Source organism: Puccinia triticina, chromosome 17A (assembly GCF_026914185.1).
Source record: "Puccinia triticina chromosome 17A, complete sequence".
Taxonomy (NCBI): domain Eukaryota; kingdom Fungi; phylum Basidiomycota; class Pucciniomycetes; order Pucciniales; family Pucciniaceae; genus Puccinia; species Puccinia triticina.
The window spans coordinates 1,250,727-1,322,517 of NC_070574.1; the positions used below are offsets into that span (position 1 = coordinate 1,250,727).

Genomic DNA, 71,791 nt, shown 5'->3' on the forward strand with positions numbered 1-71,791 from the left:
AAGGCAACATCCGGATGGGGAGGGCAATCTGGGAAAACTTGAACTCACTGCGTTTTGTGCTGGTAATGGAATTAGCGAGGACATCAACTAGGTGTTTCCAACTACGGGGAAGCTTGAGATTTCTCAGCCCTTTGGCTGCTTGCTCAGCAGCTTGGATTGTTTGTCCAAATTCCTCCGCTGTAATTTGCTGGATTTCATTATCAAGGATCGGTTCGGTAGGATTCAATGGAAGAGGGCCGCCGAGATCACTTTTGCTAATTGCAAACTCCTCAAAAGTGGGTGCTGGTAACATCTTGACTGGAAAGTTTGCTTCAAGCACCTGCTGACCTAGGGGGATATGGGTAAAGTGAGAAACAGCCTGGGGGGTGATCATGAGGATAAGTCTATAGACTTACTTGGTTGTGGAGTCGGAGCATCTGATGGGAGGGGTGGTTGCAGAGATGTTGATTCCTGAGGAAGCTGAGGGGCAATTCTGGACTCTGGCTCTGCCATGTTAATATGAATTGAGAGCAGTAGTTATTTCGCCAATGGTTTTTGAGGATGTGGGGGGGTCACAAAAATAAATGATGCGATGATGGGGGAGGAATGAGGTGAAAGTGCAGAGGAGGAGGAGCCACTTATATATTGAGGATTTCATTCCAGAATGATCCCCTTGTGTAAAATTTTTTCACTCAGCCTTTGTCCACCCACAATCCACCTTTGTGATTAGATTTGCTGACGGATCTATTTGGTATAACCAAAACCAGACTAAGCATGGTTTTGACTTAGACAATAGATTCCTCAGGCTGTAATGTGTAAAGTTTGTGATGTGCCAATTCATGGTTTTGGTAGGAGACGTTTTGCAGTCAACAGTCATGCGCATGATGAAGTGATCAGGACAGCTGTAATGTTCAAATAACTTCATTAGACTGTTACTCAGATTATTCATGGAAATGCCCAGATCTGGAGCAATGATCTTAATTACAGGATTATGGGCAACTGGCAGAGACATTTGGACAAGTCAGGTGAGGTCCCATGCACAAGTGAACTTCAAGGATTTCTGAAGTTGGTGCAAACTCATGTATGCGCGTACATTAGAGTGGACATCAGACTCACTTCCGGTCCCGCAGTTGTACCGAATTGACTGAGTATATATCAGGTTATCTCAAATCATGATAGCTTCTGGCAGGATGAGCCCCCCCCTATGTACGCGCGTACATGAGAGGGACATCTCAGCATTAATCAATGCCGTATATATTTTTCATGTGTAGGTGACAAACAGCTGGCCCCATGGATACAAAATACTTAGTTACCAAGTAATCTCGAAAACAACACAGCAGCTGGAGCATCCCTCAATGATAAGCGTTTCAACAGGCAAATTGATATGGAAATGGGTGAGATGATAAAATAAAGCTAATCAACATTCATCCTCCCTCCGGCAGCCGTGGCCAAACCCTCTCCGGGAGCTAAACTTGGACCAACATTTCCAGATTCATCTTCTAACCTCCGTTTGTTGTTGTTACGAGTTGGGAGTTGAGAAGCGGATTGTTGACCAGTGGATGTGGCGGTGGTGAAACAGTATGTTTGGAGATTCTTGGTAATCTCTGGCAGCCCCATTTTTTCGACCTTGGAGATGGTTTGTTGCTCAAAAGGACTCAGGAGTTGCCACCAAGCATTGGCATAGCAATCACGCGGCAAATCTCTGGGGACCCCCTTGACGCCTTTGAAATTCTTGATTCGAGTTGCGGAGTGGCCATAGATCTTCTGATTAGTGGCAATAGTCTTGTGGTGATCTGCCTGTGCCTGTACCATTTTGTTGAGACAGTGAACAACGGAGGTGAGATGGCTGCTACGCCAATTCGGGGAAACGGTTAACGGTAACGTGTTCTGATCGCCATCTTCAATATCGGAGCCACAGTCCTTGTTTTCAACAACGTGCACCAGTAGTATATTCTCTTTTAGGACTTGACCAAGCATCTTGCACCTGTTCTCTCGTATCTTTAACACACGGAAATATATATTTACATATTTTGTCAGAATGAGTTACAGATAGACAGGAGAAGTAGAAAGGATGTACGGACTTTCTTCCTCCATCGTTGGTATTGTGCCCTTGTGGCTTTTTGATCCTTCAATTTCTTGTAATTGTCACCGCTTATGTTTCTGGACTCGCGAATTTCGCGGCATTTAGTATGGAACCATCGTTGGATTATTGCTTGGGCCTGTGAAGCCTGCTGATCGGTTAAGGGCATTGATCGACGGATCCACTCAATAGATTTGGTTGCCAAAACCTTGACCACAGTGGAGTTCCAAGGCGAATCCGCACCAAGATGGGTATCCCAGTCGAAAGTGAGTCTTGAGATACCGGCCAACGCAAGAGTCCTCTCCACATCGGCCTTGTTTTGAGAGCTGATGGCTAGGCCCTTATGTTGGCCTTTTGAGAGAGCAGGAGTAAAGGGGGGCGACTTGATGTTCTTCCGTATTTCTTTCTCTGCCTGAGAGACAAAGTATTCTATCTCTGCCGGAGTCTTAGCCTTCAACGTGAGGCGTAATCGATTGAGTTGCTTCTTGATTTCAGCCGTCCTTCTTTCCACCCAGTATTGGGCCTTGATTTCTTCAGCGTTTGGAGAAGCTGGGTAATCGTGAGGCTGAGTTGGATGACCAAGAAAAAACTTGACAAAGGTTTGGATACTCCGAGCGATCTTATCACAATGTTCCGCCAGAGCCTGTTTTCCCGCAATTCCTCTTATCCGTTTTTCAGCTCGATTATGGTCCTCATCAACCTCCGCCTCCTCCCTTGCGCGCCGGGCATTTTCAACCACAAACTTTGGTTCTAGTCAAGACTTTTCAAGCAAAGCTGATGGCTGGTTCAGTTGTGTTGAAGGAATTGCTCCTACGGATTCAAAACATTTCTCAGCAAGAAAATACATACAGCAAAAAGTAGCTACTCACCATCAGGACCGGTTTCCATTGCAGAACTGTTTCCCACTGATTGGGCTTTTGGAAGAAATCCATCTACGACCGCCGAAATCCAACTTTCATCTGGATCCACAGAAGAAGATGTATCTCCCTGGTTTCCATTCCCAGATATGCTCTGTTCATCTTGTGCTGAAGGCATGGGGACTGATTGGATTCAAGAAGCTAATTAGTAGATTTTTATGGGGCAAAAAGCAGATGATAGACGGGTTGCAGTATACAATGCAAAGGTGTTGTTGGTGAAATCAAGCAAAAGAGGTGGTTGAGGATATGGAATAGTTTAAGGAAAACGTGAAATCATGTTGGATGGAGTTATAAGCAGAACACAAATTTGGGGGAATTGCCGGGCAATTCAGGCAGGCTCCACTTTGTTTCTCAAATGGAGGAAAATACAGTTATACGGATGTTGCAATTCAAAAAAAGGGAGCATGTGGCTAACAAATAAATAATGATCCCCTTTGTTTTATGCCTAAAAATCGTTGCATAGGCCTTCCCATCCCTTCATGTGTAAATAAAGCCCAAATAAAATATCAGAAAGACATAGACCAGCACGTTTTAATGGTAGTTGTTGAGACTTACAGCTGTCCCCAATCCCACAGCACTCATTGTTTGTATTTCAAAACCAAATGTTGAGATCGGATTTAGAAGAATTGCAACATGTCCGATGACCCTTTCACTGTCAATTACCTCAGTCAGGTCGTGATCAGATTTCACTAAGCGGCAGTTGAGATCTGGGTAATCCTTGTATGGATCTTCCTCCTGTCCCACTTCCTTGAATGGTTTCACAATCAACCAAGTTTTCCCAGCTGTTTGTTCCAATTGGAAAATTTGCTCCACTTCACCAAATCGCTGGTCCTTCCCTAGGTAGAACTCGACCAAGGAATTTGCTGGATGCCAATCTTTAGTTGTGAATGTCTTGCCGTTGAGTTTGATGTATTCAACAAGATCAACTGTTGAGTTAAGTGGGGGTACACCTGCATGTTGACCAAGCTTTCCCCTTGAACCTTCCTTTCCAGCCACCGCCCGCTTCCATTTTGACATCAGAGTTCTGTTCAACTGAGTAGATTTCTTCTTATTGTTGTCCTCCGAGCCGCGGTTGTGTTTTGCAGTGTGGTCTTTGAGAACTAACTGGAATGTTGAGTTGATATGCCATTCCTTCATCAATGTCTTCGGTATATCATCTAAGTACAATACACATGTCACCTTCTCAGTAATTAAATTCTCACAATGGCAATAATTACACACAAATAAGCATGAGACTAACCGATGTGATGGTTTGTTGGCATCCTCTGCAACATTCCATTAACTCTTTCCTGTGCCCAAGCTGCTGTTGATCGAGGTGGGCCAAATCGGCGGATAACTTCAGAGTAATGCTGTGTCAGATGTAGATTTGGCTTGCTTGGTGCTTCTGGTCAGCCTTTTTGAAGACACTTTCAATAATCCAAGATTAAACTGTCAAGCTCATCAAGATCTTGAAGTTTGATCTTTGGGAGAGTCAGGAAGTGAGAAATTTTGGATAGCAAGGTAGTTGATTCTAGGAGTGAGGATATCCTTATTTTGCTTTCCTCAGTTGCGCAATCCTTGTATACTGTGGTCCAAAGAGGAATCAAGGCAATGGGATAGTAGATCTTGTAAAGTATCAGCCATTCTGCTGCTTTTAAAGATCCGTGGGTAGCCAATCCCAAGTTGCGTGGAACCCTATCAATCCAAGAGGGTACAATTGTATGCAAGATAGTCCGCCGTACTATGTCCAGCTCCTCTGGCAAGAGTTTTGGTTGGTTGAAATCCGGAATTGGTGATGCAGCAGCTCTGCGAGCTCTATGTCGAGGACGAGTGGCAGTGTGATCACTTCCACTCTCATCTGCGGAATCGGTGGTCACCTCCTCATTCGCGTCACACAGCGCCTTCTTCCGCATCCGCAGGCTATAGGAATGGGCAGATGACCCATCTGATGTTGCACCAGCACCACTACATGTTCTGCTTTGACCAAGACCTAGCGTTGTTGTGGCTGGTGTTTGCTTGGCTTTGGCTGCACGGGCTCGCTTGTTTGGTTTTTCAGAGGTTTGATTTGATTCTTTGATATCGTCTAATTTCCGCTTGCCCTTGTTGGTGGAGTTAGGGACACAATTTGTTGCAAACGGAGTATCGGTATATGACTGGTCATTCTGCCATTCCGCATCCTTCTCTTGAATATCCTTAAGCTTGGATGCGACTGATGGCAATGACATGAAGCGCATCGTGTGATCTTTCAAGTCACCCAAAATCAAGGCATGCATCAATTCAATCGAGCAGAATTCTATTGGCCTCCAGTATGGGAGCTCATTGAGCACACTCCATCTTGCGCCATGTTCCTTCACAAACTTCTTACGTTCAGTCGCATTTTCTAGTTGAAGCCAAAGTTTTGCATGTTTTTGGTGCTCTTCATTCGTCCGCCGGGTAAACTTTGTGGTGTCCGTTTCCTCAATTTCATGCTTGCTCAACATACAAAAAGAGCAAAACCTAATTGAGGCGTGACTTCCAAATCCAGCAACCTTCCGGAGAGCAGGACGATCTGCGATCAGGGGAAAGATCACAGCCCGTATAGTTCTTCCTTGAGCATGAGAAGCAGTGGATTCAAAGAAGACTCCATTCCAAAATTCTTTCAATTCATTCACCAGCGGTCGTAAGAGATGGTTCACCTTGTCTAGACTGGGTTCGTTGGGCCCAGGGATAATTCCGAAAAGGAATATGTTTTCCTGCTTGTAGCGCTGATTTGGAGGAAGGTTCAAGCAGATCAAGACAATCGCTCCAACAGAGTTATGCTTCCCCAGATTTGAAGTTCCTTTGGCATTGAACCAGTCAAGATATAGGCTGAACACAAGATTTCCAGAATTCTGGGTAAATATCCCAGTTCCATCGTCTGAGTTGGGGAATTCGCGCCAGATTTGACCATGCCACACATCTTCCATGTCGTGGTGTGGTTCCCATCTAGTTTTGGGAAGGCTGGAGTCTAGCAAGGTCTCGAAAGAATTCTGAGAAAGCCGCTGTTTCAACCATGACTTGAGAGTTAAGTATGAGTATGTCCGAATTGGTTTTGATGCTTGCTGTTTATCGAGTTTGAAGAGGGCTTGATCACATCTGGGTACGATTTCTTGCAACTTAGCCCACTTACAATACCCCTGATATTGGGAAAAGAAGGACTGGGTGCATGTGATCGGAGGATTTTTGTCTCCTTTTATCAGAGGGTAGAGTGCAAAACATTTTTGGCAACATATTTGTGTTGTCAGATCTGGTACAAGGCCAAGTCGATGAAAAACTGCATCTCTAGTTTTGGGAATCTGTTGGATCATTGCTTTAGCATCAATAATTTGTTCCTCAGTGCTCCACAGCTCTGCCAAGAATGAGATGTTCTGCCTTGCTGACTCAAGGAAAGATGCGGACCCATCTTTGCTCAGTTTGTCTTTTAAGACAGATTGGGCCATCTGAATCATGACCTGTGTGCAAAACTGCTCCTCCAAAAGTGGCGCCTTCCTTGTGTTGTTTTCCAGTGGATTAGAGGTGGAGGCAGTCAGACCAGTCTGGGTCAAACTTGGATTAGCTCAAGATCTAACTATGCTTTTAAAGCAGATGTGATTCAACTCACCCGGATCGGATTAGAGCCCATTGGGTGTGCCTCCGGATGATTTGGCCCTTCCTTCTGGAGTTGCATAGTTGCTTTCTTCTGATGCAATTGATAGTCTTTCCGTCCCAAGACCCTCCCAGGAACAATTCCACCACCATCTTCTGCATGCTGTGTGGTGTTGCACCCATAGAATTCACAATGGCAAACGAGATTGGTTGTTTTAGGCATGTTGCGAGTTTGTTTGTTTTAATTCAAGTAGATTGGGGATGAGTAATTTCAGACGTCTTCTAGATATTCGATGGGACACAAGGAAAAAATTCACACTCATACATAAGTTGGCGAAAGCTGGTTGATGCAAGCTTTATATCATTGCTACTCAGATACCAAGATCTACTTTTTTCATGAATGATTTGAGGAAACAGTTACGTACTTGGCACCCAAAAGTTGCATGTGCATATCTTGACTCACCACCTGACCAAAGAATATGCAAGCCACCAAGTTGATGTGATGTGCTACAATCATGCACAAGTGCAAGTCATTTAGATAGCAAGATGAGCATATGTACATATCATGTGCTTCAGTACATTTTCATGAGGAGCTGGCCCAGGTCGGACTTCATGTCACCCTGTGATGCTTCCTTGTTGAACTGGATGTACATTTTTCGGTTGGATTGAATCTCAAGTTCTAATGCCCCTTGTAACCCCGCGACCATCATGCCTTCAGATGCTGTTTCGGAGAAGACTGCATCAACTGAATCCACATATTTGTGGTTGCGTTAGCCTGTTATAAAATTTTACATCATAAAAAGGGTGTTGTACCCACGGTCCACAACTCTGGAAATGACATCCTCCCCCATTACAAAAAATATTAATTGGCAGAGGACCTATCTTATCTCAATCCAACATCTCATCAACCAATGGAACCTTTTCGTACTATTCTATCTCCCATACAAATTGTTTGGCTCAAAGACATGCAGACAATGATTGATGAATCACTCAAGATTTTTGAGCCAGATTCTCATGAAGAGCAACAATTAAACATTAGCAACACCAAAGAAAGGGAACATGAGGCTTGGCGTTGGTATATTTTGTGTGATGGAAAAATCAGAGCGGGAGCACAAGATATGCGTATTCCTGAATGGGCAATCCCAAACGTCAAGGCCATATGGGATGCGAAAAGGAACCGTCTTGGAAAAGGTATTTGGCCTCAAGTTCTTCTTCTACTTTTCTGCTGAGCTGATTTTTCAATTCACATTTGACAAGGACCATTGATGTTTTCCACGCCAGATACCACCCCAGGGGGATTGGGCGGCTCGGCAGCAGGCCAGCATTCTTAGGATGATCAAGGGTAAACGATTGGGTATAGTTTGATCGTAAGTTATCAGAACAAAAGACAACTGCTAACTTCCTGTAACTAACTGTTCCTTCTACCAACAGCTAGCTGGCTTATCTCTCTCTGGATTCCACAATACTGCCTCATGGTTTCCTGTTTTTGGTTCTGTTCTGTGCTTCCTCTGTCTGGATGGTAGTAAATCTTTGGTTTGTTCTGATCCAGATTCAAGTGAGAAATTCACGATCTCCTATCTATCTGATGTCTGTGGTTGTGTATCGCAATGAGATGGCTTGTGTCCCCCGCACGTCAGACAAATCTATTCTTTTTCCCATGTCTGTGTCTCTGCTTTTGGAATCTACTTCAGCTAGCAATCAATTTTTGATGTATTGACGTTGTCTGGAAATATTAGGTTATGCTATACAGTGATCAGAATTTTACACCAAAGGTATATTGCTTTGGCTTAACACTCAGGAAAGGCATTGAATCTGCTGGATGTTGGGACTAAAGAATACATGGTATTGGTGTTTGCTCACAAGGAAGAGATAGCAATGGTTGCGGCTCATGTACTCTCCAATATTTGATCTGGTGGGTGTCACTGTCATGTTCGCGCGTACATGGGCGGGAACCTTCGAGGGCAAAAAACCGATTATGTGTTTTCACATGTGATGGGCCCAAATATTCAGATTGTAATACCAAGCTGGAACAAGCAATGCATTTGCCCAAAGTCACCCCCATGTACGCGCGTACATGAGAGGGATACTCAATTGACCAAATACAACTCCTTTCATCAAATGAGAGCCAAACTGAGTTCTGAGTTGGCCAAGGCCCTTTGTCAATTACATAAACTCTCATTTGCCTTTCATTCACATTAATAATTTCTCTCTCCCCTCATCCCTTTGCACTTTCCTAGACACGACCTGATTTTTGTAATATATAATCTGGACCTCCTCTTGTCTTCCCCCTCCTGACTCTGCTCTTTTGTCCTGTGATTCCTTTACTTCAGAATGTCCTTATCCCAGACTCATTTTGCCAATGGCAAACCACCTGTTGGTGTTGCAAAAGTTAATCTTGCATACTCAAAAATCCACCCCAATTCCAAATCATCATTTAGTTTTTGTATTGCTGCCTTCACGCGAGCTCTCTTAGACATAGAATATGACCGCAAGAAAACTCCTTCAGAGGCATGGAAGCTCCCACCTTCTGCCCACGATTTCCACATTGGCTCTAACTTGCCAGACTCCATTCTCATACAGCCCATTGATCCCATTCCTGTTGGTTCAACATTACCCACCTCACAGAAGATATCCCCAATCTTTCGAATCCTATTTGTCCAAGACCTCTCAAAATCTTGTTTTCCTGGTGTTACTTTTCGCTGGTCTCATCCATGGGATTCTCACTGGAACCAACTTTTCGCAAAATTTATCCTAAAACATTGGAGGAATGCCTATGCAGCTGGAACATTTACTCCTTTTTTCATGGATCCGGTTGAAGCCTCAAACACATCCTTCCAGCTTGGCGTTCTCCACAGATGGTTTCTTGGAAGGCAGAAAGGATTACGATTGGGTCAGTTTTCAGAACAGCACAAATCTGAATGTAAATCCAAAGTACCAATGCAGGTATGCCACATTCTTGCTTTTCTCTTGCCCAAAATGTGGGCTAAGCTCTTTCTTCATTTCAGATCTCGCAGCACCGTCAAGAAACGCTCTCTACACTCCCATTCAACCCTAACACGAAATCTTTATTCGATAACATCAAGGCTACTTCTGAAACTGAGATCAATCCCCCTCGCTCTCTGTTCAAAATCCCTTTGCTCTGGAGGTCACCGGAGTTCTCAAAATTTGCGCAAGAATTGGATCAGATTTTTATTCAGAAGAAGACCAGCACCAAAGGACGCCAATTTGTACATGATTTTGTCTTGGAAGCTCGCAGGCTCTCCTCCAGCTGGCTTCAAGGAAGTTCCTCGTAATCTTCCGTTGAACTGCTACTCCCTCGAATACTTGTCGACGCTTTCCGAGTCCCAGAGAAATCTTCTTAATCCAACGGATACCATCAACTTCTCGGAATTGCTAACAGTCAGATAAGGCTTGCTGTCCACCGTGAGTTACATTCAGCGACTTTCAAGCTGTCATATTTTTCATGAGTAGCTGAGCACATTCATACTGCTCATTTCCCCCCGATGGTACACTTAGCCTATTTACAAGACATTCTCAAATCAGTAAGTACAAAAAGGAAATTAGCAAGAAATCACATACAGTGCAAGCTCTCCTTTCCTCTTTTGAACCTGATATATATTCATTTCCAGGCTCCCTTTTAGATAGTATCGATATACATGAACTGGATGACCCTGTCCCAAGCGGTAAAGTCGGTCGACAGCTTGGACTTCTGCTGCAGGGTTCCACCCCGGTTCCTGAATGATGTAGTATTATTAGCTCTCTTCTATGCCTGTAAAAAACAACTATGGCTTACCATCATGTACACATTCTGAGCGCAACGCAAATCAATGCCTACCCCGGCAGCTTGGATTGAGGCCAAGAGAACATTACACTGTCTGTTGGTTCGAAATTGATTCAGGTTTTCATCACGTTTTTTGATTGTCTGGTCCCCAGTAAGCCAGGTTAATCCAATACCGTTCTCCTGAAGTGCCCGTTCAATACTATAAGGTTGAATCAGAATCAACATCTATCCCCTTTCCATGCTCCAAAGCAAAACAACATAACTTACATCCCCAGAAACCCAGTGAAACTAGAAAATACCACTGCTTTCGTCCTTTCAATTCCACGAACTCCTCCCAAGAAGACCTTCAGGTTGTCGACTAGGTGGACAATCTTTCCTGAATCCTGCCATCGCCATTTTGGTTGATGAAGTATCTCTGATCTTGCAAATAATGGATGGTTGCAAAATTGACGAAGCATTGTCAACTGTCTGAAAAACTCCGATGAATCCCATTGCTCCCCCGCTGTTCTTAGCCTCCCAAAATATTGGATGAACGTCTGGTGCAGATCCTTCGAAATCTCCTCCCATTTGGAGCTGATTTTGACAAGTATGAATTTCTCCACTTTCTCGGGGAGATTCAACAAAACATCCTTTGTTCTTCTCAAGCAAACAGCTTCCATGAGTTGGCTTAAGGTCTTGATTGCCTCTCGAGCACCAACGTTCATTCGAGGGACCAGACAGCTCCTCCATACCCACTCTTTGTCCCATGGATGTATTTTCAACAGCGTAATCAAGCTTTGCAAGTCGGTCAATCGGTTTTGGACAGGTGTCCCTGTCAAGCAAAGAACAAACTGGCACTGAAGATTTTGAATGCTCTGGGTTCGGTGCGTTGCTGCATTCCTTATCAAGCTATCATCGTAAAAATAAATCAGAACCATGTATGCCAATTGTCCACATGAATCATTTCACTTACTGGGCTTCATCCAATACAATCCTGAACCAGAACAGATCTAGAGCTCCAATGTTGTGCTGGTTGGGGTGTTTCTTGTTACCACTCGTTCCGATCATTTCGTAAGTTGTCAAAATCAGCATTGTCGACTGCAGGTCTTCACTAGTAAGGCTCTTCCGATTGTCTCCATGGAAAACCTCATAAGGGATTGCGTGATCTCTGAAATGGAGATCAATTTTGTTTTTCCAATTTGACAGGGTTGCCAGAGGGCAGATGACTAGTGTAGCTGCAGATCGTTTGTTGGGATCAGCTTGTCGGAAATTTCTTGCGTTATCACTTGTCGCCAGGATAAAAGCAAGGGTTGTTAACGTCTTTCCTAATCCCATATCGTCAGCTAGTATCGATCCCTGGGACCTGTTGTGATTTGGTTCCTTCGCGCTAGAATTTGAATCTTTCTCGCAGTAATTGCGAAGCCAGGCATTGTCATGATGGTACCACAAGGCTTCTGGCTTGTTGTTCTCGGAGTCCTCATTCTTGAGGAGGAAGTTTAGGGCGGAAATCTGATGGGGTTTCATACTTGTCTTGCACTTTTGAAGCGATGTCGAGAGCCAAGGTGCTGGTCTGGAGTTTGAGTCCCTAGTGGTTTCAGTGAGGTGGGGAATTGCGAAGAAAACATCTGGGCTGTAGTTCCAGATTGGGCTTAGTTCCACTTCGGCAGCTTCAAAGGCCAATTGGACTTGAGATATGTTTTCCGAGCGGCTGAAGACACATCCCCTCAGCTGAGGCTGTATACAATTCTTGGTCACGAGAAAGGCACGCAACTTCACCAGAGCTACATCATTGGGAGGGATTTCTGGTTGGGTGGGTGGAGTTGAACAGCTGGAAACTGGCCCTAATAATGGACCTAGATATTCACTCTGCTTTTGGCTGAGATCTCCAAAGCAATTATGTGGCGCGCAGTATATGTGAACTAGCTGTCGGCCTAGTTGAAGAAAAGCTACCTGAGGGACATCAGAAGTAAGTGTTACAGTCCTAGTGGAAGGCAAGGTGATGATAAATTGGCCAAGACAGAATGTTGAAGACATTTGTGGAAAGGGATGGGTAATTTGATTTATTCTGTTACACAAATGCGAACTGAGAAAGACAGGGGAGATAGTGTGTTCCTTTTGAAACTTTCCAGAGATGGGCCACTGGGGGTATCACTGAGCATGACAATATCAAAAAATCTGTTTTGACTTTGTTTGGCACTTGTATTTGGGCTCTTGAGCTCTGCAGGTTGGGTTAGGGTGGTCCAAATCGCTACTTGATTACAAGAGCATGCAGGGTCAACTTGAACATATCATGAACATGAAATCATCTCCCCTTTGCCCCTTTGGATATTGAATCTTTATGTAAACTCACAGGCAAGGATATTCATGAAGATTGTTTTTCTATGTTTAACGTGACAATTGAATATCCAATATGTGGGATATGTGGGAGTGACCTCACTTACGACTGCAAAATATAAGGTTTTCCCCTGAAGCATTGGTACATCACATGAATGAACCTTGCAGTTAAGTAACCGTTATCTAGCCATCCAGTTAGCCTTCACTGCAAGAAAAACTCTAGAAACTGCTTGCAGTTGAGATGCAAGAGCTCAAGGCAAGCTGTGCCTCATGCAAGAATCAAGCACTGGGTGATTCCATGCACATTGTCTAATTTATGCAAGAGTGAGTCTAAGGTACAAAAAACTAAGTACATCAGTTGATACCTGTGCAAATTCCCCTTTCATGTGCACATAACCCTTTCATGTGCACATACCCCTTTCATGTGCACATACCCCTTTCATGTGCATATATCCCTTTTTTATGCATTCACCCCGTTCATAAGGTGTACATAGCCCTTTATGTGCACATACACCTTTCATGTGTGTATATCCCTTTCATGTGCATGTATCCCTTTCACAATGTGTACATACCCCATTCATCATTTGTTCATGACCCTTTCATGTTTACATGTCCCCTTTGAGTTTTTTAGGTCCCTTTTAGTACCCCTTTTACCATTCAGGTTTACATACCCCTCTGATGTTTACATATCCCTTTCATGTGCAAATATCCCTTACTGCACATACACCTTTCATGCATAAATACCCCTTTCATGTATACATACTACTGCATGAGCATTGAGCACTCCAGCATGTTCAAGATTGAGATGCTGAACAAGGTACACACTCAAGGTGCACCAGCACGGAATTTGGGTGCTTGACTCCAGCTTGAGCTGAAGCTTGATTGAAGCTTGCTGCATCTCAACTGCAAGCAGTTTCTAGAGTTTTTCTTGCAGTGCTTATAGCTCTTTTTACATTTTGAGTAGTATCTTTTTTAAAATATCACACTTCCTTGCCAGATTTCACATTCACCCTGCCTGTCCTGCACAGTGGAATGGGGCTTGAGGTGGGGCAAAGCATGCTTCTTTGCAAGGGCATTCATTCCACAACACGAAATCTTTCTGGAGTAATGATTCAGTTACACTGATGCGCAACACATATTCAACAGGAATTACTGTTTGAATGGCTTGTACTAATGTCTCATTGCACATCAGTTGTACTACAATTAAGAAAAGCAAATCAAAGAGTTCTACACAACATTGTGTTACCTCCCACATTTCTTCTAGCTGTCTTGAGACTCAATTCAGCCTCATTTCGTTGCCGTACTTATGCATCAATTGTGAATCACTTCTGGATTAATTTCAACTTTCTTGTGACTCACTTCTGACAGAGTTCTTGATCAGATTAGGGATAAGTTACTATTCCCATCCGGCTGACATCCGACCAAAACTCACATAAAATTCAGCGGTGGCACTCCCTGGGGAGTGGGAACATATCTCCCCTGGTGCATTGGATGAGATCAACCCATTTTAAATTGGTTGAGCGCATCCCAGTTAAACTGGGATGAATTCATCCCAGCCAAGTATGCTGGCAGTGCTAATGCAAACAAGAAAACTCACATCAAGGCTTTCCTTGAACTTAACCAAGTCCCTCCTTCCCTGAGGCTTTGCTGGAGGGACTTATGACTTATCAGGATTTTTTCTGAGAGAACCGGATGATACTTGACCCCTCATTTTGTTACATTACTCATAACTCATGTAAATTTCAAGTCTCATCTGCAAGACCAACTTTGTCTATATTGTATGCTTCTTCACCTATTTTAGATATTTTCTAGATTGTATTTTTCTTGAAGGAAAGGTTTCAAACATTTTATTTAGAAAATAAAATAAAAAGAAAAACACAGTGCTTTGGCTGAGCATGCTTGACCTGTACTATGTTATCCGGCCCAATTGCTTCAGAAATCAGAGTTTTAGAAAAATAAAACAAGTGGGAAAATACTGGGGAGGTGATATCAATTTATATCAGAAGGAGGAGAAGATGCAGGCCTATTGTCCGCCCAAAGCTTAGGAGGTTGATGTTGTACTCAAGGTTGAGTTCTGGTGGTTCAAAGAAAAGTACCACCAAAGCCCAATTAAAATTCTCTTTGTGTAAAATTCCTGACAACATGTCCCTCCGACAAAGCCACAGGCAAGAGAGGGGCTTGGTTCCTGCCATGCCACCTTTCATCGCTTTGTATAAGTGCCTCCGAGGGACTTTGACAAGTTTGGAGATGCTCATTCCTGTATGTTGATAGCTGGACCCTCACAATGTGTACCCGGTATGTATCATGGCAGTGGGTTATGAAATATTGAGAAGACGGTCGGGCGAGAGGACCTGAGAGGACAGAATGGGAAGAGGGGCTGGATGGTTTCAAGAAGTGTTCCATCACACAAACCTGTCCTTTTCGGTCCTCACAGGCATAAAAAGGCGATGCCGGGCCCACAAGCCTCTAATTATGCACCAAAGCAAGTCTCACTCGTTGTCGTTACGGTCGCTACTCGTTATGGTCTCTATTCTACTCATTTTCCTAGTCAGTTTCTTTATTTCACCTTTGCCTCGTAGCTGGTATGAACTAACAGACAGGCCTTCTCCAACAGCTTATCGGACAATATGCCGCGGTGAACCCGGTACCGACAGAAGGGATCAGTTTACCAGAAGAACAGCCTGCCCATCTGGCTGAATCTCGAGATGTGATCAGCGCTGGATCACACGGAGGATTGAATGTCCAGTCGTCGTACCCCCCGATACTTACTCTGGTGAGTTGAGCTCACGGATCCGAGAGCCACTTCGAGCCATATATGAAATCTGAATGTTCTTCAACCGATATGTTTGCGCATGTAGCCGCCTCACATAGATCTTGAGATGGGCTGCCATTTCACGGTCCCCAAAGGACGCACCGAACATCGCGCTATGACGCCCAGTACCAGAACCGTTCAAAGGGGAGGATCATGTTGGAAAGATTGCAAAGAACTCACTTGGGGTGAAATACTGTGTGGTGATCCTTGTAAAATTCTCTGGCTGCTCCTTTTGTTAGGAGGTATTGTAGCTTTGATTGGTTTTACCAAAGGGTTCTAAATGAAAGCCACATTTTGACCAGATCCAACAAGGCGATGATGAACCCCGCAGGAGTGCCAGCCAACCAGGCTGCTCCCGGCCGATCAGGCCAAAACGCCAGCTCGGCCGGGGACAACCCTTTAACGGTCAACAAGGATGCACCACCTGGCGGGAGAGCTTCCCTTCTATCGACCGGCTTGTGTAGCCTGATCGGCCGGAAGGAAAGCCTCCCGCTGACCAGCTGGCGAGAGGAAGCAATCCCGCGGAACAGCTTGTAAAGCCTGATCGGTCGGTAGGATCGCCTCCGGGCGACCAGTTTGGGCACACTAGTTAACCGGGCGGGTTTCCTCCCGGGCGATCTGGTTCCACAGCCCGGAGCAGCCTGGTCGATCGGCCGTGTTTCCTCCCGGTTGATTGAGCTGCATATCAACCTGCAGAAAACCTGCTCGGTCGAATCGGCGGCAGCCTGCCCCACATAACCGGGTATAGTTGGCCGGGAGGAACCGCTGCCGGTCAGCAAGAAGATATGGGGTTGTTGACCGGAAGGAATCCCTCCCGGAGTCCCGGTCGGGGACAGGAAGCCCTGCTCGTGCACTACAACGGCCGGGCGGAATCCCTTTTGGTCTTCGAGAGGTGGTGGATGAAGGATCGATGATGACCGGCTCTTGGAGCAACAATCATCCACAGTTTGTCTGTTTCAGCCGGCTCAGCTCTTGAGTTGCATACGTTATACCAAATGCTTCATGCCTTGGTTTCATCTTAAAATGGAACATGTGTTTTCAACCTGCACCAGAAGATAAATCAGAGCATCTGCCTTTCTGTTTCAAAGCCGTATGAAGACGGGATTTACGCTCCATCTTCTGTCACACGTTCCACAGGAAGTCCAGTCATTTCTTTCGTGTACAGGGCCCAGGGACCACATTTTTCTTCGCAAACACTATTTCGTCAGGATTGCTTGCCATCGCTTGAAAACTTATCCTCAATTTCGATTTAAAATGATTCTTTATCCAAGGTACCTCCAGTTGGTCCTCCTGATTGGAGTCTTCCACTTGAAAGCAACGGAATCAGCACCGGGGAATGTCTTGACCTGTTGGACAAAAAATCACGATGTGGTTGATGGTAGCATGTCATCCTCATCTTGACATTTTCAAAAGCAGTAGAGCTAACATTCATTTTCCATTCTTACTCCAGAAGCCGCCATCAGTAATTCTCATAACGATATTTTGGGTGTCCAAAAAAACTCCAAGACTCTTGCATTTACAATAGCCAAAGAATCCCCTGAAGAATATATTGAAAGAGTTCTGAACCCAATCAAAAGCACCAGATTTCAAAGAACCTGTGAGTTCCAAACAAAAACAAATCATTCAAGGAAATCCCCCAGCAACTGAATCAAAAAGTTCATCTTAACCTTCATGATAGCGGCAGAGCTTCCAGAATCTGAGCAAGAAGGAGAAAGTTAGTTAGCCTCTGGTCTCCAATATGCAGAAGCCTTGTTTCTAAAAAAAAAGTAGCACTAACGGCTTTCTTTAACCAGTTCTGATAAAGCAGATCATGCAAGAGTTCAGGTCTCTCAGAGAAAATGTGAAAAGCATGGGCTCAGCCTCCATCCGCGCTATGGTACAGCCGTACCATTCGCAAGTGCAGCATTCTGTCTTTGTTCCATCCCGATACGCGTCCAAATTAGACGAGATCCACCAAAAAGTTGCCATCCTGAAAGACAATCGGCTGGCTACTTTGAAAGGACGATTCCCCACTATCTCTATCCTTTCGAACAACTATTCCCCACCAGCCACCGATATCTTAATCCAGCCAAAAAGTGCTGAAACTGATGGTGCAAAAATTGTCTTGGGTGAAGCAGAAAGGTATATTGCAGAATCTTACCCTTTTCCAGTGAACTATGGAGGGAAGCGATATGATTTGTGCTCATTCATCAAATGTTTTTTTCTCCATCTCAATTGTCTCAAGGCAAAGCCGTGATCCGGCAGATATTGCTAGCAGTTCCAGGCCCGCTGTCAATTATGAAGAGCACAGTAAGATGCCCCCAGATGAAGATCCCAGCAAGCAGGCCTCAGCCAGGCGTCCTGAAGAGCCAGCTCTGGGCGGAGACAGCCATCGGATTATCATGCAACTAATCGGGAAAGACGTCGCGGAAGAGACTATGGATCTCGTCAAGAAGAGCAGCCCCAACCAAGAGCAGCATGTTGATTGCGACATCTCTGTTCACCGGCTCGGATTCCAAACCATCCATTTCATGCACAGGAACCATTTGATCGATCACCACAGTTTTTCCTCGTTATTTACCAAGGTGATTTTGGATGAAGCTGCTGAAAATATGTTCCGCAGTTACATATATGATCAACCATACTTGTTTGGAAAAAGCTATATAGAAGACTGCAAGAATGTGTTCAATGGCTGGTATGCGTCACCGGATAGGGAGATGTTCTCAGGTATTTATGTCACTTTTCACTATCAGCTTTACGCATTTGCATTTTAAACTGACGTGTTTGATTTCCTCTTTTTCATTCTGCTCACACAAGTTCTTGAACCCAGAAAACAAAGAATGTTCTTATTCTACTCCGTGAAACAAATCTTCAATAGGTACAAGAAACTACCTGAAAGCGCAAAGGCCCCACTACTACTCCAACATTCCATGGATCTATACTATCATCACATTTTCAAAAAACAGAGTGTTTTCAACCTGTTGGAAGAAGTTTCACCAAGGTCTACACATGAATCAGAGGAACTCGAAACGCTGAAAAATCGTCTCAGAAACCGGTGCTATGTTCTCAGAAGCATCGAAGATTTCGATCCAAATGAGCAATATCAAAATGAAGTCTCCGTGGTCTTCCAAGCGGTCCGGTTTTTCAAGGAGAACTATCCCGACTTAAAGCTGATTGAGCAAGGGGAAGAATTCGAGAAGAAATATGCACTGTGGTATGAGTGCAGTCGCCTGCACGGAAGACTGGACAACATTCGCATCTACTTGGAGTTCAGATTTGCCGGGAAGCATCCCTCTCCGATGGGTGTCGAGTTCCTCCCCCCCGCCAACACCTCGGACTCACCATTCACACCGCAGGACAAACTGGCCCTGATCTCGACCCATGTTGACCTGCTTTTCGCAGAACATGACCGCGCCATTCAGCGTATCCTTGATGGCGCTCAAAAGAATCGATATTGCGATCATATAAGAGTTTCAGACAGGGTTATTGCTCTGAAAAATAGGATAATTGAATTAAGAAGTGAATCAGCTAGCTAGTAGATAATTCAAAAACCCTCACCTGTTTCACCAGACCGATAAGCGGGTTGATCATCCGCATTTCGCCTGGCCCATTACGGCCTGTAGTTTTGTATACATTCCTGTTGGGAGCTCACTTATCTATGATGGCTCCATTCACAACCAGCCTCCTCATAAGAATTGCATGTGGCACTGCTTTCCTCCTTCTGTCTTATTGGGGCACAGCACGGCGCTGCGGACCAACTCAGAGTTCGATGATGAGACTGCCAAACCTAACATAGATGTATTCAGTTCTCCATGTTGTTTCTTCATGTTAGAGTACGGGGGAAGCCAACAGGGTAAACTTAATCAATCTTAGTTTATTCTGAGTTATGCATATATCAATCTTGTATGCATAACTGCGGCACAGCCAGCCTTGTACTTAGTCTACTCTACGTTGGTATTGGTTCCCTTCTCTCTTCACCGAGATTGGACCCGATACCGTGCGTGCTAGAGCTGACCAGCGACGCATTCCTTATCGTCAGGTGAGTAGTAATCATACCAAGATTGGACCCAATACCGTGCGTGCTAGAGCTCACCAGCGACGCATTCCTTATTGTCAGGTTTGCATTCGCCACGTTTGGCGTCTTACAGGTTAAAAGCCGGTTCTATAGCTGCCGGATTCGAGCCAATCATCGGGAGACCTGAATGGTCGGACAAGGAGGAAAGCTGAAAGAAATCAAAGAAGCAGCGATAAAAGAAACAGAAGAAAAACAGAAGAAAGAAAGAGAAAAAGAAGAAGAAGAAAGACAAGAGATATTAAGACAACACGAAGAAAGAATAAAATCATTCAATACTTTCGAACCTCCTTGACAATCAACATCCACGGACGTAGTCATGGCGGCGGCACCATCAGCTGAAGACCATTTTCACCTCAAAGGGGAGATCGATCGCCTATCGCAGATTATCGCCTTAGCTGGAATCAACAACACGCCTCCAACACAAAATGAAGGGACCAACAGCGTACTCAACAGCTTCCACAAGAAACCGCTGGAGTTACACCTGATGCACAACCCAAAGAAAACTTGACTTGCAAAGGGAAAAGCGACTTTCAAAGTTTGGGACCGCAAAATCAACTGCACTTTGAAATATGTCTTTGAAAATACCAACACCTTCACTTCTTCGGAGACAAAATTCAAGTCGAAGTCAGCAAAAGATCAGGCAGCCATCGCATGCTTACTACGGTCAACAATCAAAACACCACTTCTTGACATTGTTGATGGGACTGGATCCGACGATCCTTGGACTATATTCACAAGCCTCAAGAGCCAGTGCAACAGGTTGGATCAACAACACAAATTGGACGTCATAAACCAATTTGGCAACCTCATGATGAATTGTTCAAACCCAGGAACGGACATCAATCTTGCGAAATGGAGCAAGGTGTGGGCGGAGATGACGCAGCTGAAACTCACACTCAAGGAAGTTGGGGGATTGTGCCTCCAAGCAAGTTTTGAAGCGCTGGTTGGGATTGATTCGAAAACCTTTGAATTCGTGGTCAGCCAGGAACTCGAAGCAGCAAAGGATGTCTCCTTGAATGATGTCATGACTGTCATCCAAGCGGCGACTGGCAAATCTCAACATAGCTTGACAACAACCGCCAAAGACTCATACCTACCAATGAAGCTCGATGCTATCAATGCCGTCGGAACAAACCCTGGACGATATGCGCCACCTCATTGTTGTAACCCACAACAATACCCTCAACCTCAGAAACAACCTGGAAACCTGCAGAACGTGCTACCAACGACTTCGCCCAAGCCTAACCTTTCAATCAAGAAAGCAACAGTGTTCAGAGGATATCCACTCAGTCCCCACCTGAAAAACAAATGGGGACCAAAATGCCACTACTGCAAGCAGGATGGACATTGGTACAACAATTGTAAGACTTTCTGGGACAACGTCAACACCGGATTAATTGGTCTGCCACCAGACGGACATGACACACCTGAATCAAACTACCTGCCACCTGACCGACCCGGCAAGAACAACAGAATTTGCCAACTAGACGTCCCAGAAATTAGTGACGGGAAGATTTTACTTGACTCAGGAGCTTCAACCCATGTGAGTGGCTCACTTGCACTCTACACTTCAACGGAACAACTAGCAGAACCAAGAAAGATTCTTCTAGCAGTTGCTGACTGCTGCATTGATGTTAGGCTCAAGGGTACAATTTCAATACCGACAAAACAAGGGACAGTTCAAGTTGAAGATGTCTTCTATGTAAGAGTCCTATAAGGGGGGCTCTTCACTTATAAGGGAAAGGGCACTGAGACCAAGTCTCAAAGTTCTAGTACCCAATGTTGTATTGCAAAGGGGCGGAAGGCTAGCAGGGGAGAGATCAGTATCTCTCTACAAGATCAGGAAAGGAAACAGAAATGAGAGAAGAAGAGAAACATACCTAGCAGGGGAGAGATCAGTATCTCTACCAAGCTAGGTGGGAGCGGGAGGACGTGGAACTATATGGGTCCCACTTGGGACTCTGTGACATTTTTGTGACACCCCAAGAGGGGGGCTCACATTCTATTGCCATGGAGTGGACGGGATCATACTTTCGGTCAGCCAATTGACAAGCGCGGGTTGGCGGATTTATTTTAAAGATCAAGATGCCTTACTTACTAGCCCCTCAAATGTAGTATTTAAGACGTTGTGTAGCAACCATTGCTGGTTCCTAAGCAATTTAAATCAAACGTTGCAAATAAACAAGGTCACACAGCGACCATCTTTTGATCCGTTTCTGTGGCACCGCCGGCTTGGCCATGTGTCTGAAGACGTGGTATGGCAATACCTTAAGCAACACTACCCGGATGAGTTGGAAGAAAAATCGTGAGCCTCCTTTTTCTACCAACAGTGTGCGACATCAAAGAGCATCGACAAGAAATTGCCGGGGGGGAATTCATTGATACCCCGTGATAATACTCTAGATCTGCTGGTGACGAACGTGGCCGGACCTTTTTCTCATGACATGTCTGGAAAACAATACATCCTTACAATGCGGGACCATGCTTTGACGTACATTTGGTGTGAAGCTATGACTGAAAGGACCAAAGTGCCAGGGAAGATAATGGCTTGGCTTAACCACTTGAAGATAACTTTTGGTAGATTTCCAAAAGTCATACGTTGCAATAATGCACCGGAATACACAGCTTTGCTCAAAAAGTTACTAGCGCCAACCGGAGTCTCTCTTGTGCCAGTTCCACCATACAGCCCAGAAAAAAATGGGGGAGCCAAGCGTGTCAACCGTACACTAGGCAACATGGCCAGGACAATGCTCCACGAGTCTAAAATGCCACGACCCTACTGGAGTTACGCCCATTGCATGGCGGCACATATCCACAACAGAATTCCCAACAAAAAGGTCAACACGTGCCCACTGACGTCTTTGTACGGAATTGATATATGTCTTGTACCCGTTTGGGGCCAAGGCAATCGTACACATTCCTAAAGAAAAACGGGATAAACTATCACAGCAAGCACACGTCGGACGACTTATTGGATATCCAGCAACTCATGGGGGGGGATGGCTTGTGCATTCTTCTTACAATGGCCGCATTCTACACACCAACTCAGTAATATTCCCAGAGTTCCAAAATCTACCGGTGAAGGTGAAGGAAAAATCAAAAGGAAACCTAGATTTTATAATCAACCAAATAGTACTCAAACTGGGTGAAGAAGAAACCAAGGTCAACGCTAAAAATGAAGAACAAGCAATGACAAAACTTCCGGTGAATGAGGACAGACAAATTCTGCTAACGATCCGGTCGGCCCTGAAGAAAACCAACTCCAAAGAGTGGTTTGAAGCAGCGAACTATGAAATTGACAAGTTTTTTGAGCTGGACGTATGGGAAGCCGTTGAACCTTTCCCAGGAGCCAAAGCGCTTGGATGCCACTGGGTGTTTGCAATCAAGCACGGGATACAAGAAGGCAATTAGGAAATTTTTCAAGCGAGGTATGTGGCAAAAGGTTTCAATCAAGTAATGGGACAGGACTGTAATGAGACATACGCTGTGGAACTACTCTGAGGGAAGAATAGAGCTTGAGAGGGATTTGGTGCTTGAAGGGCTGCCTCTCAGGGGAACAAGAAAAAGAATATAAGAGTATGGACTCTTAAGGAAAGGTGTGGCTATGGAGATTCTTGAGGTATGTCTAAGGGTTTACTTTCTACTAATCTAATAGCAAGGTAAAGGTAATGTAAAGTCTGTCCAACCTGATATATTTGGCATAGACTTATCAAGCTTGTCCACTCTGATTTAATGGCATAAGCTAGGCTAGTGAATGGTGACCAGTGATCTGGATTGCTGGGACAGGATCTGATGGGGAACAAAAGGTAGGGCCAAAGAGGGCAGGCTATATACAAAATATTATGGGGCTGAGTTGTGGTTGGAAGAAAAGATGAAACAGTGAAAATTCTCAATCAAAGGGCTGAGGCTGAAACTGCTATCACCAGGAAAAAAAAATAGTCACTTGATGGCAAGTGACATGATGCAGCTTTGGTTTCTGCTCCAGAGCTACTCCAGCGCTGCTCCAAGTCTGCTCCACCAGCACTTGTAGAGCTTGCAGGACTGCACCAGAGCACTCAATGTGGCACAGTCAGCTGATCCTAATTTTTTCCTAGGAACAGCTGATGCTCATCATAAGCTGAGCGGTAGGCATTGACTGAGCCTGGGCCAAAGCTGAGCATTGGCTGAGCCTGGGCCACAGCTGAGCATTGGATATTCCAAGCCTGATACAAATCCAAGTGTCAGCTGGACCAAGAATATTCCAAATCTGAGCATCGGCTTAGCCAAAAATGGTCCAAAGCTGAGCATCATCTTGGAAAAGGCTTGTGCAGAGCTTAGGATCAGCTGGGACAATACTGTTCCAAAGATTAACACCAGCTGGCCCAAAGTTTTTCAAAAGCTGAGCATCAGCTGAGCCAATGCTGGTACAAATCTGAGCATTGGCTGAGCCAAGGCTGTTCTAAAGCTGAGTATCAGATGTTTTGAGACTATTAAAAAGATTAATATCACCTGAGCCAAGGCTGTTCCACAGCTGAGCATCAGCTGAGCCAAGGCTGGTCCACAGCTGAGCATCAGCTGAGCCAAGGCTGGTCCACAGCTGAGCATCAGCTGAGCCAAGGCTGGTCCACAGCTGAGCATCAGCTGAGCCAAGGCTGGTCCACAGCTGAGCATCAGCTGAGCCAAGGCTGTTCCACAGCTGAGCATCAGCTGAGACAAGGCTGGTCCACAGCTGAGCATTGTCTTAGCCAAGTTTGGTCCACAGCTCAGCATCAGCTGAGCCAAGGCTGGTCCACAGATGAGCATAAGCTGTTACAGGAGTGGTCAGACTCAGAATCTGAGCATTGGATGGGCCAAGATTTATCCAAAGCTGAAAATCAGCTGAGCCAATAATGGTCAAGCTGAGCATTGGCTGGGCCAATGATAGTCCTAGTATGAGTCTAAGATGAGCCATGAGTGGAATAAAGCTGAAACGCAGCTGGGCCAGGACTGGTTCTGATCTGGGCAACAAAGCTGAGCATGAGCTGGGCAACAAAGCTGAGCATAAGCTTGGAGCTAAAGCTGAGTATCAGCTGACCAGAAATAGGGATCAGTATTGCCCAGTGAAAACTGAGGATCTCCTGTGGAAATTCTGAAAGTGGTTAGATGGTGGGTAGATGGTGGGTAGATGATGGGTAGATGGTGGGTAGATGGTGGGTAGATGGTGGGTAGCCTGCTGGAGCTGGCATGATGTCACTTGTCATCAAGTGACTATTTTTTTTTTCCTGGTGTATGGGGATGGAAAGTTCTGGAATGAGGCTGAAATGTGGAGAGACAATGAAACATCAGAAGAAAGGGATTACATGTCATATGAGTGGCTGAAAAGGGAAGGGCTGAAACCAAAGGGGACAAGGGGTAACCAAGATGAAATCTCTAGTCTGGCTCTGTATGATGGGTGACTTTCTCCCACTTGTGCCTAGCTGGGTGCTTGAGAAATACTGAGTTGGTGTAGGTGGGTATCCAGAAGGTGGGAAAAAAGGGTGAAGAGAGAATGGGGGGCCTGTTGATGGGTATGTGTCAGCCTCAGTGATGCCAAGAACAGCTTTCTTCTAGCTACACCGGGTGATAGCGAATAAAAGGGTAGGTTTTTGAGGTTGTTTTGTTTGGAATAAATAAAAGAAATATATATTTTTAAAGGAGGGGCCTGCAAACAGGGGTTGTTTAGATCCCTCCTAAGATAATAGCTGGGGCCTGCTAGCAGGTGTAGTTATATTCCCAGTCTTACAGTTAAAAGGAAATAGCGGCGATAAAGAGAAATGGTTTCTTACTTACTTATAATAAGGAACCAATCTGTTATTGCTGCGAGAGATGATCGAGAATTTACGGAAGGCTAGAGACGGCGAATGTTCAAAGACGAGATCGATCGAAAGCTGAGAGGAAATCGATGAGATACTGGTATTAGAATATCAGTGGGTTGTCTTAAGCTGAGGAAAAAATGAAATGAGGTCGAACAGACCTCCTTAAATATTCTTTCCTTATCTTGATTCAATGGGGATACTATTTCACTCGAATGTCTTCGCGGGCTGGGGCGGACAGTATTTCTCGATGACATTCGATTCTTGATGGGGTTGTTGCTTTTCTGTCAGTTTATCTTTCTCGAGTTCGGATGGGGCGGTTGGTTATCGAGGTCTATCGGCTTATCTCTCTAGAACTTGGTTTATCGCACTCGAACTCGGATAAGGCCTTATTTTGTCTGGAGAATATTATTTCTCAGACACAATATTATAAGTGACACCTGTCAACTAGATGTCATTGACATTTTTGTATGTAGCTCACGCGCACGGGTGTAGTTTAATATTCACCCTGACTATATTTCAAATATTCACTACTTTTCAGATTAAACTTATATGTATTTATATCTTTATATTATAAGTGACAGATCAACTAGTTGTCTGTCACAAAAAATTCTAAATATCATTTATAATTATTTATACAAGTGTTACGCTGGCTTGCGCTGCGTAGCCGGCTGACAGTATGAGTTGTCCTGGCCTTGATCCTTAAGGGAGGTGGGTGCTTGAGTATTCCAGAGAGGTTTATATTGAGGTGAAAAGACTTTGATTTTGGTGCCATATTCAGGATTGGCTTACCACAACGCGCCAACTGCATCACTAGTCACCCTGCAACTCCTGATTTCATTAGCAATCAAATTTCACTACACCATTGCATCCTTTGACGTCAGCTCAGCGTACTTGTACAGTCCCATAGAAGAAGAGGTATACGTACAACCACCGACAGAAATCAGGCCAGAACTAAAAGGAAAAATAATGAAATTGAAAAAGGCTATGTACGGGACAAAACAAGCGGCGAGATGTTGGTGGAAATTCTTCAAAGGGAAAATGGAGCAGCTCGGTTTTATTGCATCGGAACTGGAGCAATCCTTATACATACACCGCAGAGGCGTTGATTTCATCATCATTTGGCTTCACGTTGACAATGGGTTTGTGTTAGCGTCAAACAATGGACTAATGAATGAACTGCGGACGGCAATGCAAAAAGAGATGAAGGTCAAATGGACGGACAAAGTGGCGAAACTTGTGGGGATCAACATCAAGCTGACGGCGGACGCGGTAGAATTGGATCAAGAAAAGTTGGCTTGCCAGATCGTCAATGACTACTTGAGGAAGATTTTCCCACAGCGCAGCACTCTTCTGGACGACGCACTCAAAATCCATTCCGGAGAACCAGTAGACCAAACAGAATATTGTTCAATTCTGGGATCCCTGATGTATCTGGCTGCAGGCACTTGACCAGATTTGTCTTAGGGCATAAACCTCCTCGCGCGATACATCCAGAACCTGTCGATAAACCACTGGAAAGCTCTTGATTTCCTAATTGGTTACTTGAAGAGGTCGACAAATGGGAAGCTTAAACTCAAGGGATCTGGAGATACTCTGGATCTTTGGTCAGACGCCAATTGGGGTGGCGAGCACGAACAGTCAACTTCGGGATTTGTGATAAAACACTTGGGGGACGCAATAGCATGGGGAACCAGGCGGCAGACGGTAGTAGCGCTATTGACGTGCGCGGCGGAATGCATGGCGTTGTCAGATGGAGCTCAACACTTGGCCAGCTTGTCAATTCTTTTGGAGGACATCCACCACCCTTTGAGAATGAACATCTATTGCAACAACAAAGCTGCAATATTAATTGCCGGTGACAATGCGTCAAAGAAGAAAACTAGATATCTGATATGGGTGTTTTATTTCATCAACGATTTTGTAAGGGAAAACAACATCAAGATCCAATGGACTAGTAACACAAACCAACAAGCAAACATCTTTACAAAGAAACTTGGACCAAACAAAATGGAGGCGGAAATGTCAAACTTGGGACTGAGGCAGTAAAGTTTACCATGTTGAGGGGGGGGGGGGTGTTAGAGTACAGGGGAAGCCACAGGGTAAACTTAATCAATCTTAGTTTATTCTGAGTTATGCATATATCAATCTTGTATGCATAACTGCAGCACAGCCAACCTTGTACTTAGTCTACTCTACACGTTGGTACCGGTTCCCTTCTCTCTTCACCAAGATTGGACCCAATACCGTGCATGCTAGAGCTCACCAGCAACACATTTCTTATCGTCAGGTGAGTAGTAATCATACCAAGATTGGACCCAATACCGTGCGTGCTAGAGCTCACCAGCGACGCATTCCTTATCGTCAGGTTTGCATTTGCCACATTTGGCATCTTACACTTCATTCATCTCAATTGTTTAGCCAATCTCATTCAACTTACTCACTCCACATTCACCGGTCTGCAGGTATGCCTCTATTTCTTCTCTCATTGTCTCGTATCATGTATCTCACCACCATCGCTTCACTTGGTCTTCAGGTGTGCCTCCACCAGCTCCTACTGTCTGTTCGTCGTGATACTCACAGCATACTCGCTGCTCAAGGTTAGTATAGTTACTGTTGTTGTTGTTTCATTCATCCATCTCAATTGTTTTGCCAATCTCATTCAACTTACTCACTCCACATTCACCGGTCTGCAGGTGTGCCTCCACCAGCTCCTACTGTCTGTTCGTCGTGATACTCACAGCATACTCGCTGCTCAAGGTGTGCCTCCACCAGCTCCTACTGTCTGTTCGTCGTGATACTCACAGCATACTCGCTGCTCAAGGTGTGATCCCCCAGCTCCTCGTCCTTTATGTCTTTCGCGCGCAAGCGACGCATCAAGTGCGCATCAGCGCAGCCAGCTGGGGTTTTGACCGTGTTGATTATGCGCCACAGCGTGGCGAGCATGTGTCCAGCCTCCAGACCGCGGGACCACGGCACTCCTCGCAGGCCTTCCGTGCCGCCCAGGTCGCACTGACAGCAGTGCGCCGCCTCCTGAAAGCCAGCAACGCACAAAGACTGCAGAGAGCCTATTGGATCTATTGTTGCCCACGCAATCACCATCCATGCATATGTGAAGTGGAGGCAGGAACGAGAGAGTAAATGGTTGGATGGAGTCGGGACTGGCGTAACCTTATAAAGCGCAACCGAAGGAGACACGTCCGGATGGCTGAGAGGCCGGGCGGTGTCGCCGGCTACGGCTCCTGCGCCTCGGCCAGCCCATCTCCAGGCCCGCCGCGGCGTCCTCGCCCAGCTCGTCCTCGTCATCAACGAACACCAACGCAGGCAGCCTACGCCATCATCATCGTCGTCGTCGTCCGCAGAGTCGGGCTCGATGGCGGCCTGGCCGGGCGCGCCGTCGGCCGGCTTCTTGAGCGGGCGGGGAAGGTAGTCGATGGACTTGCGCTTCGATGATCGATGAAGGGTCGATGACGACCGGCATCTGTTTCAGCCGGCTCAACTCTGAAGACTTGCATCTGTTACTTGACATCAATAATACCAAATGGTTCATGGCTTGGTTTCATCTTAAAATGCATCATTGCAGTGTGTTCGACCGACTTGCACCCGAAGATAAATTAGAGCGTCTGCCTTTCTGTTTCAAAGCCGTTTGAAGTCGGGATTTACGCCCCATCTTCCGTCACAAGTTACACAGCAAGTCCAGTCATTTCTTTCCTACACAGGGCCCAGGGACCACAAATATCTTCTCAAACATTATTTTGTCAGGATTGCTTGCCATCGCTTGGAATAATTATCCTCAATTTCCATTTAAAATGGTTTTTCATCCAAGGTACCCCCAGCTTGTCCTGCTGATTGGAGTCTTACCCTTTAAAGCAACAGAATCAACGCCGGGGAATGTCTTGACCTCTTGGGCAAGAAATCACGATGTGGTTGATGGTAGCATGTCATCCTCATCTTGACATTCCACAAGTAGAAGGACTAACTTTGATTTTCCATTCTTACTCCAGAAGCCGCCATCAGTAATTCTCATAACGATATTTTGGATGTCCAAAGAAACTCCAAGACTCTTGCATTTACAGAAGCCAAAGAATCCCCTGAAGAATATATTGAAAGAGTTCTGAACCCAATCAAAAGCACCAGATTTCAAAGAACCTGTGAGTTCCAAACAAAAACAAATCATTCAAGGAAATCCCCCAGCAACTGAATCAAACAATTCATCTTAACCTTCATGATAGCGGCAGAGCTTCCAGAATCTAAGCAAGAAGGAGAAAGTTAGTTAGCCTCTGGTCTCCAATATGCAGAAGCCTTGTTTCTAAAAAAAAGTAGCACTAACGGCTTTCTTTAACCAGTTCTGATAAAGCAGATCATGCAAGAGTTCAGGTCTCTCAGAGAAAATGTGAAAAGCATGGGCTCAGCCTCCATCCGCGCTATGGTACAGCCGTACCATTCGCAAGTGCAGCATTCTGTCTTTGTTCCATCCCGATACGCGTCCAAATTAGACGAGATCCACCAAAAAGTTGCCATCCTGAAAGACAATCGGCTGGCTACTTTGAAAGGACGATTCCCCACTATCTCTATCCTTCCGAACAACTATTCCCCACCAGCCACCGATCTCTTGATCCAGCCAAAAAGTGCTGAAACTGATGATGCGAAAATTGTCTTGGGTGAAGCAGAAAGGTATATTGTAGAATATTACCCTTGTCCAGTGAACTATGGAGGGAAGCGATATGATTTGTGCTCATTCATCAAATGTTTTTTTTTCTCCATCTCGATTGTCTCAAGGCAAAGCCGTGATCCGGCAGATATTGCTAGCAGTTCCAGGCCCGCTGTCGATGATGAAGAGCACAGTAAGATGCCCCCCGATGAAGATCTCAGCAAGCAGCCCTCAGCCAGGCGTCCTGAAGAGCCCGCCTTGGGCGGAGACAGCCAGCGGATTATCATGCAACTAATCGGGAAAGACGTCGCGGAAGAGACTATGGATCTCGTCACGAAGAGCAGCCCCAACCACGAGCAGCATGTTGATTGCGACATCTCTGTTCACCGGCTCGGATTCCAAACCATCCATTTCATGCACAGGAACCATTTGATCGATCACCACAGTTTTTCCTCGTTATTTACCGAGGCGATTTTGGATGAAGCTGCGCAAAATATGTTCCGCAGTTACATATATGATCAACCTCACTTGTTTGGAAACAGCCATATAGAAGACTGCAAGAATGTGTTCAATGGCTGGTATGCATCCCCGGATAGGGAGATGTTTTCAGGTACTTATGTCACTTTTCACTATCAGCTTTACGCATTTGCATTCTAGACTGACGTGTTTGCTTTCCATTCCGCCCACACAAGTTCTCGAACCCAGAAAACAAAGATTGTTCTTGTTCTACTCCGTGAAACAAATCTTCAACAGGTACAAGAAACTACCTGAAAGCGCAAAGGTCCCACTACTCGAAGACTCGATTGATTACTACCACGATTCCCTTTTCAAAAGACCGATTTTTCTTACCCTGTTAGAGAAAGAGTCGCCATTGTCTCCATCTGAATCAGCGCGACGTGGAATGCTGACAGAGGATCTCCGAGACCTGTGTTATGTTCTCGGAAGGATCGAACGGCTAGATCCGAATGGAAAACACCCCAATGAAGCCTCCGTGGTCTTCCAAGCGGCCCGGTTTTTCAAGGAGAGCTATCCCGCCATGAAGCTGATTGAGCAAGGGCACGAATTCGAGAAGAAGTATGCACTGATGGATGCGTGCAGTCGCCTGCACGGAAGACTGGACAACATCCGCATCTACTTGGAGTCCAGATTCGCCGGCACGCATCCCTCGCCGATGGGCCTCGAGGTCGTCCCCCCCGCCACCACCTCGCGGGGCTCGCCATTCTCGCCGCGCGACGAGCTGGCCCTGGTCTCGGCCCATGTGGACCTGCTTCTCGCAGAACATGACCGCGCCATCCAGCGCATCCTTGATGGCGCTCCAAAGAATAGATATTGCGATCATATCAGAGTTGCAGACAGGGTTGCTGCTCTGAAAGATAGGATAACCGAATTGAGACGTCAATCAGCTAGTAAAAACCCTCATCTTTTGTATGTCTCACCAGACCAACCAGCTGCGGGTTGATCGTCCGCATTCCGCCCTGTATTTCCGTATACATCCCTGTTGGAAGCTCACTTATGCATCACACCTCTTCCTGCCCATCCACAAGCACCCTCCTCGTAAGAATTGCACATGCCACTGCTTTCCCCCTCCTTTTGTTCGCGCGCAACCGACGCATCAAGTGCGCATCAGCGCAGCCAGCTGGGGTTTTGACCATGTTGATTATGCGCCACAGCGTGGCGAGCATGTGTCCAGCCGTGGGAACATAACGCCCCTCGCAGGCCTTCCGTGCCGCCCAGGTGGCACTGACAGCATTGGGCCGCCTGCTGAAAGCCAGCAACGCACAGAGACTCCAGAGAGCCCATGGGATCCATTGCTGTCCACGCACCCACCATCCACAGCACCAAGAGACAGAGAGACAAAAGCCCAAGCGAAGCGGAGGCAGGAAAGAAGGAAGCAGCAGGGCTTTGTATCTGGGGTATAAAGAGGGCCCGGCTACGGCGCCTGCGCCTCCGCCTCGCCCACCGGATCCTCGCCCCCCTCGTCGTCATCATCATCGAACACCAACGCAGGCATCCTGGGGTTGCCGTCCTCGTCGTCCGATGAGTCGGGCTCGACAGCGGCTGCGGCGGGCTCGATAGCGGGCGCGACGGGCTCGACGGCGGCGGGCTTCTTGAGCGGGCGGGGGAGGTCGTGATCGGACTTGCGCTTGGCGGCCGTCGGCGGGACGACTGTTTCTTCGGCGGCGATTAGATGTTGTTCGGCGATGGGAGGGGCGGGGAGGGCTTGGCTGGGGGGCGCGAGGCGGATGGGCGGGGCTGCTATGGGCGCGGTCTGAGGCGGCGGCGGAGCGGGTCGAGGCGGGGGAGAGGGGGCCCGGATGTCCTCGTCGCTGTCGTCGACCGGCTCGACGTCGAGCAAGGCCTGGTCGTGGTGTGCGGCGGGGAAGACGGGCGGGACGCGGGGCCTGGCGAGGGCCGCGAGCGCGACGAGGCCGTGGCGGGCCAGCGCGGCGATCGTCGGGTCGGTCGTCGTGAGCAGTCGCGGGAGCAGCCCGGCCAGCGTCTGGGCGACGTTGACGGCCATCAGCGGCTGGTGGGACGCGCGCGGCAGGCCCAGGCTGGCGACCAGGATCCGCAGGACCTTCGCGCGCAGCCCCGGCCGGCTGGCAAACCCCTGCCCCGGACATGCTCGGCCCGCGCTCGTCAGGACGCCGCGCCCGTGCCCGGCCGGCGCGCCCGGCGTGACGAAGCTCGGGTGGGTCGCCAGGCTGGCCAGCGTCCGCAGACACAGACTCAGGTAGGGCGTCGGGAAGCCGTGGGGGACCGCGGCGAGCAGGATCTCGAGCGCTTCGCACCGCCAACAGGATTAGTTTCTTTCGGCTGGGGTAGATAGGGGGGGACTCAACTGTTGAGGGCGCGGCCGGCGACGAGCAGCGCCAGCGGGTCGACCACGGGTGCGGCGGTCCAGGCCGGGGCGCAGCTGGCCTTCCTGCGCGCCTTCTTCGGCTGCGGGGCCCCTTCGGAAGACGCGGAGGGCGGGCGGGCGCCGTAGATGGCCTGGATGTCGGCCAGGAGCACCTCCACCAGCGGCGCGAGGGTGCGCTGGACGGTCTCCGGGTTGCACGGGCTGCTCTGCACCACCCGCGCATACGTGTAGCACATCACCGTCACCTCGCCCGTTCTCCGCTCGCGGGCCGCCTCGATCTCGCCCGCTAGGATCGTCAGGATCTGGCTCGTGAACGGGGTCATCCGCAGCCGGACACTGTTTGGGTGCATGTCAGCTGGCTGTGCTGTGGAGGTAGAAGGAGGGGGAGAGAGTGTATACCATTCGGATAGTCTGGCGACCAGCCGACACGCCATGACGCGCAGGGCGACGGTGCCCCCGAGGGCTTCCCAGGCGAGCTTCCAGGCCTGGTCGGCGCGGTCGTGGGGCGGGGCGTTGCGGAGGAGGAGGAGGCTGGAGGCGAGGGCGACGAGGTGGGCGAGGGGCACTCGGACGGGGCGGTCGGAGGGCTGGGCGAGCATCGCAAGGAGGACGTTGACGAGGGCCTGTGCGCGGGCGAGGAGGAGGGGGATGCGGTGGAGGGGCAGAGGGGAGGCGGAGCCGAGGAGGTCCTGGAGCGGGATCTCGAGCGGGGCGAGGGGCGGGTCGCGGGGCTGATGGGCGACGAAGGGCGAGAGGAGGGCGGCGAGGAGCGGGTCGAGGGTGCCGATGGTCGCCGTGATCGTCTTGGCCCAGCTCGCCGCCGCATCCGTCTTCCCGCTCAGCCGGTACAGCTGGGTCAGCAGACTGGCGCCCGCCGGGCCCACCGCCGGCTCCGGACTCAGCACGGTGGCCAGGGCGGCGGCGTGCAGCTGGCTGGCGAGCGGGCGCAGGAGCGAGGCGTGCCGGGCGACCAGGCCGGCGAGTGTGCGCAGCCCGCGGGCTCGGATCTGTGGCATGTTAGTCTTGTCGTGGGTGTGTCTGCTGCGGAGAGAGGGGCGCTTACGGCGGGCGGGTGGGTGTCTGCGGCCAGGCCGAGCAGGCTGCGTGCGAGGGTGGTGATGGCCTTAGGGTGGCAGTGTTCGCGGGCGAAGTCGGGCCATCGGGGGGCCGATTCGAGGATGTTGGAGAGGAGCAGGACGAGCTGGTCGAGGCAGGGATGGTCGGGGGCATTATGGCGCTGTGTGAATGCATGGCTTCAGTTAGGGATATCGATGATGATGATGATGGTGTGTGTGTGGGGGAGACTGCTGACGGGGAGGATGTTCTGGATGGCCTGCAGCCAGCGGGGGCCTTGGGAGGGCAGACAGTGCGGCTGGTTGTGGAGGGCGAGTCTGGCGAGGCGTGCGCCGAGGGCGTTGCGGGAGTTTTCCTTGGCGAGCAGGAGAGCATGTATGCGGTTGAAGGATCTGTGGATGAGCAGGTGCCAGTCAGTGTGGGCTGGCTTGTGGTGGTGCTGTTTGTTTACCTGTTCGCTTCGGCCTGGGTTTGTTCGGCTGCTGCTGCTGCTGGCTGCTCGAGGGCGGCGGCCAGCTGGTCGGCGGTGTGGGGGCTGATGGGCTGGTGGTCTGCTGGGAGGAGGCTGGCGAGCAGAAAGTCGAGGTCCGCCATTTCCTGGGGGTGGAGGGTGGAGGGCGGAGGGCTGGGTTGAGGAAAAAATTGTTGGATAACCAGGACAGCCGCAGCAGCCGCAGCAGTACGCAGCACACGCAGCAGCCGCGGCACACGCAGCAGTACGCAGCACGCAGCGATCGAATTAAAAGGGAAGCCCGCTGGCATGGGGAGCATCCAGCCAAAGGATGGCCTCCCCACAAACCCAGATCTGCGACGACTCAGAACCAGAACGAATAGAATACCACCAACAACAACAACAACAACAACAACAACAACAACAACAGAAACAACGGAAACAACAGAAACAAGAAACAGAACAACAGAAACAAGAAACAGAAGAAACCACAAACAACAGCGACAACTCACTCTCATCCCTCCTCGCAAAGTTCCGCCACAAACCCACGCCCCGAACCTCATCAGGATCAGCAGCAGCACGCCCATCAGCCAGCAAGCAACAGACCACCCCAGAAACAGACGCAGAAGCAGAGCCAGCGATCGCCATCGACTACGCCACCCTCCTCCGCCTCGCCCGCTGTCCGGCCTGCGAGAACAGCTGGACGACCTACAAAGCCCCCCGCTCGAAGCTCGACCACATCCAGCGATGCGCCCGCGCCCAGCTCATCCCCGCCCGCCACATCCCCGCCCGCATCCAGCTCATCCTCCACCACCAGGCCCTCGACGCCGGCCCCATCCACAGACACGCCGCCGCCCAGAACCTCGCCCCCGTCCCCATCGTCCCCACGGCCCCCTGCCACAGCCCCCTCCAACCCCCAACACCACCACCACCACCACCAGCTGCTAGCAGGCCTCCTCCCCCCGACCATTCCCCCCCCGCCTTCCGCTCCCCATCCCTCAACCACCTCCGCCAACTCACCCTCGCCCGCAACGCCCAAGTCTCCACCAACGACATCCATCGCGCCTACTCGCTCTGGGCCCTCGCCAGCGGCGACGACGCCTTCCCGTACAGCCGGTCAGTCGTGAGTCTCCCCCCGCGCGCCCCTCGCCCCGCCAGCCCCTCACCTGAAACCTCTCGCTTTCTTGCAGCTCAAGAAGCCCGCCCGATAGCCCCCTCCGTGCGCCGTCCAAGGGGAAGGCCAAGCGCGACGCGCTTTCCTCGTCAGAGGAGGAGGACGACGACTCCCGCTCGGGCTCTAGCTCGTCTGGCCAACAGGCCAGCGTGATGCCATCCTACGAGCGCTGGACCCGCGCCCAGCTCGAGAACGAGAGCGAGCGGCTCGGGTACCCCGACGGCCCCCGGCTGGCCACCGCCGCGCTGGTCGCCCGGGCCCAGGCCGCATGGGCCCGCCAACAGCCCGCCTCTCCTTCCCGCTCCGACGCCGAGCCAGACGCCGGCTCGTCCGGGTCCGCTGACGACGACCGCCCCGGGTCCCGCGCCGATCCGCAGGAGGAGACGCGCGAGGACAGCCTCGAGTGGGAGCTCAACCTGCTCAACCCGGCCGACCATGCGCTGTTCGCGGCCTCGGACGCGGACGATGGGCCGGCCGTCCGGCCGTGCTTCGAGAGCTTCTCGCGCGCCCAGCTGGAGCGCGAGCACGCCGCGCTGGCGCATCGGATCCGCGCGCGCCCGGCCGACGCCGCCGAGCCCGCGCGGGTGCCCGCGGCGCGTGCGGCCCTCGACTCGATGCCCAAGACCAAGCCCGCCCTCGCCAGGAAGGTCCTCCGCCTCTGGGACGCCCTCCATCCCCTCCCCGCCGACCCCCCCGCAGCCGTCAGAATCGTCTCCGTCAAGCTCGACCTCGCTGGGCTCAGCCGCGTCATGGCCTGCCTGCTCGCCATCGACCCGGCCCTGTACCTGCGCATCCTGCGCTTCGAGGTCCGTCCCCCCCCCCTCCCCCTGACTCCCTCCCACATGCACTGACGATCCGGAGAGGTTTGGCTTTTTTTTTTTTTGGCAGCCCATCCAGTTGGCGGTGCTCGAAGACAAGGTCCGCGCCGTCTTGGACCAGGAGTTCGAGGCGACGTTCGCCCACCATCTGCGCCAACGCGAGGACGCCGGCCGGGCGGAGGGTCTCTCGAGTGCCGGCTCCTCCGACGACGACAGCGGCGAGGACGCGCTGGACGAAGCGCCCGCGAAAAGGCCCGCGCCCAAGGCCCCCAGACCCCGCCGCTCCCCGCCCGCCCTCTCCAAGCATGTCCTCCATGCTGACACCCTCGCCCGCTGGCTCGACCTCCAGGCCATCTCTTACTTCCTGCTCGACCCCGCTGTCCCGCGCAAGCCGAGGTACTAGTCCGCTCAACCATTGCCGGGTTTTGTCGCCCACGCCGGCTCCGTCTTTGGCTCTCTCCATCCGTCTGTTCTTTTGTTTTTGCGCGGACTCGCGCAGGCTCTGGCGTTGTTTCCGAGGGCGGTGTTGGCCGGGCTGGGCCCGCGGCCCGGCGGCGCTCTTCTTCTTGCGGACTCGCAGGACGGGCCAGTGGGCCGCTGGGGTCTTGCGCGGTGACTCGGCAACCTGTGCTCTGCGGGGCGCCCCGCTGTACTTGTATATACACGGCCCTCTCTTGCCTCGGTGCTGGAACGCTCCTCAGCCGTAATGATAACTCCAAACCCTGTGAGTTTTGGGCTGGTGGTAGGCCTGCGTCTTCCCCTGTTGATGTAGTTTGAGACAACCATGGTGTGTGTGCCTTGCTGGAGCACCAGAGCTAGGCGCGATAGATGGTGCCGCAGCAGTCCGTGCGCACCGGAGAACAGAGCGGACTGGCCACCATGCAGCTTGACGGGGCAGTGCACAGAGATTGCGGGCGTCCAACGCTGACTCGTGCACTTTTTCAGGCTGAAGTTGGTCCTGCAAGCCCGATTTCCTTCGCGAGGCGGGGAAGCAGAAAGGGCCTTCCTGGATCAGGAAACACCCCACATTCCTGAATCAATGGCCGGCTCTAACAGAGAACGATCTCTTGTGGACACACCTCTTGTGGCCCCTTGCAACAAAGCTACTCGAACGGAGGTCTGGAGGACCTGCACGGAGCGCTCTCTGTAGGAGAGGCTTGGGGCCTGTTTGGACGCGCGGGGGCCTGAATCTCAGATTTGTGTCCATTCTGCGCCAGCTTGCATGCCGGGGAATGGAGAGGTGCTTGTGGCCTGTCGCGTGCCGGCCGCTTGCCGCACTCAGCATACGCGCCGTGCACCTCTCTCAGGTTTCGTATCTGACACTCTGTGCCTCAAGGCGGGCTCTACACTCTTTAGGGAGGGGAGCTCTTTGTCTCACAAACTGGCCACAGTGTGTATGGGGCGAGAGGGAAAATAGCCCTCTTCCTTAGATCTGGTTGCGCCAAGATCTCGTGGAATTTGGAGGGCCTTTCCCCAAGCAGATGCTGAAACCTGAACGGTCAGGGAGGAGGGATTGAGGCACTAAGCCCAAACCGCTCTCTGAGCCTTCAGATGGGTGGGTGGGATGGTGCAAACATGAAAGAAGATATCCTAGGAGATGAAGTGTGTCGAGTAACTACTGATTGTGAGAGACTCTGGATGAACTCCTGTGTAACGACTTGGTGAATATTTATGATGAATTACGCTGATAATTGTGCTTCATTATATAAGCTTTATTCAGGCTTATCGGGATCGGAGTTCTGTTGTTGTCATTATGGGGAAATCCGATCTGCATGATTGATGACGTATTTCTGAAATCTTGTGTCGTCATCGGAAGTTGTTCGATTTCTCATTATATGTTGTGCTCCTCCAAGTTTACTCTTCTCCTCTCTTTCCTTCTTTTTCCCATCGGGATATTCCATGTTATAGTTTCCTCATCATTTATATACTACTATCAAAAACCGAGTAATTCATCCTTGGAAAGAAGTCTATCAAAAACCTTATTACCAACGGAGACTATCTAAATCTTAACCTTACTATTCAAGCATACGGCGAACTACCCTCTTGGGTAAGTTTCAGAGCCACATAGTGAACTGAGTAGTAGGCAGATCCTCACAGTTATATCCCGATCATCTCAAAAGAAGAAGTTTTTTTATATATATATACTATGTCGGACACATCGGAATTTGCTCTGATGACTCCAATTCGCAATTCTCCAATGTTTACACCTTCTCCACCTCCTATCGCAACTCTTCCTATTCCATCAAACACGCAAAACACTTTTTTTTCGGTCAGAACTCCTTCGCCACTTAATCAAAACTCCCCGGCGTTTATGACCTTCTCACCTCGCTACATTCCGTCGGCTTCACCTGAACCATCTGTGGTTCAACATGCCCCGGTTCAAGGCCCTTCAAATGACCGACCGGAAGACGATGTCTTGGTTCTTTTGTCCAACTTACGGGTTGATAATTCGACTCAGTCTTCTTTGATCCAGGCTCAAGCGGCTTCGATCGCGCTTTTGAACGCTCAAGCTCGTCAAGACAAGAAATTGATCAAAGAACTTCAAGAGGACAATAAGAACATCAAGGACATTTTTCATTCAGAACTACGCAAAACCCAATTGACCACTCAAGAGTCAATCGCTCATCTGCATGGTTTGGTCGAAGGATCAAACAAAGTTTTGGCCAGCCGATTGGGACGCTTGGAGTTTGCCGGTGCTCAACACACGGAAAAGCCAAGGATATTTATTGAGCCCCCCCATCAGTCGCACATTTACTTTACCGGTGCTCCTCAAGAAACTAATCATTTTTGTTTTTCCATGAGGAATACTTTTGAACGTATTGGGGAACAATTCAACACGGAAAAACAGAAGATTCTCTGGGTTGCGGGTTATTTTCGTGCGGGTCCTGGTTGTTTTGAGGGAGAGGTCCCTTCGTACACGTGGTGGCGCGGATTGTTGTCGGACAACGCTTCGGCTCTCAACTTGCCCGCTCTTAAGGCTTCCGCCAAAATGGATTATGTTTTGCCGGAGCTTCGTGATTTGGACTCCTTTATGGAAACGATTGAACATACTTTTGCCAACCATCACGAGCTTGAAGAAGCGGAAGCCGCCTTCTTTGCGGCTCGCCAAGGGAATAAGACTATTGAAGAGTTCAATATTCTTTTCAATTCGTTGCTCCGACCCTTAAAGCTGGATGATCGATCGAGGTGTAAAGCTTACAACAAGGCAATTGACCCCAATCTGGTCAAGTTAGCGCTTATTAGAGGTCCTTGGACGGACGTCGTTGATCTTCAACTCAAGCAAGAAATTGCGGTGGCTGTTTCTCGCAATCTTGCAGGAGTCAGCAAAATCCTTGACCCAAAATTTCAACCACCCCAAGCGACTAATCAGCCTGCTTACCGAGCGCCTCCTGCCCCTCCGGCGCATGTTCCGCAAAGCAAGATTCCTGATGGTGATGCTATGGACTTGGACAAAGTTACTTCTGCCATGAAAGACACGGGTTTCTCGTATGCCAATTTTTGTCAAGGATGCGTGGACCGGAACATTTGTATTCGATGCGGTGGAAGGTTCGATGAAGCGCATAATATTATCAAAAGAGAGGTTGTACTTTGGGGAGGGATACGAAGATGGACATGTCGGATATGTTGGAGTTGTGGAGAGAGTGGGGCGGTTTGGTTCGCAAGAAGAAAGCCGGTTCTAGGCGGAGCGAGTCAAAATGGGCGCCGGAAAATTTGGCGAAAAATCCCGACTCCTCATCCCATTCAAAAGCTTGTTTTCAGTCCGACCGCAGCACATTGGTTTCCCCTGTGGGCCAACCGGACAAAGGGAAGAAACGCCAGTCATTGGCGGAGGTCGATGGCCTTCCTTTCAAGAAGAGGACCACTGCGGCAAATGAAGACGATCCGGTTTTGTCGGCGGAGGCGGTGAATATGGAGGAAATGTCGGCGGGTGAAGTGTTTTTTAACACCTGCATGTCGCAAAAAATGTCTGCGGAAAATAGTAAGCATACCCATTTTGTTAAGAAGGCTTCGCGAGTAGACAACCGTCCTTTCTTCAATGGGACTATGCTAATAAATAATGATCATCAGGCTAACGTTTATGTGTTGGTTGATTCCGGTGCTTTGGCGTCGTTTATTAATAATGATTTTGCAAAAAAGATTGATTTAGAAACCTTTCCAATGACGGTTGGACTCCAGTGCAAGTCGTTTGATGGTTCGGCCGTGGCGTTGGGAGAAGTGGTTTTGTATGCAAAAGGGGATTTTTTGATTCCCACAGTTTGTGGTTCCTTTCTACGCTCTCGTGTCACCCTATATTTAACCAAATTAGCTTCTGCAGATGTGATATTAGGAAATTCGTGGCTGAAAGATGCAGGGGCTTTTGTAGGAGGATCTGACGCCGATGTTGTAATGTATGAGAGTGTACAAGAACTTTGTGATGTTACTTGTAATGAAGCAAAGGTGCTTACAGATCAGTTTTCTGATGTTTTTGTTACGGAGTCGCTAGCGCAACTTCCACCTCATAGAGGGCAGTTTGACTGTCAGGTCAACCTCAAAACGGGAGCGGTACCTCCGTTTGGCAAGATGTACAACCTAAGTAAAGCTGAGAGAGATGAGCTGAAAACTTATGTCGAGGACAACCTGTCTAAAGGTTTTATTAGGCTTTCGTCTTTGTCGGCAGCAGCGCCGATCTTTTATGTCAAAGTGGAGGGAAAGGCGAATCGGCCTTGTGTAGATTACCGGTTGTTAAACAGTATGACCGTTCGAGATTCTTACCCCTTGCCGGTTATTGCGCACTTATTAAACAATTTGCAAGGTTGTAAATTTCTGTCCAAGATAGATCTTAAGGCGGCGTTTAATCTTTTGCGGGTGGCTGAAGGACACGAGTGGAAAACGGCATTTCGAACTCCATGGGGCCTTTACGAATACCAAGTGATGCCATTTGGGCTGGCTAATGTGCCGGCAACCTTTCAAAGGTTTATTCAACATGTGTTACAAGAATTCTTGGACGTTTGTTGTTTTGTTTATATTGATGACATTTTGATTTATTCCAGGACCAGGGAGCAGCATTTGACTGACTTGGGGAATATTCTACAACAACTGCGAGAATTCTCTCTGAAGGCCTCCTTACACAAGTGCAAATTTTTTTGTTCTAAAGTAACATTCCTGGGGTTTGATATTACTGACAGGGGTCTGAAAATGAACAAAAACAAGTTGAAGACTATTGAAGAATGGCCATTCCCGGCAACGGTTCGTGGTCTGCGCAAATTTTTAGGTTTCACGAATTTCTATAGAAGGTTCATTCCGCGGTTTTCATCGGTGGCGGGCCCATTGACGACGCTAACTCAGGATAAGTACAGTGATTCGACGCATCTAGACTCCTCTGTTGCCTCTGCCGTGTTTGAAGCGCTGAAATTGTTGTTCATTAAGGAACCGCTGCTTCTCCATTTTGATTTTGAGAAGGATAGGGTGGTTCATGTTGACAGCTCCAGATATGTGATTGCTGCGGTTTTAAGCCAACCTAATGCTAATGGTGATTACCTCCCAGTTAGCTACTTTTCACGGAAGCTTTCCGACAGAGAGCGGTCGTGGAAGATTTTTGACTTGGAACTTTTGGCGATCATTTTGGCTTGCCATGAGTGGAGAGCATGGTTAATGGGGACGATCAATCCGGTGAAAATGTATTTGGATCATTCTAATTTGCTTTACTTCAAGACTGCTAAATATCTTTCTCCAAAACAAGCGCGTTGGGCACTTTTTTTGGATAATTTTAACATGCTGATCTATCACGTAGGCGGTTCTAAGAATCCGGCTGATGCTCCAAGCCAAAGGGATGATTACTACGACAGCAGGGTAATGAGTAGAGATTCAGATTTGATCTCGAAGCGAATGGTGAATTGTGATACAGTCAACGAGATTGATGGTGTTGAGGCCCCTTCTCCTATTTCTTCTCATGATCTTTTTTTTCAGCGGCCTACTTCGAGCTTACTAGCTTATTTCGAGCGATTTTATTCAGCTGAGGACAAATCGGCAAAAGGAGTGCGCTTGCTTGATGGTATTTTCTGGTATCAAAGTAGGGTTTTGGTGCCGACATCGTTGAGAACACGCATCATGATTATGTACCATGACTCGCCGATGATGGGACACCCGGGAATAGCCAAGACTCTGGCGACTTTGACGAGGACATTTTCGTGGCCGGGGGTACGGAGCTCGGTTATCAAGTATGTACGCAGCTGCGATTCATGCCAGCAAGTGAAGGCTTGGCGACAGGCCCCGGATGGGAAGTTAGTCTCAATTGTGGCAGAACCAAAACCGTGGAGTGTCATCGGGATGGACATGACAGTAAAGTTGCCTCTGTCGGGGGGATTTGATTCTATTTTAGTGGTAATTGATTTACTAAGTAAACTGACGCATTTCATCCCCTGCAAGGAAGCATCTTCCTCGGCGGTTTTGGCAGGATTATTTAGGAAGAATGTATTCCGCTTACATGGCCTTCCGGACAAGATTCTGTCCGATAGGGGGAGCACGTTTGTTATAAGTGAGTTCTGGAAAGCGTTGATGAAATCCTTGAGCATCAAGTCTGTGCTGTCAACCGCTTACCATCCACAGACCGATGGGCAGACAGAGCGGATGAATCAGGTGGTTGAAGACTATTTGCGCCATTTCTGCTGCTACTATCAGGACAATTGGGATAAGTGCTTGGAGATGGCTGAATTTTCAATAAATAACTCTGACTCGTCAAGTTTAAAAATTTCTCCATTTTTCTTTCCATTTGGTTTTCATCCTCGATTCAATATACTAACTGAAAACACAGGGCAAAAAGGTTTAGATGATTTTCTTGTTGATTTACAGGTTACTCAAGAAACTGCGGTTGAGTGTTTGCGACAAGCACGCGTAAAGCAGGCGGAGTATTACAACAAGGGAAGAAAAGAGGCGCCCATGTATTGTGAAGGAGATGAAGTGCTTTTGCTGCAAAAGTTTATCCAGTCCCGCCGTATCAACTCTAAATTGGAATACCGTTATATCGGACCGTTCAAGGTTGTGAAAATGATAGGTACTAACGCTGTGGAGTTGGATTTATCAGCTGATTACCCAAAATTACACAGGGTTTTCAATGTATCTTTGCTCACACGTTATGTCAGGCCGACCTTGTTTGAAGGGCGAGATTCGGTGGTGGGTCTTAAAGAGAAATATTACACGGACAGTCAGGTTGTTGATTGGGCGAATGTAAGAGCGGTACTGGATGTAAGGAGTGTAAAAAAGGGTAAATTTGATTATCTGGTTTCTTGGCAGAATTATACTCCGGGCAAAGACACATGGATTGCACAAAACCACATCCCTGTTTCAGCTAATGGTCATATAGAAGCGTTCCACCGAATGGCGGACTTGTGAATAAAAAAGGAAAGAACAAGGGCAAGGCGGGTAGCGAGTTGAACATTTTTGGGTAATAGCCTAGGCTTATTTTGTAACGACTCGGTGAATATTTATGATGAATTACGCTGATAATTGTGCTTCATTATATAAGCTTTATTCAGGCTTATCGGGATCGGAGTTCTGTTGTCGTCATTATGGGGAAATCCAATCTGCATGATTGATGATGTCAGCAGTCTGCTAGTCAAGACAGCACAGACAGCAACAAATTACGGGCTGCTGCGAGTGAGAGCGGCCTGCAACCAAGCAACCCCTCCGACTAGAGAGCGCACTCAGGTGTCGCCCCCGAGTGGGCAGGCCAGCCCGAGTGAAGCATGACATTAGGCTCACCAACCTCGAGTGAGTGAGTGAGCAATACCTGGGCATCTTCTAATAAGATTCCCAGGTGGATAGATTGTAGAGTGCCGATGCACATCGAACCACAAGTTAACCCAGCATAGCTGGGGTATAAGTATCAGGGATTGTTCCTACCAGGAATAGCCCCCAGATCAGTTACCACACCCGACTTTATTGTTGTATTCGACCACGAACGCCGAACACAACGATTGGGGTTTTTCCTTGATCCATCTCTTTTATTATCCTCATCCCTTCCGCACTCGACCCGACTCCCTGTTTCACTAGGTAAGTCGTGTCTTTTTTCCTTTCCTCTCTTCCCTGTCCTAGATAGGACCAGTTCTTCGAGTCCTTCGGATTCCGGTTGTATACGCTCAACCAGCCCCTCCAGACGGAGGCGCGGCTTTCCTCCTTGTGCTACGGCCAAGTCGAGTACCGACGGACGTCGAGACAGCTGAGACCAGCTGAGAACCTTAGAATATATCTAAGGTTAAGATTCAGGGCGCGGCCACGATAGAGACCAGCCCTGACATTTGGGGGCCTCATCGGGAAATTTTTCCCTGAAACCTTGGCTACTGTCCACTTACCCAAAGTGTGACTTCTTTTTTTCTCAGATACGTTTCGCGTGATCACGATATAGTTCAAACTTCCCAGCGTCAAACTTCTCAGCGTTCCATCTCGAAACTCTACCGGTATACCAGTAGTAAGTTTCTCGAGTCAAGGCCCGAGTTTCTACGTGTGTAGCTAAGTGCTTGCCTTCTAGTGTCGACCCGTCAAACTTCGCTACGCAGCTTTTCCCAGTCATCGCTCAAGGAGGACAACCGACGATTGACCCAATCGATCCTGCCTTGTCCGCCTCTTTGGCACGTTGGCCCCACCCAGCCATCACTGGGTTGATCGCGGACGTACAATCTCGGGAAACCTTGATAGCTAGAGGCTCGACCGCGGCTGTCGAACAACAGTTACTCGGGGAACCCATCCGCCTTAACAGCACTGTCCGGGGTGGATCTCCAGACAGTATTGCATCCATCATTGTCGTAACTGAACCGAGCGGTTAGTTTCTCTTTTTACTATGACTCCACCTAAGAAAGCCAAGAGTAACACCGGCTCCCACTCTTCCTCAACTAGGTCCGCCAAACCCAGTCTCGTCCCGCCTGGAGAGTTCAAACGTGGCGGCGGCCCGCCGCGGGTGGAATCCCACGACCGAGCTCCTTCTCCAGACCCACCTGCGATTCAAGCAAGCTTTCCTAGAGGCACGAGCGGGGAACAACCAGGAGTCCATGATACTCCTCAGGGACCAGGCGATCACAACGCACAACAGTTTGGAACAACTGATCAGCCGGGACATACTGCTATTTCTGACTGAGGGCTGGAACCCTCATGTAACCCATCCAAACCATCCAGCAAACAACCCGGCGAACGCGCCAAGCAACCGCCTGAGGGGCCAAAACCGCCCAGCACCAAGCAACCGCTCGAGGGGCCAAAACCGCCCAGCAGCCTCTGCACGCCAAGGGGCGCCTCCGCCAGCACCTCCGGTAAACGGCCAAGCGGAACAGGCTCCGGAAGTAGTTTGACCCCGACCGGCCCAGAACGGTCAAATGAGGGGAAGAAGGAACTATTGAACGTCGATCTACGACGAACGGTTCCGAATGAGCCGGACTATTCAGGGGGGCTACCAGGCGATCGATCAATCGCGGGCCCGCAATCAAGGGAATCAGCACCACTAACGCTTTACAAAGCCAGCGGTATGCTGAAACACATGTTCTCTGAGATTGAGAAGGTGGTTGATGGAAATTCTAGGCAGGTTTTGTCCCATACCACCTCTGCTCTCACCTCCCTTGTTAAATCTGTCCATAAGGACGTCTCCACCCCCGTTTCTAATAATGTTCACCTCCTTAAAGATATCATCTCCGATAATTTTAAAGCTGTAAAGTTTTCTCTGGCTGGTATCTCTACTATAAGCAATTCTATATCTACCTCTATTTCTACTTCAGTCGCCCCTATTTCCGAGACTATCAGAACTATGGGTACAAGGTTAGACGACTTGGAGGAGGCTTTAGGGCGGGTCAAGATTGATTCCCCTGTCAAGAAGTTAGCCAAAACGGAGCGCAATCTTAAGGAGTTTGTACAGAATGCGTTGGATATCACGGTCTCCGACTTGGGTAGCCGCAAGCCCAGTGATCCAAAACTCATCCATGAGATGCAGGGCATCAGCGCGAGGTTGTTCGAGCTGGAGAGTCATATCCTGAAGCTCTCTGCCCCGGTAACGGCTAAGCCAAGTGCTGCCAGTTTCCCGGATGATCTGGCGAGGGATCTGATGAAGAGGTTGGAAGCAGGTTTCGAGCAGTTACAGGGTGCTCTTCTTTGGAAAACCCATGCCGCCAGCAAGTCTACCCTTGGGGAAGAGGTGGAGCAGAAGCTTGAGGAGCAAAGCGAGAGCCAGAGGATTGATTTTCTGAATTTAAATGGAAAAATTGATAGGATGATGAGTCAATATTGGGCTGAGGGCGCTAGCACCAGGAAAATAAAATAGTCAGTTGATGACAAGTGACATTACACCAGCTCCAGCCAGCTACCCACCATCTATCCAATATCTATCCACTATCTACCCCAATCTCCCAACCATCTCCTCAACTTCCAAAATTTACCAAGTAGGTCCTGTTCAGTTTTTGATGAGCCCAACTGATCCTCAGTTCTGTTCAGCTGATACTCAGCTTTGGCACCCAGTTCATACTCAGCTTTTCTGCCCAGCTCATACTCAGCTTTTTCACGCAGCTTACTCTCAGAATTGGAATAAAGCCTTTTGACCAGTAATTGCCCAGGTGATGCTCAGCTTTGTACTAGTCCTGGCGCAGCTGATGCTCAGCTTTGTACCAGTCCTTGCTCAGCCTTCTCCTAGTCCTGTCCCAGCTGATGCTCAGCTTTGGCCCAGTCCTAGGCTTGCTGGCCAGCTGATGCTCAGCTTGCTGAGTATCAGCTGAGCCAGGCCAGGTAAAAATATGGGAATCAGCTTAGACAGGACCAGAGCTGAAAATCAGCTAGGCTTGGGCCAAAGCTGAGCATCAGCTGAGCCATGGACAAGGCTGAGCATCAGCTGTGCCAGGGCCAAAGATGATCATCAGGTGGCCAGTTCCAAAGCTGAGCATCAGCTGGGCCAGGGGAAAAACTGAGCATCAGCTGAGCCAGGGTAAAAGCTGAGCATCAGCTGGGCCAGGGAAAAAGCTGAGCATCATCTGGTTTTTTCACATTGAGTGCTTTGATCCTGACACCTATCATGTGAGCCCTAGATGTGCTGGTGGAGAGGAGCAGCATTGGAGCAGTGTTGGAGCTGAAAACAAAGCTGTGTCATGTCACTTGCCATCAAGTGACTACTTTTTTTTCCTGGTGTAGGTTAAGGGAGGAGATCGCAGGGCTCACCAGTACTGTTCAGGCTTTGTCAACTGCGAACTCTGGCTGAGATCCTCCTCCTCATCTGCCCACGGGCCCCGCACGGCAAGCACGCCGCGAAGATAGCGGAGTAGACCCAGAACTCAAAAAGCGCCTCAATCTTGCCATTGCGAAGTCGGACTGGCCTAGCTTTTCAGGCGAGGGCGAGTACGATCACCTCCGTTTTGTGCAGTGGATCGACACCGCACATTGTGATAGCCACGTAGACAATGAGGTTATTATCCTTAAGCTACTGACTATGCTGACGGGCACTGCTCTCTCTTGGTAGGAGACTATGCGGCTTACGCACCACAACAACTCCTGGTCTTTCTGGAGAGAGGAGATTTGTAAAAAGTTTGGACATTCCGCATGGAAACGGAAAAAGCAGAATGCTTTCACGGCGGATCGATTTGTACCTGGAGAGTCCGAGCCAGCGCAATGGGTGACACGGCAGTATCACCGACTGAAGTGCTTCGAACCCAATATAGATCAGGAGTCCCTGAATTTTAAGCTCTTGAACCTTATGGATAACGAGGTGGAATACGCTGCCAAGAACGCGATGAAGCGGCCGGATGCTGACCTTAGTAGCTTCATTAATGTGCTGGAGGATATTTGTGACAAAACGCGGCTTGGCCGGCGGCGCTTTCCCCCGGAGGTGGTCCCTCCTCTCGTCTCCAAACCTACGGGTCAAGCTTTAGATAAAACTAAACCTCCACCCTCCGATATTAAATGTTTCACCTGCAAGGAAACAGGGCACACCGCTCGTAAGTGCCCTAAGAATGTCAATGCGGTTGATGACGGCGAAGGGGCAGAAGCAGCCGCGGAGCAGGGTAGCGACCCGGAAGATGGTGGGCCAATTATCGGTGCCATATCTTCTGGCGCGGATGTTGTCGGCACGACACGCGGCAGGAATAACCTTGTGCAGATGACCTGCTGCGAAAAGGAGTGTTTTGTTTTATTGGATAGTGGCGCTGTGCGCTCGGTGGTAGGGAAAACGTACCTTGCGCAATTTTGCCCGGGCTGGGAGAAGTTCATTCTTCCAATACAGCCTGGAAAATTCCATAGTGCGTCTGGGGCGCTGATCCCTTTGGGAATTGTCAATATTTGACTTGTCCTGAAAGATGTCAGGATGGTTATGAACTTCGTAGTCATGGACAATATGACCTCACGCTACTTCATTGTTGGAAATGACTACTTAGTCCATTACAAAATATCCTTGTTAAATACGGAAAGACATCAATTTACTATTGGCAGGAAGGTTTTTGATTTTGACGAATCAATTAACAACACACGATTTAAGGGGTTATCGGCGGATCACGATAAGTGGTTGCCGCAGGAAGCTATCTCCAACTCGGAAGTACTGCTGCGCAAATTTTGCGCCGCAAACCGTTGCAGCCCTGGCACAACCCCTATCAGAGCAGTGCTTTTTTGGGGGGGGCAAATGTCAGCAGTCTGCTAGTCAAGACAGCACAGACAGCGACAAATTACGGGCCGCTGCGAGTGAGAGCGGCCTGCAACCAAGCAACCCCTCCGACTAGAGAGCGCACTCAGGTGTCGCCCCCGAGTGGGCAGGCCAGCCCGAGTGAAGCATGAAATTAGGCTCACCAACCTCGAGTGAGTGAGTGAGCAATACCTGGGCATCTTCTAATAAGATTCCCAGGTGGATAGATTGTAGAGTGCCGATGCACATCAAACCACAAGTTAACCCAGCATAGCTGGGGTATAAGTATCAGGGATTGTTCCTACCAGGAATAGCCCCCAGATCAGTTACCACACCTGACTTTATTGTTGTATTCGACCACGAACGCCAAACACAACGATTGGGGTTTTTCCTTGATCCATCTCTTTTATTATCCTCATCCTTTCCGCACTCGACCCGACTCCCTGTTTCACTAGGTAAGTCGGGTCTTTTTTCCTTTCCTCTCTTCCCTGTCCTAGATAGGACCAGTTCTTTGAGTCCTTTGGATTCCGGTTGTATACGCTCAACCAGCCCCTCCAGACGGAGGCGCGGCTTTCCTCCTTGTGCTACGGCCAAGTCGAGTACCGATGGACGTCGAGACAGCTGAGACCAGCTGAGAACCTTAGAATATATCTAAGGTTAAGATTCAGACCCGCCCTGACAGATGACGTATTTCTGAAATCTTGTGTCGTCATCGGAAGTTGTTCGATTTCTCATTATATGTTGTGCTCCTCCGAGTTTACTCTTCTCCTCTCTTTCCTTCTTTTTCCCATCGGGATATTCCATGTTATAGTTTCCTCATCATTTATATACTACTATCAAAAACCAAGTGATTCATCCTCGGAAAGAAGTCTATCAAAAACCTTATTACCAACGGAGACTATCTAAATCTTAACCTTACTATTCAAGCATACGGCGAACTACCCTCTCGGGTAAGTTTCAGAGCCACATAGTGAACTGAGTAGTAGGCAGATCCTCACATCCTGGGTCTCCACCTCAGTCCGACCAGGCTTCTAATAAGCCTTCATCTCTCTGCAGGCCATCCTGTGGGGTTCTACCCTGCTTCCCCCCATGGCCAGCGGAGATCTTGTCACACCGCTTGTGTCATACCCTGACGTCAGTCTAAACATACTAATCTCAGATAAAGGGTTGGATCATGTTGTCTACCTTAGTTTGTAGGTCATGTGGTCCACCCTAGGTTGCAGACCATTCAATCTGCATCCTCAAACTCAAAACCTATCCCCCTGAGTGGCCGGCGGCTCCATGGACACCGGGGGCCTCTGAGCTGCGCCCTGCCAGCCACCTCACAGGATCTGAATCTGCCCATGGGCAGATTCAGATCCAGCCAAACATATCAAGGTACACCCCTGATTCAACAATTCAAAGGAGCTCCAAATTGACTCTGGAGATCCTTTGAACTTCCCGCCTGCAAGGGGGGGACGTTGTGGCTGGGTCAAGCCGGCTTTTCAAACACCAGGGGGGAAAGTGTGGTACTATCTAGAGAGTGCCAGACTGTGATTTCTTTCTGTAACCCTGCTAGATGTCAGCTGTTGGTCATGTGTAACTTGATGTTGATCCCATGTTGATGTTGTGAGTATGCAAGGCCAATCTCATAGGTTGGCTCAAGCCATATGAAGTTGCAAGTTGACTTCAAGCCATGGGGAACTCCATTTCATGTCAGGTTGAAGAGATTTCACAACTAGCCTGAATCCACATTTATGTCATCCGCTGCTGTCACCATGAATTTCATATACGGAATTTGAGCCTTGCAGGGGCTGAATCCTGCTCCATCAACAAGCAGCCATGATGCTTGAGGTGACATGATTTCCCGCACCCTTCTCCAGTGGCTAGTTCAGCGATTGGTGGTAGGATCAACCACCATGTATGGTCCCACACCTCCAGGGCTGCTGGGCACAATTGCCACAAGAAAAGGCTCAGAATGTTTGAGCCAGTGTTCATCATAAATCCATGGCACATTCACCATTTGAGCTACACCGTCTTGGAGAACGGTGTGATCAAGAGATGTTGCACATCTGGCACATCTTACAGCCCAGCTGTGAGCCTGTGTCTCTACAGTGACAGCAGGACACGAGAAAGAAGAGGGGAATATTTGGATTTCTTTGGATAAAGAAAATACAAATATAAGAGAGAGAGAGAGAAAGAGAGAGATAAACTGAGCAGGATCAAGATAAGCAGATATTCAAGGTTGTTCTGGTGGGAATGCACGTCCACTGGCAATGCTACCTCTTGAGAAGAGTGCTGCCAAGCTGTGCTAGAGAGTGCTACAGCCTCCTCTCACCAAAGAAATGTGGAGGGATCCTGGATTAGACAAGTTTAATCCAGCCACAATTTTTTAGCTTCCTTCTGGATAGTCAAGGTTCTTTAAAGGGAAACCTATGTGGTTTTTTTCTTGCAAAAACCACAGAAAAAGAATGATGTTAAGCAGGGACAGCCCTGTGATCAAGGATAAGGCAAAGGCCAGCAAAGAAGAGTAGATCAAGCAAGACGCAGAGTTGTACCTCTGAGATAAACAAGGTTCAGTGAAAGAGGTTACTTACTGTCAATATCCTAGGCGCCTGTGACAGTAGGTATACTGGGAGTGTTGTAAACTCTTTGGTGGTGATCCTGGGGTTATCTGGGGTGTGGTTCTGGTGTGCTGGAGTCTGTAGATCCGCCTCAGGCAAGGGAGATCCTGACTACAAAAATCTTCACAGTTTGATTATGTAATTTACATATGTACATGTGGTTTGGTGCGCCTGGTAGCGCTGACACGTCACAACTGCGCATGCGCGCTACAACTCAACAACTCAGGGAAGGAGTATAGTTACAAAGAATTGGTAAGTTGTAACTAGGGTTAAAATTGCATGGGGAAACAGAATATGAAGTCAAAACAAGGTTTTCTCTTAATATGAAAAAGATGTGAAGTAATTCATATGTAAAAAGTAGAAAAAGGCAGACTTTAGGTCAGCTGAGTTGACTTTAAGGCTGACACCAGCCTTCTGAATCCCTCCCCACTGACACATCCAACTTATTCTTGCATGTATGTGGATTCATGGTGCATGATTTTTGAACAGGAAATTAGGCTAGCTCCTGTTGTGTTATACACAAACCCACCTGAAACAGTCCCCTGGAGTAGTATCTGGTCCCACCCTTGGCCTCCAGCACAACATCAGATCAGCCATGCCAAGTGGCTGGGATGTGGATGGGTCTCTCTCTCCTTGAGAAGAGGCATGTCATACCACTGCACAACCTACTGCTCAATCACCATCTACAAAATGCTGGACCAACTTCAGGCAGGTGCTGTAAGGACTCCAGTTGGGAGTCCTTCACTGTTTGTCGAGTGGAGCACGGGGAGGGAACCTTGAGGCAAAGTTCTAGTTCACGGGGGGGGGGGGGGCTGTAATTGCAAAGAATCAAGGAGCTAGCCGGGAGAGATATGGTCCCGGTGATCTCTCAGTAAATACATGAACAACTGGGGAGAGAAAGAAACAAGTAGAGAGGAAGGGAAAAGGAAGAAGACGGCTTACCTAGCCGGGAGAGATATGGTCGCGGTGATCTCTGCCGGCTAGGAGGGGGAAGTGAGAGCTACAAGATATACGTGGCTGGATGGGGTTTCTGTGATTCCTCTTGTGAAACCTTGCGGCGCGCGGGGGCTTCACAGGTGCCCAACACACCACTAATTGGCAGAAAGAGGCAGGTCTGTAACCAACCACACAGGTCAGTCGGGAAAAATTTGGTTCTGGATGTGTCCATTTCACTGGCTCTGTGTTTGAGCATCAAGATCCTGACAAAGCACCTCACTGAAATTGTGAATTTTGTTCTTTCAAAATTCACACACAAAAATCTTGATGTCATTCATTGTTTGGGTTAGAGCTGCCTTGAGCAAACTCTGATTGGAGACACCCACATGCCTATTCTGCAAGATGACAAACACTGCTTTCACTTCTCAGGTACCCTCATTGCAACCACCAGTATTCTGGTGAAGCAGTGCAGTGGATCCTGGCCACACCACATGACTGGTGAAGGCCCAGAAGATTTCCCCTTCCCACACCAGGCAGGATCACACAATGAGCTTAATCCTTCTTCAACAAGATTTTCACCGTCTCCAGGGCCTCTATGTTGTGATGTTCAGCTGTCCCCAGATCCCACGCACCTCCCAGTGCCAATGAACTGAAAAAGTTCAAAGGACTAACAGTGTGTATTCCAAAGATTAGGAAACTGGTATGTACAAATAATCTCTTGAGAAATGGAATGACAAGATGTTTATTTTTACCTAAGAGCAGAACATTGGCTGCTCTCTACTTGTGGATAGAGATTGAGATAGAAGAATGTGAAGTGGAAAACAGTCTTTGTCAATGGTTGCGCTAATCTGCTTTGGACAAGAGTTCAGCGTTAGCTCCAGCTACTATCTCTTTTGCCTATCCTGAGGTTTGTGTTTGCCTTACTCAAAGTGGTCTTTTGACTCAGGTGATTTTTCACTTGGCGTTGGCGATTTGGTGCAGAAGATTTGCAATGTTATCTATGTTATATTTACATTGCTTCAGCAGCTGCACTTGGTTGTTGCTTTTGATGCCTGGAGCATAATTCACTTACCAATATTTTTCCCTACTCTTCAAGAGGTATCGGTGTGATTGGCCTGTCTTTCTTTTACTGCTTTGTCTAGATTGACGGAAAAGGGCATTAGCTCCTCTCTGATCTACTCTCTTAAGTTTGAATACGGCCGCTTACCTTTGGCGCTAGCCTGAATTCTCTCAATGAGTGATCTTGGGCCGGATTTCTCCTGAATCCTAATCTTGCTGCTCATGTGCAATGTCCCTGCTGTCATCAAGAAGATGAATTCAGTTTCAACCCCCGCGGCGCTGATTTTGGACTGCGGAAATGGTTTGCTTTGCTTACCTGTTTCCGCAGCTAATTTAGTTCCCACAGTGTCTTTCTCAACTTGTGAGAACGACACTGTTCACCTAAGCTGGAATTCTCCCATGAACCACCTGAATGTTCATCACAAAGCTGACATTAGATCTGTATCTCTGGTGAATTATGTTGGGTGTAAATGGCGTACTCCATTAGCCATCCTCCCTCTAAACTACTTCCGCTGGCCACAAAGAGCACCATTCAAAAAGCAGACCACTCTCAAGGAGAATGAGCCATGCTGGTATGTATATTGAAAAGGTTCAAGAGATGGAAATTGTTTCTGCTAATTGTACTGGTTGTCAGTCTTGTGAATTGCTTCTAGATGAGTTCACTTGAATTTCCCTGTTTGCCCCTCCACTGTTTCCCGCTGTCCAATGGAGTGTCATGAGAAAAATCCAGCCAATACATGCCTGCAAACAATCCCATACCTTGACACCCATGGATGTGTCTGATCAATTTATACTCATGCTGTCTCCTGCCCTTACCAAGCGGTCCTGTGAGAGCTTACAGTCCTCTCAGCGCTGAGGAGCCTGAATGTAGTGTGGTAATGATTTCTCTTTTTGTGAGTCAGCTGCGGCCTCTATGAAAGCCTTTGCGCAACACACAAGCCTGAGCCATTCATGATGAAGAAGAAATGGGCAGCATGGCAGCCTCCCAACATTTTCCGTTTGCCCCTGCCCCCGTGACATGCACACCATGTTACACAGAATGCACCAGACCAGTGGGGTCAGGTTGGGCTTGGCAGGGGGCATCTGGTAGTGGTGCCTCATTGAACTTGGGGGTGCGGGAGACCCAGTGTGATAGATGGCCTTTGCATTAGAATGTGAACGTCACATGATAGTCTGTGTGCCCACCACAAGAACTTCCAGGTGGCTTTCACAAGCAAGAATGACAGGATAAACCCACGGAAGACAAGAGTGTTTTCCAATTGAAAGATACCTGCCAGGGTGTTGTCAAAAAACCAGTGATTTGGAGATTTCTCTGCACCGGCAAATGTATCACACAAACTTGATCCCTATGTGCCCACACAGAATATGTCAAGCATGCATTGCAAGTGATGTGGATGGTTGGGAATAGAGATGGCAAAAGGGTACCCTTTTGCGGGTACCTGGCACCCGTGGGGGGGTATCTGCCTGCATTGACAGGTACCCGCAGACAGGTAGCAGGTGCGGGTGCGGGTGTTCAGCTTTTGAGGGAAACAAAATGGCAGGTACCCACCTTGTTTGAACGGAGAGCCCCTCGGCGGGTAGGTGTATGTATCCCTGCTCGCCAAGAGCCTTGCCTGCTCGCCAAGAAGGATGACTCTTGGCAAGCAGGTATACAAACACCTAGGTCTGGATCCCGCGGGGTACCCCGCCACTTTGAGCTAGCCCAGCGCCTGTCCCGCAGGTATACCCATCACTTGGGTACCAAAATCAAGCAGCCCGAGCCTTACCTGCGGGTATTGGGAACAGGAACAGGTTACCCGCGGGGCAGCCGGGCTACAGGTATACCCGCCAGCCCGCGGGTATACCTGCAACCTGTTCCCAATTCCCGCAGGTAAGGCCCGTAAAGGCCCAGAGCTACTGCACCCACTTTGCGCGCATGAGCCATGAGGGCCCCAGTCCAGGCTGAAGGACCTTTGCACTTTTGATATGTGCATTTTTTTTGCTCACTTCCTCCACGCGGGTGCAGATTGGTAGCCGCAGTGCACCTGAACATGACCTTCCTCACACCCGATATACCCACGGGTATTTTTGAGGCTGCCTGTGGACCGTATGCGCCAGGTAGGCCAGGTACGGTCCAGGCAAAGAGGCGTCACAGAGCCCTATACCCGCGGGGCAGACCGCGGGTATACCCGGAGAGGCCGGGAATGGGGGCCAGACCTACAAACACCTGCCCGCCAAGCCTGCTCACCAAGAGCCCCTTGCAGGCAGGCAGGTTTATTGTCAGCTGGCTACTATGGCAGAGCCACCTTGACATAAAAAATACAAATAAAACATAAAAATTGGTGTTACATATGAAAGAGACATTATTACTCTTACATGTGTAAAACTACGCAAAAACATTAAATACATATATGAATAATTAATTACTTAGCTTTGTGTAATTAATGAGTAAAATATTATAGAAGATTCTGATTCTAAGGGTAAAATAACCTAGGGTACCTCAGTTACACGTACCCTTAATTATTATCCCTTCCTTGTGTAAACTAACTTCAAGAGTTTAAGCAAGTGCATCACACCCCGCGTGAATGCACTTGTATGCATATATATCTAAGTACATATGTATACACCCAGTTTCAGTGACGTAACTGAGGTGTTGTGTATAGTTTAGAAGATGGCTTTATTTGTTGTGTGGCGTACCCAAGCCCGCGTGCTCTGTTGCCTAGAGCTCAAGCCCGTGGGCATGGTGTACATATATGCATAATGCATAAACTAGCCCACAACCAAAGCGCTTGGGCTACCAATAAGTGAGAATGGGCCAGAATACGCCCCAATAGCAATATCACATGTGTTATATGTCTTGTACACATGTAATTAATCACCAAACAAGATGTAATTACCACATCATTCAATATAAATACATTCTAGGCTGAAAAGGACTCTTGCAGCATGCACAGGAGAGACTAGAAAGCGCCCCAGCTTCTCCCAAGCCTCACTACACATAAATTACAACTGTAGTAAATATGTAGAAGGGGTCAAATGAACTGGAGCATTTAATAAGCACCTCCAGAAAATGTGTAAAGCACTGCTTGCACATGTACAAGTGCACAGAAGCTAGTTCTAGTACCTTCTGTGGCACATTTCCACGGAAATGAGCGTCACAGAACCCCCAACCTATGACGTGTAAAGCATGTATAAAAACATGCAGAACCTCTGTAAATGGTCCTTGGCAGCCCTTGTATCCAAGCCCCAAGGTTCCACGACCAACAGCGCCTTCTAGCGCAACCAAATTGCCTCAGAATATGCCCACAAGTGTCCCCCTGGAGGCCTGCCTAGGATATAAAAAGGGTCCTTTCTCCGCCCAAAAGGAGATTCCCCAGCTTTACATTACATATTAGAATTTTACCTGCCTTCAACAGCCTCAATAGCCTGTGATTTGCCAGGTAAAATACCTACTTTCGTGATTTTTAGCCCTAATTTCCGCCTTGAAGCTGTCCAGTAACCACCCTGCCCTCACGTTTACCTCCTCTGAGCGCCTCCAACTGCCAAGCTTTACGCCGGAAGAACCTCAAGTGACTCCAGGGTCTTATACTAGTAAGTTTAAGCCCCTTCTCTTGAGATTCTCCGCCATTTCTTTCTGGATTTGAAACACCCTTGTTTACAGGCCCCAGTTCTTTACTCTAGAGGGATTAAACACCCCTGATTTATCAGGCCCCTCTTAAAATTAATTATATCAATTTTATTACGTCTAATTGGCCCAAATTGCCCTATTTTTACGCCATTATTCCCAACATTTACGTTGGAATTATCCCTTATACCTTTGTCTTAGAGTTTTACAACTCTAATCTTTTGCTTTGCACCACATGTAGCTAGAAGAATAATATCCTTGGCATCACATAGGCTGACATGCATGTATACCTGCTTGCCAAGAGAAATCCTTGGCAAACAGATCCCACCTCGCCAAGAGCCTCTCGGCGAGAAGGTATACATGCGCCTGCCCGCCGAGCGGCTCGGCAGGTAGGTGTATGTATCCCTGCTCGCCGAGAGCCTTGCCTGCTTGCCGCGAAGGAGGACTCTTGGCGAACCAGTATACAAACACCTGCCTGCCGAGCCTGCTCACCGAGAGCCCCTTGGCAGGCAGGTGCATGTATACCTGCGCCTCAAGAGAAATCCTCGGCGAACAGATCCCACCTCGCCGAGAGCCTCTCGGCAAGCAGGTATACATACACCTGCCCGCCGCGGGGCTTTCAGCGAGCAGGTATACTTGCACCTACCCGCCGAGGGGCTCTTGGCGAGCAGGCTTGGTGGGAAGGTGTTTGTATACCTGCTCGCGGAGAGTTATCATTCTTGGCAAGCAGGTATACATAAACCTTGACCTACCTGCCAAGCCTGCTCACCGAGAGCACCTTGGCGGGCATGTGCATGTACACCTGCTCGGCAAGAGGCTCTTGGCGAGGTGGGATCTGTACATGCCTGCTGTCAGATTTTGACTGGTGGCTCAAGCACGTCAGCAGTTACAGGGAAGCATTCCAAAAACCCTAACTATACCCCTTAAGCCCGTTGCAAATTGCACGGAGCACTGTGGATGAACTAAAAAAAAAATAACTAACCCAGTTCCCTACCATGTCTGCAGACAAAAAAAATCAAACTGGCACTTTCAACCAACCTGGTTGTTTACCAGATGAACTGGACCCTGCAAGCCCTGCAGAGGCTTAGGGATACTGACCAAGCTGGTCAAGATTCAACGTAAGAGTTTTTACCTGCGGCAGATCAAATGGCATATAAAAGGAGGTGCTCTTTGCATTCATCAATTGCTTACTCCTCTATCTGCTCTTGTCCATTTTACAGCTGCCAAGCATTTTTCTCTTACACACCATACTTCCCGCATTTCCTTTCTTGTGATTGTCCTTCTCCCTAAAGTTGAGACACACTGTTGTAGAGCCAAGACTCCAGCCTTATTATTTTTCATGTTTCACTCTTCACTTGTACTTCGAACAAATACTTTAAATAAACTCTTTGATCAAATCATACTTTCTTGTTTTCTCATTATCATCAGCCTCATGCAACAAACTTGATAATTTTGGGCTCAATGAGATGTATTTCAGTTTTTAGAGAAAGAACAATGAAAAATAGAAAGGTTTTTACCTAAATAAAACATGAGCTAGGTTTTAGATGAGAACAAAGAAATAACAATAACTCCTCACATTAGGACTTAAAAATGCTAACAAGGTAAAAGATGATCAGGACAAAAGATACATGGCCAAAAGGAATGAAATGAAAAGAAAGAATAAGAACCTATGATGTAGCCGGCCTAGACTGGTGACCTGAACAATCAGACCGCCAAAATGAAGGCTTACTTGTCTTGATGCGCTGTGTGTTGGAAGATGTGGTTGAGATGAGGAAAGGAAGAGATGGAGTGGTAAACTGAGCGGTGAAGGGAGGATGGTCAACTGCTTTCAAAATGAAGCATTGACACCGGTTACTCTCGACGTCATTGACCAAGTCATTGCGCGCTGTGACAAAAACTGTAGGGTAAACACCGCAAGGATTCCAAGAAACCTCGTACCGCATTGGGCCATTCTCAATTCTTAGCTTCCTTCTACTTTTAGAACACTTGAAGCTATCTCTTTTTGCGCCACTACTACTGCTCTAAGGTAAGAGCAAAGATTCTGTTTTCATTCTGAACATACTCTTGTCTATAAAAACACTGTACATATCCTAACTAGCAATTAACTTCTCTAAGTTTGTTGCTTCTTACAGATTTACAGTCTAGACGATAAACCAGAACAGCCTCAGGATAACCCAAACAAAGGAGCAGGAACTGTCAGCCTTAGAGTCAACTCAGCTGACCTAAAGTCTGCCTTTTTCTACTTTTTACACATGAATTACTTCATATCTTTTTCATCTTATAAGATAACCTTGTTTTGACTTCATATTCTGTTTCCTCATGCAATTCTAACCCTAGTTACCACTTACCAACTCTTTGTAACTATACTCCTTCCCTGAGTTATTGAGTTGTGGCGCGCATGCGCAGTTGCAACGTGTCAGCGCTACCAGGTGCGCCAAACCACATGTACGTATGTAAATTACATAAGCAAACTTTGAAAGTTTCTGTAGTCTGGATCCCCCTTGCCTGAGGCGGATACACAGACTTCAGCACACCAGAACCACACCCCAGATAACCCCAGGATCACCACCAAAGAGATCACCACACTCCCAGTATACCTAACGTCACAGGTGCCTAGGATATTGACAGTAAGTAACCTCTTTCACTGAACCTTGTTTATCTCAGAGGTACAACTCTGTTTCTGCTTGATCTGCTCTTCTTTGCTGGCCTTTGCCTTATCCTTGATCACAGGGCTGTCCCTGCTTAACCTGATTCCTTTTCTGTGGTTTTTGTAAGAAACAAACCACATAGGTTTACCTTTAAAGAACCTTGACTATCCTGAAGGAAGCTAAAGAATTGTGGCTGGATTGAAGTTGTCTAATCCAGAGAACCTCCACGTTTCTTTGGTGAGAGGAGGCTGTAGCACTCTCTAGAACAGCTTGGCAGCACTCTTCTGAAGAGGTGGCATTGCCAGTGGATGTGCATTCACACCAGAATAAATCTTGAATATCTGCTTATCTTGATCCTGCTCAGTTTCTCTCTCTCTTTCTCTCTCTCTCTTATATTTGTATTTTCTTTATCCAAAGAAATCCAAATATTCCCCCCTTTGTTCTTGTGTCCTGCTTTCACTAAAGAGACTCAGGCTCACAGGAACAAAATGGCATCCACTAGAACCAAGGATGAACTCAGCAATCTTCCAGTGTTACTTGGCACAAGCAACTATCCCCTTTGGATCAAAAGAATGGAACGTCACCTTGCTCATAAGAAAATCAACACCGTCCTTCTCAACGACCCTGGACAGGAGCCTTCCCAACGCGTTAGAGAGCAGCTTTGAGTATCTGCATACATCATTGGCACCAAACTTGGAGATCGCATCTACAGAGGCATTGTCAGAGGAAGTGCCAACACCAACTGATAAGAGTTATGGACCAAGATTAAACGCATGTACGGCAGAGGAACCACCCACAACAATCAGCAAGCCATTGCTAGGTGGAATTACCTTTGCTTCAAAGGAGACCTCACTATATTTTTCAAACAGGTTGAATTGTGTCTTGCAGCTTGCTCAGTTTGATGCTATAGCCTTTGACTTGCCGGAGAAAACCATCTGCAGAACCATCATTGCAAGAATTTCCGAAAGACGCAAAGGCATCACTGATCCTCTCATATCCAACGTGGAGCTAATGGAAAACTCAGATTTACTTTTGGAAACCCTTCAAGACATAGCTAATCACAACGAGGCAACCCACAAGCCCAATTACTCGGAGAAGCAAGCTACAGCACTGTTGAGCAACGGAAAAACCAGGCCACCTCTCAAATTTAAGAATGGCGTGCACAATCCAGAAGCCAACCATCCTGAGGAAAATTGTTGGGACTTGCATCCTGAGAAACAAACTATCCAAAAGCTCAAAGCCACCACCAACAACACCTCAAATACTGGATCTTCCTTGTCATTGTATGAAAAGCTGGCTTTTGCCAACTGCACCACCCTCTCTCTTTCAACCAATGTTCAAAATCTCTTTCTGGTGCTTGATTCAGGAGCCTCACATCACATGTTCAACAATTTTGACTTTCTCACTGACGTTGAGACTTGCAACATCCCAATCAGCACTGGAAAAGAAACTGCTGAACTTGTTGCCATCAGAAAAGGAACCACATCAATTTATCAAGCCACAGGAAAAATTCTTTTCCTTCCTGACTTGCTCTACGTTCCCGGTTTTGCCAGAAACTTAATATAAATGGTCAAAGTGATGAAAAATGGCGTCTCAATCAAAAAAATCAGCCAGTTGACTCACTAAGTCATCATTGATGATTCAGTTCACTTTATGTGCAAGCAACTCAATGGAGTACTTGATTTCATTCATCCTATTGGTACGGTCTCAACCCTGGTAACCACTCTGTCAGCATGCACTAACTCAGGCAAGACCACTCCATTTGAAACGTGGCACAATCACTTAGGTCACACCAGTATTGCTCAAATCAAAAACACACTCCCTGGAGTTGAACCAGAATCCAAATCCACGTGTGACACGTGCATGAAAGGAAAAATGTGCAAGCTCTCTTTCAAAGGTCACTTTGAAAAAACCCATCATCCACTCAAAATTATCCATGGAGATATTGTGGGACCAATCACTCCTTCAACCAACACCGGCGCCAAGTACTTCCTCACCCTTGTGGATCAACACGCGGGCTTCATCAGCATCACCGTACTTGAGTAAAAGCAAAAAGCGCCAGAGACTATCATTGAATTCCAGATCTTCTTCAAAAAACAGACGTACCATCCAATGAAAAAGCTTATCACCAATGGCGGAGGCAAATTCTGCAATTGACAACTGTCCACCGATCTCAAAGAATGCAGCATTCAACACAACATCTCTCCGCCTTACACCCCTCAACACAATGGGGTAGCCAAGAGGGCAAACAGGACGATTATCAACATGACCCAATGCCTCATGATCAAATCAAACCTGGCTAAAAAGTGGTGGGGAGAGGCTGCAAAAATAGCTGTGCTTGTCACTAACTGTCTGGCGACTCTTAGCAATACAAAGGTATCTCCTATTGAACAAATGTTCAAGAAAATTCCCAACTTCTCATTCTTCCCTCCCTTTGGTTTCAAGGCCTGGATGATCAAACCCAAGAACCTTTGAGGCAACAAATTTGACCCGGTAGCTCGGGAAGGAATCTTTGTTGGATACTCCAACAACTACTCCCCATACAGACTCATTCAACTTGATGACAAGAAAATCATCATAAAACGGCATGCTCTATTTGACAATGTGAGCCTGGGTCTCTATAGTGACAGAAGGACACAAGAAAGAAGGGGGGAATATTTGGATTTCTTTGGATAAAGAAAATACAAATATAAGAGAGAGAGAGAGAGAGAGAGAGAGAGAGAGAGAGAGAGAGAGAGAAACTGAGCAGGATCAAGATAAGCTGATGTTCAAGGTTATTCTGGTGGGAATGCACGTCCACTGGCAATGCTACCTCTTCAGAAGAGTGCTGCCAAGCTGTGCTAGAGAGTGCTACAGCCTCCTCTCACCAAAGAAACGTGGAGGGTCTCTGGATTAGACAAGTTTAATCCAGCCACAATTTTTTGGCTTCCTTCTGGATAGTCAAGGTTCTTTAAAGGGAAACCTATGTGGTTTGTTTCTTGCAAAAAGCACAGAAAAAGATGAAGTTAGGCAGGGACATCCCTGTGATCAAGAATGAGGCAAAGGCCAGCAAAGAAGAGCAGATCAAGCAAGACACAGAGTTGTACCTCTGAGATAAACAAGGTTCAGTGAAAGAGGTTACTTACTGTCAATATCCTAGGCGCCTGTGACAGTAGGTATACTGGGAGTGTTGTAAACTCTTTGGTGGTGATCCTGGGGTTATCTGGGGTGTGGTTCTGGTGTGCTGGAGTCTGTAGATCCGCCTCAGGCAAGGGAGATCCTGACTACAAAAATCTTCACAGTTTGATTATGTAATTTACATATGTACATGTGGTTTGGCGCGCCTGGTAGCGCTGACACGTCACAACTGCGCATGCGCGCCACAACTCAATAACTCAGGGAAGGAGTATAGTTACAAAGAGTTGGTAAGTGGTAACTAGGGTTAGAATTGCATGAGGAAACAGAATATGAAGTCAAAACAAGGTGATCTCTTAATATGAAAAAGATATGAAGTAGTTCATATGTAAAAAGTAGAAAAAAGGCAGACTTTAGGTCAGCTGAGTTGACTCTAAGGCTGACAGAAAAATTGGTATTCCCACCTCTTTCTACTATTAATCCCAGCTCCGAATCATTCTCCAACTCTCCTTTTCTGATGATTGGAGAAGACAGTCCTCTCCCGTTTGAGCATCTTGACAAAATTGAACCTCAGGATGTGCCTTTTGACGACAAAAGACGCAATGCTATATATAGACATTGATGAAATAATGGACCATTCTCATGACTCAGGTCATGATGATGAAGGGGATGCTGAAGACCAGTCCCAAATTCCACTCTGACGCATAAAGATTATTGGGCCTTGTCATCCTACCCTGATTGATAGCAGCATTGATCCAGCCAACATTTGCCAATTTCCTTGTTGTCAACCTGTATCCTTTAGCACTTCAACGTTTGAGCCTAGTAATCACTTTCAGGCAATTTGCAGTGAGGAGCGCGACTTCTGGATTACAGTGGAAGAAAAGGAAATCAACAACATGAGGTCCCATGAATTCTGGATTGAGAGATCGAGGCAGCCTGGGATGCATGCTCCATCAACTTGGGCTTACAGAAAAAAGCTTGGATCTAACAATGAGGTTATCAAGTACAAGGCCAGAATAGGTGCGCAGGGATTCTGGAAAACCTACAGACTAAACTCTGAGCTCAAGTATTCTCCAACAGGAAAAACCTCCTCTCTTTGGATGCTTCTTTCTTTTGCTGTTGTCAACAACCTACTCATTCATCAACTCAACATCCAGTCTGCTTTTCTTACCTTGAATTGAAAGAAGAGGTCTACATGCTTCCTCCCCCCGGTTACAAATCTGATCAGAACGTTGTTCTTGAACTCAAGAAGGCCATTTGTGGACTAAAACAAGCTTCTCTCACATGGTACAATTGGCTCAGTGAATTCCTTGTTCAAATTGGATTTTCTATCTCAGTTGCTGATCCCTGTGTATTCTGGCGAAAAAACGGCTCCCCAACCTGGATTTTTGCCCATGTGGACGATCTTGTTGTCATCTGCAAAAATCCGGAACTCTTTTGCAAGCAGATGTCCAACAAATTGAAGATCAAATACCTTGGGGAAGCCACCTTTCTCCTGGGGATGAAACTTGATCAATCTTCCAATGGATTAACTCTCAACCAATCTCAATGAATTGAGCAAAAACTAATTGAGTTCAACATAGCAAGTCTCCCTGCAGCATTGTGCCCTCTTGATCCAAAATTCCATCTTAGCAAGGCAAGCCAATTGGATATAGCTCAGTTCAAATTTCTTGGAGTTAAATATTGAGCACTCATTGGATCGCTAAGCTATCTAAGCATCCTGAATTGTCCTGACATCTTGTTTGCGGTCAGCAAACTATCACAGTACCTTGAGTCTTCAGGACTTTCTCACTATAAATCCGCAATGCAAGTTCTTTGCTATCTAGCCAGTACTCCTCAACTGGGAATCTCCTTTTTCAAAACTCAGCCACACCAACTTATAGTATCCATTGACTCTGACTGGGCCAATTGCCCGGACACCAGAAGGTCGCACACCAACTACATGGTGACACACAATCAACATCTCATATCTTGGAAATCATGCAAGCAACCAAAGGTCTCACTCTCTTCAACAGAGGCTGAGTACAAGGCTCTTTCCAATGCTTGTAAAGAAGTTGCATGGTTCATCAACCTCATCAAAGAAGTGCTTCCAGACCAACCTCACCAGTCTGCAACCGTTCTAGTCGATAATTGTGGAGCCATTGACCTAGCTCTGAGCCAGACCAGTCAAAACAGCTTCAGAACCAAACACATGGATCTCCGACTTCAATATGTCCGCAAAATGATCAGTTCAGAAACCATCAAACTTCAATATGTCTCAACTCAGAACAACATTTCCAATTTTCTCGCCAAACCCGTCGGACGTGCCAAGATCCGTTGAGCTCTGTCCTCAATCACTAGTCTCTCACCCAATGCTGCTCCCAGCTCTGCTACTGTGAGCAAGGCAGCCTTTCAGATTTCAACTGGTGTCAAGCACGTCAGCAGTTACAGGTAAGCATTCCAAAAACCCTAACTATACCCCTTAAGCCCGTTGCAAATTGCACGGAGCACTGCGGATGAACTAGAACAAAAATAACTAACCCAGTTCCCTACCATGTCTACAGACAAAAAAAATCAAACTGGCATTTCAACCAACCTGGTTGTTTACCAGATGAACTGGACCCTGCAAGCCCTGCAGAGGCTTAGGGATACTGACCAAGCTGGTCAAGATTCAACGTAAGAGTTTTTACCTGCGGCAGATCAAATGGCATATAAAAGGAGGTGCTCTTTGCATTCATCAATTGCTTACTCCTCTATCTGCTCTTGTCCATTTTGCAGCTGCCAAGCATTTTTCTCTTACACACCATACTTCCCGCATTTCCTTTCTTGTGATTGTCCTTCTCCCTAAAGTTGAGACACACTGTTGTAGAGCCAAGACTCCAGCCTTATTCTGTTTCACATTTCAGTCTTCACTCGTACTTTGAAAAAATACTTCACATAAACTCTTTGATCAAATCATACTCTCTTGTTTTCTTGTTATCATCAGCCTCCTGCAACAACCTTGTACCACATTGGGCCATTCTCAATTCTTTGCTTCCTTCTATTTTTAGAACACTTGAAGCTATCTCTTTTTGCGCCACTAATCCTGCTCTAAGGTAAGAGCAAAGATTCTGTTTTCATTCTGAACATACTCTTGTCTATAAAAACACTTTACATATCCTAACTAGCAATTAAATTCTCTAAGTTTGTTGATTCTTACACCCGCCAAGGGGCTCTTGGCAAGCAGGGATGTGTATGCCTCCTCTTTGCGAGGTATCTGCACGCCCTTGGCAAAGAAAGGGCATGCGACCATTGGCGGGCGTGCCCCACATGCCCTTTTTGAAGGGCGTGGGCGCGGTTGTGCCCCCGGGGGATGGGCGTGCATTTATCAACACCCGTTACATTGGGGGGTACCCCGGGTACCTGACTTCCACACCCGGGTACCTCCCCCTCCGCACCCAGGTACCCCCCCTTGCGGGTGCAGGGTGCAAGTATGATGTGGTGCTGCATTCCAAACCTTAAGTAGTATTTTATTATCTTCTTTTACATATATTCATCATTACACTGCCTATTACCCCACACTCATTCACAAGTACCTCATTATTATTACATATTCAGATTCTACGCCTCATTTCACCTATAGTCACCCATACATAGTATTCCTTTATCTTCAATGGTTCAATAGTTATGGAGGATATAAGACTGACAGAAACCTTACAGTCTTCATTAGTTACAATACTCATTTCATTAGTAACTTAGTTGAATCATTACATCACATTCTTTTCACAGATATTTTCTCACATGCTAAACTCTTTACATACATCGCTCATTATGTACTATGCCTATTGTACACATTACATCATTTGATCTGTGCTTACCCCTTTCAGTAGAGCTCATCATCACAAGCTGTTACTATGTTCACATCACTTTATATCACTACTTTGGTAGTTTCTTGGGGTTTCTGCCACTATATGTCATCCCCGCATGGGAATCCTTCTGCCATATGGTTGCCAAAATGTTGATAGGCCCCCAAAGATTCATTACATACCTTTAATGACCACAAAACCCCCAAATGTAGCAGCAACAGTCTGATCAGTTCACAAATATCACTACTTTGGTAGTTTCTTGGTGTTTCTGCCACTATATCTCATCCCAGTGTGGGAATCCTGCTTCCAGACGGTGACCAAAATTTTTACAAGCCCCCAAAGTTTCATTATGTACCTTGACTGACCACAAAACCTCCAAATGTAGCAGCTACAGTCTGATCAGTTGCCAAATATCACTACTTGGTAGTTTCTTGGTGTTTCTGCCACTATATCTCATCCCAGAATGGGAATCCTTCTACCATATATTTACCAAAATGTTGAGAGGCCCCCAAAGATTCATTACGTTCATTTAATGACCACAAAACCCCCAAATGTAGCAGCTACAGTCTGATCAGATCACAGATATCACTACTTTGGTAGTTTCTTGGGGTTTCTGCCACTATATGTCATCCCCGTGTGGGAATCCTTCTGCCATATGGTTGCCAAAATGTTGATAGGCCCCCAAAGATTCATTACGTACCTTTAATGACCACAAAAACCCCAAATGTAGCAGCAACAGTCTGATCAGTTCACAAATATCACTACTTTGGTAGTTTCTTGGTGTTTCTGCCACTATATGTCATCCCTGCGTGGGAATCCTTCTGCCATATGGTTGCCAAAATGTTGAAGAGCCCCCAAAGATTCATTGTGTACCTTCACTGACCACAAAATCCCCAAATGTAGCAGCTACAGTCTGATCAGTTCCCAAATATCACTACTTTGGTAGTTTCTTGGTGTTTCTGCAACTATATCTCATCCCAGCGTGAGAATCCTTCTGCCATATGGTTACCAAAATGTTTACAGGCCCCCAAAGATTCTTTATGTACCTTGAATGACGACAAAACCCCCAAATGTAGCAACTACAGTCTGATCAGTTCACAAACATCACTACTTTGGTAGTTTCTTGGTGTTTCTGCCACTATATCTCATCCCAGCGTGGGTATCCTTCTGCCATATGGTTACCAAAATGTTGACTGGCCCCCAAATATTCATTAAGTACCTTTACTGACCACAAAATCTCCAAATGTAGCAGGTATAGTCTGATCAGTTCCCAAATATCACTACTTTGGTAGTTTCTTGGTGTTTCTGAAACTATATCTCATCATAGCGTGGGAATCCTTCTGCCATATGTTTACCAAAATGTTGGTGAGCCCCCAAAGTTTCATTGTGTACCTTTACTGACCACAAAACCCCCAAATGTAGCAGCTACAGTCTGATCAGTTCCCAAATATCACTACTTTAGTAGTTTCTTGGTGTTTCTGCGACTATATCTCGTCCCAGCATGAGAATACTTCTGCCATATGGTTAGAAAAATGTTCAAAACCCCCAAACATTCAATTATGTACCTATACTGACCACAAAACCTCCAAATGTAGCAGCTACATTCTCATCAGTTCCCAAATATCACTACTTTGGTAGTTTCTTGGTGTTTCTGCCACTATATGTCATCCCAGCGTGGGAATCCTTCTGCCATATGGTTACCAAAATGTCGAAGAGCCCCCAAAGATTCATTGTGTATCTTCACTGACCACAAAATCCCAAAATGTAGCAGCTACAGTCTGATCAGTTCCCAAATATCACTACTTTGGTAGTTTCTTGGTGTTTCTGCCACTATATCTCATCCCAGCGTGGGAATCCTTCTACCATATGGTTACCAAGATGTTTAGAGGCCCCAAAAGATTCATTAAGTACCTTTAGTGACCACAAAACCACAAAACCTCCAAATGTAGCAGCTATATTCTGATCAATTCCCAAATACCACTACTTTGGTAGTTTCTTGGTGTTTCTGCCACCATATCTCATCTCAGCATGAGAATACTTCTGCCATATGGTTAGAACAATGTTTACAAGCCCCAAAGGTTCAATTATGTACCTTTACTGACCACAAAACCTCCAAATGTAGCAGCTACAGTCTGATCAGTTCCCAAATATCACTACTTTGGTACTTCCTTGGTGTTTCTGCCACTATATGTCATCCCAGCATGGGAATCCTTCTGCCATATGGTTACCAAACTTTCCAGAGGCCCACAAAGATTCATGATGTACCTTTAATGACCACAAAACCCCCAAATGTAGCAGCTACAGTCTGATCAGTTCCCAAATATCACTACTTTGGTAGTTTCTTGGTGCTTCTGCCACTGTATCTCATCGCAGCGTGGGAATACAATTGCCATATGGTGACCAAAATGTTGACCAGCCCCCAAAGATTCATGGTGTACCTTTACCGACCACAAAACCCCCAAATGTAGCAGCTACAGTCTGATCAGTTCCCAAATATAGTTTCTTGGTGTTTCTGCAACTATATCTCATCACAGCGTGGGAATCATTCTGCCATATGGTTACCAAAATGTTTACAGGCCCCCAAAGATTCAATAAGTGCCTTTACTGACCACTAAACCTCCAAATATAGCCGCTATAGTCTGATCAGTTCCCAAATATCACTACTTTGGTAGTTTCTTGGTGTTTCTGCCACTATATCTCATCCCAGTGTGGGAATCCTTCTTCCATATTTTTACCAAAATGTTTAGAAGCCCCCAAAGATTCATTAAGTGCCTTTACTGACCACAAAACCTCCAAATGTAGCAGCTACAGTCTGATCAGTTCCCAAATATCACTTGTGATATTTGGCAACCGATTTGATTGTAGCTGCTGCATAATGGATGTGAGCCAAAACACAATATTTCTGGATTTTATATGCAGAACAATTGACTCATGAAATTTCATGTTCAAATTATCCTCATTAATCTGTGATTGATAACAAAAGTAGATAAAAAAAAGAAGCTGAGAAAAATATGCTAAACCATGGTAAACTAATTTCAAACAGGCCTTCTATCCATGTAGCACTTCAAGTATGATGTGCAATATCTACAGGAAGTTCAAACAATGAAATTAACAATGTGTGCAGGATGATATCATGAGAGCGGTCAGGGGTCAATGTTTTTCGTTTTTTGAAAAAAAGTAGATTTGGAGAATTCTGATAACATCAATTGTTGAAGTCAAAAAAAAAAAAAGAAAAAAAAAAATTGAGACTCCTCAGCCTCCCTGCATTAATCCTACCTAAAACTTGCAATGTCTTTTTTTCATGAAGGATTGAATAGTGTACGTAGAAATTTGTGAATGTTATCAGGAAAATATAATTAAATATACCTGTGGCTTGATTAGGATTGTGCCTTCCATCTGACATCCTGGAGGTGTTCTGGTCCTGGCGCTAAGCGCGGTTGCAGTTTTTTCCGGAGACTTCCTTTTCAAGGGTTGTTCTTCTTTGGCAATGTCACGGACCTGATTCATGAGAAGCTTGTGGTTGCACATTAAATCAGGTTTGCATGAGAAATGAATCCGTGAGGGCTTGGGGAGCGGTACCGAGTTTGACAACAATGATCCTACACATGCGTTCCTGCTAGTGTGTGCTTCTCTGATGGAGGCAAAGTTAGTGAGACATCTCTTGATGCCGTCAAAGAAGTCAAGCATATTTCCCTTGTATTTGAGATCTTGTCAGGCTGTGATCATGCATGATCACGGCCTGACAAGATCTCGACAAAAATAAATGACTTCACCCAACTAATTTTTTCTTTTTTTTGCCCAGGTGAAGAGCAAAAATTCAAGGGAAACAAGGGAGTGTAATTTGCATAAGAATGAGCTAAGCTGAGAGTCTAGCCTTATCAGAATTTCTGGGGCAATATATAGAATATATAGAAAACCTTCCTGAAAGACGCTGCAAAGCAATCAAACATATGGAATCATTTCTTTTCCAATCCAGTACCATAATTTCTTATCTCTTACTATACTCTTGCTTTTGTGTTTTTTTTGGTTTCATATTTGATAGGTTTTTATTCATTCACTCAAGGACTATTTCTCATTTATAGCTATCCACATTGTCAACTCAAAGTTGAATTGTATTTGTCTCTTTTAAGGTGTATATATTTCAAATGTTATCAGGCATGGCCACTAATTTGATACCTATAAATTAATTACATCTATATAACAAACATGAAAGAAACCCAAAAATCATTTGACATTTTCACTTCCTTCTCCGCATTCATTCACTTTTGTTTCTGCTACTTTGGGTATAATGAGGCCGGTGGCAATAAGATGTTGAACAAACGCTTCTGGTGCATTGTCACTAAATACAACCTCCCCACTTTGATCTGAATTTGCGCTTCTCTTATTTGTAGCGATCACGTGAGTTACATTAGGCTGCAAAAAAAATGTCTGTTCTTCTTCACTCAACGGAAGCGCTTCTACAGTTGAGCCTAAAAAGAAGCAGAACAAAAAGAAAGTTAACTGATTATTCTACAAGGTGATCAGGTTCATATTAAACTATACCTTTGGAGTAAGTAAAGATATCCAAATCGGCGGTCAAGGGGTTATTCGATTTTTCCATGAGCCAATGCTGTATCCATCCTTCTTGTAACTCCATCATCAAGCTGTACATCTCAGAGGAAACAAAGATCCCAGACACCATTAATCCTACAAGGTTTGCTTTATCGTTTTTGTTTCTTGGCATATTTCCGTGGTTTTGATTTTTACAAGCTCCCGGATCGTTTTGTTGGATACCATTGTTTTTAACCGCTTTCCAATCTGCTTCATTTGGGTATACATTGTAAAGATTTTAGTATTGTTTTATCAAGAAATGCGCAAATACAACTGAAATTGAACTCACCAGTTGCAATGGTGGGACTGTCCTTGATCCAATTCTCACTTTCAAACATCATCAAAGGTTGTTCAACTGGTGACCCGGGTTCCGTTCTGATCGGCGAGATCAAGTATGTTTGCTGTGCCATAGTTCAAGGGGTCTGTGTGACTTTGTCTCCAGGATTC

At 47.2% G+C, this 71,791-nt stretch overlaps 5 protein-coding genes across 5 annotated transcripts in view; 3 read left to right on the top strand and 2 right to left on the bottom strand.

Annotated features, from left to right (window-relative positions):
• Positions 1 to 15,099: 15,099 nt before the first annotated feature.
• Positions 15,100 to 18,979, top strand: PtA15_17A107 (uncharacterized protein; the record flags this gene model as incomplete). The annotated part of the gene is made up of 8 exons (XM_053164188.1): positions 15,100 to 15,199; positions 15,253 to 15,425; positions 15,511 to 15,589; positions 16,915 to 17,061; positions 17,143 to 17,178; positions 17,258 to 17,585; positions 17,689 to 18,170; positions 18,261 to 18,979. 8 exons carry the CDS (start codon positions 15,100 to 15,102, stop codon positions 18,977 to 18,979), a joined length of 2,064 nt encoding a protein of 687 aa, XP_053028180.1.
• A 9,553-nt stretch (positions 18,980 to 28,532) lies between these two features.
• Positions 28,533 to 31,438, top strand: PtA15_17A108 (uncharacterized protein; the record flags this gene model as incomplete). The annotated part of the gene is made up of 6 exons (XM_053164189.1): positions 28,533 to 28,629; positions 29,333 to 29,479; positions 29,561 to 29,596; positions 29,675 to 30,002; positions 30,108 to 30,589; positions 30,672 to 31,438. The coding sequence occupies 6 exons, from the start codon at positions 28,533 to 28,535 to the stop codon at positions 31,436 to 31,438; spliced, it is 1,857 nt and encodes a 618-aa protein (XP_053028181.1).
• Positions 31,439 to 31,909: 471 nt separating this feature from the next.
• PtA15_17A109 (uncharacterized protein) lies at positions 31,910 to 34,678 on the bottom strand (the record flags this gene model as incomplete). The annotated part of the gene is made up of 7 exons (XM_053164190.1): positions 31,910 to 32,145; positions 32,308 to 32,590; positions 32,663 to 32,763; positions 32,823 to 33,849; positions 33,906 to 34,079; positions 34,155 to 34,355; positions 34,424 to 34,678. 7 exons carry the CDS (start codon positions 34,676 to 34,678, stop codon positions 31,910 to 31,912), a joined length of 2,277 nt encoding a protein of 758 aa, XP_053028182.1.
• Positions 34,679 to 34,698: 20 nt separating this feature from the next.
• On the top strand, positions 34,699 to 36,762 carry PtA15_17A110 (uncharacterized protein; the record flags this gene model as incomplete). Its single annotated transcript, XM_053164192.1, has 5 exons — positions 34,699 to 34,723; positions 34,988 to 35,247; positions 35,408 to 35,490; positions 35,558 to 36,347; positions 36,430 to 36,762. The coding sequence occupies 5 exons, from the start codon at positions 34,699 to 34,701 to the stop codon at positions 36,760 to 36,762; spliced, it is 1,491 nt and encodes a 496-aa protein (XP_053028183.1).
• Positions 36,763 to 71,732: 34,970 nt separating this feature from the next.
• Positions 71,733 to 71,791, bottom strand: part of PtA15_17A111 (uncharacterized protein) — a gene marked incomplete at both ends in the record, with an annotated part of 684 nt that continues 625 nt past the window's right edge. Inside the window, one exon of the mRNA XM_053164193.1 lies at positions 71,733 to 71,791. This exon is cut by the window's right edge and continues 75 nt beyond it. Coding sequence (XP_053028184.1) covers positions 71,733 to 71,791 — 59 coding nt within the window.